At 45.4% G+C, this 61,529-nt stretch overlaps 4 protein-coding genes across 4 annotated transcripts in view; 2 read left to right on the top strand and 2 right to left on the bottom strand.

Annotated features, from left to right (window-relative positions):
- Positions 1 to 1,665: 1,665 nt before the first annotated feature.
- Positions 1,666 to 6,418, top strand: T265_02982 (hypothetical protein; the record flags this gene model as incomplete). Its single annotated transcript, XM_009167361.1, has 3 exons — positions 1,666 to 1,812; positions 1,859 to 2,083; positions 5,910 to 6,418. The coding sequence occupies 3 exons, from the start codon at positions 1,666 to 1,668 to the stop codon at positions 6,009 to 6,011; spliced, it is 474 nt and encodes a 157-aa protein (XP_009165625.1).
- A 1,677-nt stretch (positions 6,419 to 8,095) lies between these two features.
- On the top strand, positions 8,096 to 22,897 carry T265_02981 (hypothetical protein; the record flags this gene model as incomplete). Its single annotated transcript, XM_009167360.1, has 9 exons — positions 8,096 to 8,634; positions 10,441 to 10,525; positions 10,607 to 10,996; positions 11,252 to 11,458; positions 14,292 to 14,723; positions 15,549 to 15,763; positions 17,658 to 17,892; positions 19,230 to 19,430; positions 22,312 to 22,897. The coding sequence occupies 9 exons, from the start codon at positions 8,252 to 8,254 to the stop codon at positions 22,828 to 22,830; spliced, it is 2,667 nt and encodes an 888-aa protein (XP_009165624.1).
- Positions 22,898 to 35,097: 12,200 nt separating this feature from the next.
- Positions 35,098 to 46,041, bottom strand: T265_02980 (hypothetical protein; the record flags this gene model as incomplete). The annotated part of the gene is made up of 8 exons (XM_009167359.1): positions 35,098 to 35,198; positions 37,207 to 37,583; positions 37,933 to 38,251; positions 39,401 to 39,488; positions 42,093 to 42,598; positions 43,117 to 43,223; positions 44,196 to 44,385; positions 45,729 to 46,041. 8 exons carry the CDS (start codon positions 46,039 to 46,041, stop codon positions 35,098 to 35,100), a joined length of 2,001 nt encoding a protein of 666 aa, XP_009165623.1.
- A 7,065-nt stretch (positions 46,042 to 53,106) lies between these two features.
- The window catches only part of T265_02979 (hypothetical protein), a gene marked incomplete at both ends in the record, with an annotated part of 17,123 nt that continues 8,700 nt past the window's right edge, over positions 53,107 to 61,529 (bottom strand). Inside the window, 5 exons of the mRNA XM_009167358.1 lie at positions 53,107 to 53,899; positions 55,599 to 55,892; positions 56,246 to 56,310; positions 57,375 to 57,728; positions 58,443 to 58,921. Coding sequence (XP_009165622.1) covers positions 53,472 to 53,899; positions 55,599 to 55,892; positions 56,246 to 56,310; positions 57,375 to 57,728; positions 58,443 to 58,921 — 1,620 coding nt within the window. The remainder of the gene's footprint in view (positions 53,900 to 55,598; positions 55,893 to 56,245; positions 56,311 to 57,374; positions 57,729 to 58,442; positions 58,922 to 61,529) is intronic.

The raw sequence follows: 61,529 nt of genomic DNA, 5'->3' as shown, positions 1-61,529 counted from the left end.
TGATGATGATGATGATGATGATGATGATGATGATGATGATGATGATGATGATGATGATGATGATGATGATGATGAGAATGATGATGATGATGATGATGATGATGATGATGATGATGATGATGATGATGATGATGATGATGATGATGATGATGATGATATGATGATGATGATGATGATGATGATGATGATGATGATGATGATGATGATGATGATGATGATGATGATGATGATGATGATTGATGATGATGACCTGGCAGTATCCCAGCCCTCTTGCTACCTTCGGGTGGCATGGTAGTTGAGCACAATATCTTGAGAACAATATCTTTCTTTCTTTTCTGTGTAGTTATCTGCACCCTTCGGCATTTTTGCTGATTATTTTATCCCTTTTTCGAAACAGGAAACGTGGTGGGTTTTATTGCTTGGTCTGTTACGTATCCTGGATAGAGGCCACATGAGTCTGATGACGGTTTAGTATGCATACCATAGGACTTTTGAGGTCCTACATAATACCGGCAACTGTCAGTTCTATTCTGGCCCAGTAACTCATTGTTACTAGAGACATCCGATCAAATTTTAAGCAAATTTCGGCGTACAAATTCACTGCCCTTACTAACACCAACAACTTCACTTCGTGGAGTCCTTTAACAGTTTTTATCCCTTCACTACAGTATACATGCGATGAGTTGTGAATTCTTCAAATTTGACGCCAATTTCATCGTTCAACCCGACCTCGGAAGCATGCAGTCTTGATGGGTTTATTATTCTTGCTTCTACCACCTGCGGAGAAGCTTTACAGTTAACTTGACTTTACCCTTTCGGCACTGGCATGTATGCAGCCTGGACCTACCTAGTAGTGAGTACTCTTCGGCTCTACTGTACGCAGCAAGTGAAACCAATAAAATTACTCGACGGCTTATATGCCCTTTTTTCGCGTAGGTCTTGTTGGTATAGAGGCTCAGATACTACCAAGGTGGCCGAACCTCACCAGTCAGACAATGAGTGTCCTCAGCCGAAGCTCTTAGCTCAAAAACCGAATTGCAAGCTAGCTGCATAAGGCTACCACTTCCGTCAGACTTCTTTGTTGATCCAGCTAGCATGGATACCCGTCACAACTGCCTGTACTGCTCGATGGTTTATTGATTGGCAAACTGCTTCACTACTGAAGGGTCCTGTCTGCCATCCACACGATAATACACCTCTCACTAATTTTTACATCACTTATCGACCACTTGCATGTCTTTCTTAACTGTTCAACCTTCTCCACAGGCTCATGGATTTGGGCAGATTGTCCGCTGAAGAGAGACTAAAGATTTGCCGGATCTACTTTTTTGGTACGTCTTCGAGTTGATCAAGCGCTTACTCTCACAAGCTGGACTTCCTTGTCTCCCGTTTCTCTGGCTCATTAACATCGTTTGCTTCTTTCGAGAATTATTTCCACTGCAGTCGCTTTCACGACCAAGACTGATACAAAAATGTGAGTGTTACAGTCTTCTGGTATTATGTCCAATTTTTCTTTTAGACGTGCTTCTTAGTCTAATTGGAACGGCTATTTGGACAATCTCTCTTGTTGCTTGGATTACAACATATTACACCAAGCGGATTGTTTGGGGCGATTTCGGGGATCGAATATCATTCAATATTCCTCCGGGTCGCCTTTAGTAGAAAATGAAAACAAAAGATGCCAAACCGGGGCGGGTGTGGGAGATATCTGAACTGCTTGCTGAAGAGGACCATCTGAGTCAGCAAGTCAAAGAATACTTCTCTCCTACAGGCTTCCATCATATTTTCATCTCTGCCAAATCCAGCATGATCGTATGTAGTTGTACACTGTATTTAACATTCTGGTCGTGCACCATAGGCTCAAACACTTTACATAGGTCGTCGTTTGGATCGTCTACTTCATCGGTACCACAGTATGTCGCAAACCGGCCTCGCTAAGAATCCCGGTGAACTCTGGTTGCATGGGATTGGTCCACGAGCTATTGAACGTTGTGTTGACCTGGCATTGCATCTGGAAAACCGCCTTTACCCCGGTCACATTTCGACCTCTGTCCGAACGAGTACTTGTGCAACAATTCGCCAGGTGGGTGAACGTTTGCGTTTGTCCCCTTGCTACGCTGTTCCTCCCTCCTCATTGGTGTGATGAGTTTAACATCACATATCCATTGTCTTACCCTTGAATGAACATTTCTCGTTGGTGGGTTGTTTATCCTAATACTAACGCTTCTGTTAGTCTCCAACCCATCAATTCAATATTTTGGCACCCACACTAGCCGACAAGAGCCGTTAATTGACACTCAACACTGATATAGTTTGAAGAGGACGTACTGATTGGTTCCCCGTCTGTCTTATAACTCGGCCAATTTGGTGACCTGTTCACTGGGCCTGATGAAGCTTTTGTGTCAGAATCGAAACGTTGCCCAAATAAAAACTACTGATTATTTACCAAGCTCTTCTGAAACGCTTCTATTAGTCCTTCAGCCATTCGGCCAATTAAACCAGGAACACTAGCCGACAAGAGCCGTTAATTGACACTCAACACTGATATAGTTTGAAGAGGACGTACTGATTGGTTCCCCGTCTGTCTTATAACTCGGCCAATTTGGTGACCTGTTCACTGGGCCTGATGAAGCTTTTGTGTCAGAATCGAAACGTTGCCCAAATAAAAACTACTGATTATTTACCAAGCTCTTCTGAAACGCTTCTATTAGTCCTTCGGCCATTCGGCCGATTAGAACAGGAAACACCTCAGGACCGTACTAAATCATCCTTTCGCGAGGAATTCGTACAAAAAGCATTCTGATCTTTTCAATCGTGGATAAGTCTAAGGAACTAACATGTTTATTCACTGTTGCCTGCTTTATTGTTCTCCATTTCCGCACCCCATGGCTTTTTTATTGGCTTCTTACAGACCAGCATCAAAACAAATTTGGTACGGACATCCGTCTTTATTGGTTTCCGTCGTTTGTTTTCTTGAACGCTGCGCATTGAGTCAAACAAAAATGAATTGTGGAGCCATCAAAAGAGACTGGACTTTACCACAGCGTAACAAGTTTGCACCTCCATAACCCATTGAGTGATACAAAATTTCTCATACTGAGTTGGTCAGTGAGAGGGGTTTGATCAGCACAGTCTCTTGGTCCTCCAAGTTGGCAATTGGAACATGTGTCGCAACTTGCTTTTAAGACTGTTCTGGCGATATTTCACCAGCCTTGCGGTTAGGTTCTTAGGCCAAAATCCCTTTTCAATCAATGCGAAAAAGTTTTGAACCGATTGAGAAATCATCCTTTCAGAGGGATTTGGTAACGAAGCGTTGCCTAAATAAAAAACTACCGGTTGTTTACAAAGCCCTTCTGAAACAAAGTCTCTTCTGTTTTTACAGTGCTTTGAGTGCTACATTTGGGCAGGCTGAGAGCTCAGTGTAGATAACTGGGACACGAATGTGCAAGTAGGTGGACGTAACGCTTCTGAGACTCAATTGGGTGGTCGCCTGGGATTGATTCTTTCTGGAAAGTGCTGCCCATAATCCTGGAAGGTGTAGGATGGTCTTTTTGTGGAAGGGCTCACTCAACCCAATCAAGCATCGGATCTCGAATCCATTTTCAAGAAGGTACCCGCAGTGGCCTTGACAATCTCAGAGGAATCAGCTTGGTCCCCGTTGTGACCAGGCCTTTCTGCATCGCCTATGAGGGCGCACGAAGACGTGACCCGAGGACAGCAAGTAGGGTTCTGATCGGAGAAGGGTGGTGTGGATCCCCACACTTCGCAAAATGTAAGAGCAGCGAACTGAGTGGACGCGCCCCAAATTCTTCGTGTCCCTCTACTTTAAGGGTGCGTTCGACTCTGTCAGCCGATTCCTTCTTCTCAATACGCTTGTGCAACTGGCTAGGTCCCGGGAGTCCGTAAAAACCACACGCCCTTTGCATTTACATATTTACGGGTGCATAAGAGTAAGGCCTCCCAACAGAGATACTCGCTCCGTCCATTTTAGTTCAATCTCGTCATTGATAATCCGTTGTTCAAAGCTCTCCGGGAGAGAACCTTGTTGACCTACAGCATGCAGATCAAATTTTTATCACCTCTTAAAAGGAGCGGGAAATGAAAGCAATACTAAAGAGACTGATTGAGGCCATCTAATCCCCCGTGACCACAAGATTGCTGATTCATACCCCTTAACTTTCAAGGAGAGACATCGGAAGTTGTAGAACACTATACGTTTTTCGGAATTCGCGTTAGCTCTCACGGTAATATGACCGCGCATGTTTCGAAGCCCAGAATTACTTTGGCCAATGTGCTCCACTTCACGCGCAAAGGCACATCATTGGATTTCAAAAGACATGTGTGTCAAACTACGGTGCGGGCAGTACTATTTCACGGCTGCGGGACTTGACCACGTCAAGAAAATGTGCTTCAACATCTCGAACATCGTCCTTTATACAGTACGTCCAGTTGAAGCGCATCACGCACGAAAGATTCAGCTAGGATGCAGTTGAATCTCGCGTTAAGATCGGGTTAGTTTGCAAATGAGTGTATTTTTCAAAGTGGGAACATAAGGTTGACGAAAACTGGTGAAACGCGCCTATCTGATGAGTCCGAAGAAGAGTGAAATCGGTCGTGGGCCGTCGAGGAGTTTTCAGTAACCTTGGGATTTTTCGAGGCTTTCTTTCTTTCATCCGTGTGGGTCTCCGCATTCAGATGTCGGGTGTTGGTGGAGTACTTCCTCTCCGTTGTTATGGTTTTATACATAACCCTTCTGCAAATTTCAACTAAGTCGATTGATTTCTCATCTCACTCTGTTGGTGGGGATGTCGCCGCTCAAAACAAAATTGCCTTGAGGGCTTGTCCAACAATCAGCTCCGTTGCTGCCTTTTATACAGAATCTACATACATTTCCCCTGGTAACAATGACACTCGTTTTTCACTCTCTTTTTTGGTTGCTGCAACTGACCGTTCGAGATATCAGGTAAGCAGTTCGAGGAAATCTCTGCCATCTTTTGAGCATCCTGCATCCGTGGTCGAATAGTGAACAGTGAGTTAATTTGCCCGATATTTGTGGCCAGATTGGCCCGTCCTTGTCATCTGCCATGCTGTCAATTACGATCCAGCTGGTAGCCCAACTAAAAGGACCCCCTCTTGACCATGCCGTGCCTGCCTGATGGGACACAAGACGCAAATAACTTTAGGAGAAGACTTAATCACGAAAATGCAGAAGTGTACGTCAACTGACTAGTCTCATGAGCACCCCAGTCCTGTGGAACGAATCACTTGACACACACACACCACCCAATGCAGAGCATCTGGCCTTTCACCGTCGCCCGCAAAGGTTGCCTGTTGTCTGTCAGCTTCTCTCCAACCTTTCCTGTTGGGTGTTTCTATGTATAGGTATTTCAGAGTGCACTGGGGCGCCACCGGTTTTTTCCCACCTTTTCTATTTTCACTTTAGGCCTTTAAATGCAACTAAATAAACGTTGCGTTCGTACGGCAGTGAAGCACCAGTGTCAACACTGATGTTATGGTCTCTGATGAGGACAATGTTGACCTTTTGCTGTGCAGCAATAAAGTTCATTTAGCAACATCATTCCCACTGTCTGCGTCTGTTCCATTTTTGGGACCGATCGAGTCCTGTCTTTTAGAACAAGAAAGAAACAGGCTTCAGCTTTGTTACTCACTGACAGCGGGCCGAATGAAGCAACTCTGCGAGATTGGTGCAGCCGGTGGGTGGTATTTTGGATATCTAGTCCATAAAAACTTGACACAAAATCGCAACGTTTTGCTTCTGGAGGTTGCTCCCACCTTCTCACGGTTTTAGGGGTCGCACTCAACCAAACCATCAAAAACACTCGCCTGGCTGGTTGCCTTCGCTCTTTCAAAACACAGCACATCAAATTCCATCCTTTTTGTTCTTACAGGCGATTGCGGCCGTGGAACCGGGCTCTGTATCTATCACTGAACAGGAGCAACCTAAATCCGCTATTCATATTCAACTACGCTTGATACCAACACGTGGTTAAATCGTCGGAGAACACCTCCGCAATATGTCATGCAATTTATAGTATTTTCTGACAGCTTGGAACGTTGTTTTTACCATTAGTTTTCTATATGAATACAAACTAATTCAAAATGGGTCTGTTCTTGTTAATGACGCTTCTCAAACATGAGTGAAAAGGCCTTTTGATCTTGGTTAAGTTGTGGTTGGCATCCCATGAAGTTGGCAATTCCGCCTGTATATGAGTGAAAATGGGCTTTTGTGCCTCTTTTTCTCATTCTTTGGTCGTCTGTAAAGTTTCTGCTGCAGATGTCATCGTTACCCGCACAACTATAAGTCTTCACTTGGACCAATCATCACTAATACTCCTGTGACTTATAGCTATGGCCGTACGAGTTAATTGGACGTAACTGAATCCATACCTGAAATGAGCAGTCATGGGGGAGGAGAGAGCTATACCAGTACGGGCGAGATGTAGATTATTTGGTCCACAATCCCAAGTGCATTTCCGCGAAAACAGCTTGTGGAAGCTTCAGTACGTGGAACGTACTAAGACCCTTGCAGCAATGTCATAACTGCTCACTTCGATTCCAAATAGAAGTTCGGATTTCGGGGTGCGAGCGCTGGTGTACCTCTACATTGGCAAAACTGACAGGAGTGATCGAGAAAGAGGGTTCTTAAGCCATTACACTCGAGAGGTTGACCTTGTTCGCATCCATGATACCTTCACTACTACTGTAAGACTGATTCTGGGAAATCTGACTGCCCAAACCTTGGTCAGTTATTTTTCACCAAACTATGTGCTCTGAAGTCAACCAACCTTTTCTCATTTTCACTTTCCTTTATCAACTTCCTACCGCACTGACCATCTCTTGCTTGCGGTGACTTCATTTCAGCATAAGAGTAGTGGTCCCACCTTGAAGCTCATGTAAGATTACATTCGTCCGTCTAGGAGCGAATGGTTGAACGGTTTATTATTCTGAATTCCGTATCACAGTAGTCCACTAGAGGAAATAAGTTAGGCGGCACGGAACCTTATCTCATCATGGTCTTATTCGTTAAGAATGCAACTCCCTCTCTAGAATCGAAGGGAAGACATCTTAATTCTGACTGACTAATTCTCCAAAATGCTGATTTATTTCACCAATGAAGACCACAATTTGTCGTTGATGCTGGTTTATTCTTGCATTAAAAAGCCGATGCCATAAGCACCGTTGAAGTGACTTTTCACCATTTCTGTAGGATTCTTCCAAATGAATTGGATAAGGCTTGGCCGATAAGTGAGCTCAGTGGTTAAGGCGCCGGCTTCCGGACCAGAAAGTCCGTCGTTCTAACCCAACTTCAGCATCTCGACTGTTCCTGTCTCTGCTTGGGTAACCTGGCAGTATCCCAGCCCTCTTTCCCCCTTCCGTTGGCATGGCAGCTGAACGGTTATCTTTTTATGTGACCGATAAGTTTGTGTGGGTTATGTGCATAGTAGCACGTCTCACAATTGCACTGCTGATTTAAAGTGATGAAGCTGGAACATGAGCGGATGTGACCTCTATGAAAACTCGGTATTCGTCAACTTTGATTATTGTGTTAGTGTAGGTCTTCGTCACAAGTCATCTTGTTTTATGGCGTTGATTTAAGTCTAGGATGATAGCACAAAAATGAAGCATTACTAATGGCGGGGTGATTTCTGCACTTGTCCATGTCGCCCTAGTGTGGGCTGTCGATGGATTTTCAGCAACCTTATGAGTAGTACATTACAAAGATCAGTGTATGATCTTCATTAGCTTGTTAGTTGATTGAGGGTATTCATAGACGCCCGTAGACGAAACTTTACAGTTGTTTTTTCTGAAAGTCAGGAAAGCGACTACGTACTCCCGAGGCGAGCGGTTTTTGGATTTCCAATTGTGATCATTACTGCGGGCGAGATGGCTCAGTGGTTACAGCGCTAATTTGCTGACTGGAAGGTCCGTGGTTCGAACCCGACCTCCGTCTTTCGACTTCCCCTGTCTAGGCTTGGGCAACCTAGCAGTATCCCAGCCCTCGTGCTTCATTCGGGTTGCGTGGCAGATAGGCACCGAAAGGGTGTTCCAGCTAAACGATTACGTTATTATTTTACATTACTGGTTCGTGTGTATGCCTGAGTGGAACTGTATGGCTTACCGATCATTTGCCCCCGAGCTTCACTATCAGTAAGTCGGGTTTTTATTTGGGGGTCGAGGATGTCTCGAGACTAACGGTAGAGTGAAGTGTAGGAGATAACGAAGCCGCTGGATGGAAATGTCAGTAAGGCTTGAGCTTCCTCGGCCTTTCTGTAAGTCAGGAGCGTTTCCAGCGGGGCGGCATCGCCTTAATTGTATACCTTTGATTTTTATTGCCTTCCGTTCCCTTAACAAACACGCCACATGTATTCCCACTTTTCCCCTTGTCACAAGATACATGACTTCCCCAAATTCCAGTCTGACCTATTGGACAGATAAAGAAATTTATCCAAATGGGATATTTCTAACCACATCTGGTTCTGGTGGAGACCGCCTTCTTTTCTGGCAACCTGCACCTCATAGACGAGAAGATGCTTCTAACCCACAGAAGCAACAGTCGACTGCACCGGAAGTCACCGCTTCTCAGACAGAAAATAAAGATGATGGTTCACGGAAGTACGTCTTCACCCATTCCTTTTGTCGCCTTGCGATGTTTGACTTTTAAACCTACCACTTTCCTCCCAGCAAGTAGTTGTTCTTGCTCTACTTATGCTCCCCCCAGTGTCTCTGAACTTCCGACTCCCCTCTGTCTCGTCAGTGTCAAGTAGTTCAACAAAGCCGAGGCAGCGCACAACAAGCAGTAGTCGGATGTTGATGGGCAAGGTTCCAACCTAGCAGGATGGCATCAAGGCTTCACCGTCTGCCACGTGGACTAATACCAGGCGTCCACCTGCGTCTGGTTGATGATCGGGACTTTGCTGACATTGTGAACCTTCATCTTGCAAGACTAGCTGATGTTTACAGTGTTTGAAGCCATACTTTCACTGTAAGTATGCGTATGATGTGGGCTCTTTCCGCTGACTTGCGTAGTTTCTGGAGTTACACCAAGTGGATAAAAAGACGGGTTTCCATAAAGGAAGCTATTCACAAGGTTGCTGAAAACTCTTTGACAGCCCACGACTTGTTACACCCTGCTTAGGGATCATCAGGTAGGCGCAGTCCCCGGATTTCCGTCAACATTATGTTCTACTTGAAACCAAACTGGACTGATTTCGACAAATACACCCATTTGCAAATGAATTCGGCTTTCATGGGAGACTCAGATGAATCTCTCGTTTATGATGTTCTTCAACCGAATGTGCTGCACCAGGCTGTCTCCTGTTTCAGTTGGTACGATATCCGAGATAACAGTTTATTTCGCGTTAAAATCAAATTTCTTTGCCCACCGATATTGTTCCCTTGGGTTCATGTCGGCACCAACTACATACACGCGGTAATGATGGGCTACGCTCCGTGTGGCCTTACAACTACTACCGGAATACAGTGGCCTATCGGTTTCCAGCCAAACCAACGGTTGTGGAACAAGTTTCGCTTCTTGCCTTACATTCGCCCAGTTACATAGTCCAGTGTTGAGTATAGTTATGTTTTCTGGTTCTTTATGCTGACCATGTGAGCTGTTACTTCGTAGCACCATTTTCATCCGCATCTTATTCTAATCCAAGTCCAATCTTGGATGACGGGATCTCTCAGTAGACGCTACTCACTGACCCACCGCTAATCTGTTTTTAAACAGACGTTATTTGGCCACAAGGCGCAGTTGACCGTTGGACGGAAGGCGGTCCCAGCATTCTGAATTGCGTGCACACGCGTACCATATTTCTTGCCATCATCAGTTCAGCAGTTTGATAGCATCATCTACTGCGGTGGGGATTTTCGTATGTCCATGAAGTCTTCTTGTCTTCTTGTATTTCCCACTCGTAGTGAATAAGCTTACGATTAAGGGACATGGCTCTTCACGGGAGAGTCCGCTGATCTTCTATCCATGCTGCGCAGAAAATTCCGGCTCTCGTTTTCACGTCTCAATTCCCGTCATTTTGGACTAAGCCAACCTGACTTCTCGTCGGTTGGAGCTCGTGAATCCTGAGAAGCGTTCATCAAATGGGATTCGGTCAAAGTGTCGGAGATTTCCACTCTCAGGTCTAAACTACACAAGAACTAAAACCACGCACTTATGTTTACGAAGTATAATCGTGACTAACGAAGGTGACCTCGTTTTCAAGTGGCTCCCACCAATGTAGATTTCGGTGCGTTACCGGGTCTCGATATATGTTACTCAGAAAACCGAACGCAAGCCCTCACTCCACCCTCCGATACGTCTTATGTTCCCTTTTCATCATTAAGAGCATACAGTTGTCCTCTCGTTTGTAAGTAAACGAAGACGGAACACCTTTGTTCGTACACCTCTCTTTCATTCCATTACAGAAGCAGTCATTCTGCGGATCTTTGTGCGTTAGCCGAGCAGACATCAAATCGACCGGAATCTGCACATAATCCTTTTGCGCTACATGTATGTTTCGTCATTTGTTTCTTGGCATATTTGATGTCCTCACTGTTTTGTAAATTTCTGACCACCGTTTGTACGTTCTAGTTAATCACAGACCGACCGGCTGCCGGAGATACGACCCTGTCCACCGGAATTGGTGCAAGTGGCGCTACCGGTCTACTGACCGTCAGCACAGGTACTGATCGCGGACTTGGTAACACGCCAAGTGCTACTTCGGGGTTTGTCAGTTCAGGAATGACCTCTGTCAACTCAGCGACCAGTTCGACCCAAGGTGGGACTACGGCTACTACTGGAGTCTCCTATGCACACAATCCTGGGGACTCTGCCCAATCCTCTCTGGTGGATGGCGGTTTGGAACGCAAGTCTCTGATCGGAACTAATGGAATTTCTACCATTGAAGGCTTGCCAGCAAATCTTGTGCTGAGCTTGTTGCACCAGCAGTTTCAAGGACTTCAGAGAAAGATCTATACAAAAGTAAGTTGTCTATTTTCAGAAGGGCTTGTTAAACAATCGGTAGTTTTTATTTGGGCAACGTTTCGCTTTTGACATACAAGCTTCATCAGGCCAAGTGAGCAGGTCACCAAATTGGCCAGGTGGGAACCAGTCAGTAAGCCCTCTTCAGATTATCACACTAGATCGGTGAGTCATTTGTCTCTTGTTTGCGGTTGATTCTGAAGCGATGTAGAATGAGTTAGCCCTTGACACAAAAACATATTTCCTCTCCAACAGCTGGACTACCGTGTCTTTGTGGGTGCGGCATTCAACGTCACTCCGACTCGGGAGGAAACCGGAGAAGCTGCAAGTGCCGGATCACCCTCGAGTCGCCCGGACGCCACACGATCAGGCCGGTCAATGATCAGTTTTGCCGTAGTGTTTTCAATGAACGAGGCCGCTTCACCTTCGGTGCTTTCGTACTACACCGAACTCGCTCGTTTGGTGAGTTCAGTAAACACGGTTGTCCTTTCCTTCACATGGATCGTTCAACAGTGGTATTTTCCTGGAGAGGGTGGCGTAGCTTCTTGAGGAATCTTCAATGAACCAAATAAAAATGATGTCTTCTGGGAGTTAGTCTATTCAGGTAGACTTTAAAATGTACACATATCCCCGGTAATTCTATTTCCCTTAAATATCTGGAAAACAACGGCTGAGTGGCATGCGTCCGTTGACCTATCAAAATGCTGGTAGCTGGTTTAGCTTAGGAGAAATTCATCTTTCCGGCGAATTTCGGTGTTACACGACTGTCCTTTCTATCTGCTTCGAAGGATAATAAAACACCCTTCGGTGGAGCTTTTCTCTTGCAATGGATGACCAGTAAAACCGTATTGTCCAGGCTTTCTGTTGTGACTTGGTGGACGGTAGTGCAACTCTGTATCGGTCCCTTGGCTTCCTGCTCCCCTCACTATGGTATATCAAAAGGCACGGTAACTCTACACAGCCATCTATCGACACAAAGGAAAATTATTACAACTGTATTTATAGGGTAGTCACAGAGTGTTCCACAAGGTCGTGCTAGAAGCACCGTGAGGGGGCGAGAAGCGTCCAGTCAAGGATGCTCGGCTCGGATTGGCTGGCATTCTGAACAATCAGGGAATGCCTTCGTTTGGCCCGTGTCCTGCACGTGACAAATCCGTCCAAATGATGTGATGTTCGGTTAGTAGGGATGGTTGTCCTCCGAACACTTTCTGAACCCGTGCTTGTGGGATTTCCGTTGTTTACAAATGTTTAGAACAGCTTTCATGAATAAAATGTGGAAAATCGGACTAGTGCAAAGTGGTGAACTCACCTAGCAGTCTTTACCGACCGTCATCTGTGCCATTACAAACTGAACCAGAAGACTAGAAGTCTGTCCGGACGGTTTATTTAAGCGGAAACACAAAACGCTAGTAACTGTTCGTCCAATAGTCATCATGAATTGTTATTCTATTCAGTGCTTAAGACGCACACTTACTAACCAGAAGTTCCGTGGTTCGAACACAACTACGGCATCTTGACTGCTCCTATCTAGGCCCGGACAAACCGGCACTATCACAGCTCCCATGCGCCCATCGGGCAGTCTGGCAGGTAAGGGTGTTACATCCAAACGATTTTCATCAAGCCGTGCCGAGAAGTGACATGTATTAACGGTTGGTACTGTATGCTGTCTATCCTCGGCTAAATTATTGGTCGAGCTAGTTCACACCAAGCCGTGCCGAGAAGTGACATGTATTAACGGTTGGTACTGTATGCTGTCTATCCTCGGCTAAATTATTGGTCGAGCCTAGTTCACACCAGTCATAGCTAGCTTGCCGCCATGACGGTAATGGCACTGGACAAGATGTTGAGTACGTAACGTCAAAATCAACAGTTACATCCTTTTCAGTCCTAGGGGTTCGTTTCTTGGTTGCGAAATCATATTTCCTTTTCGTTCACACACATGTTTGACCACCTTATCTTTGCCATTAGCATTGGTTCGACCCACCGGTCCGTTAGAAATCAAGTGGAAAACAGGCACACATGCCACTCAACAAACCGCGGCCAAATATGTGTCCGAGCTAGAAATTTCACCTGAAATGTAGGCTAAGCAACCAAAACACAGATAGGTCTGTGTCCAGCATTAGACTCGTTCGCAGTTTTGTTGAGCCAGTAAGGTAGAACTGTTCAAACTGCATACTTTTTGTCGTCATCGTTTAACCTCAGAAGTACAATTGGTCTTTACCATTTCAGTGACCCATTATTATTTCGACCTACCAGTGAAAAACTTCATAATATTGATTAAATCTCAATCCTGTATGGATCTTCTGTTTGCAGCATTTCGAACTCTGGCTGAACCAATCTGTAAGAATCCGCGAAAGAATAGTTTACCATTTTTCACAGATATGTTCAGTCGGTTGTTACAGCAGTTCACTTGATTGGTCTCATTTTTTTAGTGTCTAACGAAGTATCAGGGATACAATCCTGAACACCGGAAAAACAGCTAATGCGTTGTTTTGCTGCAGAATCATAGAAGCCAGGTCAACGAGTTTGCAGCAATAGAGGAAGATGTCTCTTCCATATTAGATGAGACTAGAAAGTATTCCCATCAATGGGTCATCTGATCTTTTTCACTTTAGACCTGCGGAAATTAGTCGAGACTCAAACACTGGGAAGGGGAATGTATTCTACCTTCGTCTTCGGAAAGCATCCCCATCGTGCGTTCTTAAGGCCGTCTATCGAAACATCGTGATCCAAACCTTGGATATTCCCGCACTGCTGTTCCCCGTTTTTCGGAAACGGTTTAGCTTTCAAAGTTCGTAGCTGCCTCAGCAATGTACAATAGACCGACAGCTGCTGATGTGACTTGTTCGCTCTTAATTGTTATGATTGATGGTCACCGTCATCCAATTTTTCTTATACTCTACTGGTTTGAGACCGGGATTTTCTCAATAAATTATGTATAGGATCTTTCCTTCTATTCTCATGATTTATCTCACCAAATCCGATGAGCCTTTCTTCCGTGAGTGCTCGAACGATGGGTCAGTCCACACTGAGTCACGCGCAATCGATTTGCACTGTCTAACAATGCGTGCTACGGCACCCTTTCCAAATGCAAGGTAATCAACTCGCTGGCCAGTCATCCGTAGTTGAGTTGGGTAATGTTCGAAACTGTGTCTGGGGGACTTCGGTATGAAGCAGCAATACGGTGTGTCTATTGTTTGTTGTGTTTAAACGTTGTATGCAATAGGCCTGTCGATGGTGCCGTTTTTACCTAGCGTGTACTCACAACCTCAATCGGACCGTCATTGCCTTTCAGATTGCCTCACAGATTCGTCGAGCGGAACTCATTTCGGACTACCTGACCAGACAACGCGACTTTATTGTCTCTCTAATGGATCGCAGCTCTCCTGGATTTTGCCCCACTAGCAACTACGCCCATATCGAACCGACCGGCCCGGAGACAGTCACTTCGGATTCACGCGAACAGCCTTTAAGACGTCCTCAAAAGTTAGGTTCGCTCGTGGAAACCAACTCTTCTGCCCCAGGTGGACCAACGGACTGGAAGCGGACTGGCCAGACTTCAGAGAACAACAAAACGGACGGAATCATCGAGGGTAATCGTGTTTGTCGCCAGTCGGTCACTAGCATGAATTCTCCGTTCGACCAACTCGTCGCCATGTCGTCTCTACGCAATGAACTGAAAACAATTATCGACTCCGTTTGTCTATCTGGACATGTATCTGTCATGGTGAGCGAAGAAGACATTGATTGGCTTTCCTATTCGTACGTCGTCCATAGTCTAGTTTACTAGTAGTTTGGTACGAGCTGTCCGCGGGTTCACTTTCCATTCTCCATATCATCGAATCATTCGCATGTTAGCACCCAGTAATTCCGTCATCCTGGAAAATAACTCATCGGGTCTGAGCCAGGCCTTGAAGCGGTCTATGACACATTTTTCAATAATACCAGGACAGTTTATCGTAAATCTGTTGACTGCGTGCAAAGTTCTCGCTGGCAAAGGGTGATTGATGCACAGTTCCCAAAACGTCTTCCGCAGCCCCAAAAAACCATGAATTCTACTGAGCACATTCCTTTTTTTCTGAAATCCGTTTCGCCGTCAACAAATTGGACGCTAGAGAACGCAGCCCCAAAAAACCATGAATTCTACTGAGCACATTCCTTTTTTTCTGAAATCCGTTTCGCCGTCAACAAATTGGACGCTAGAGAAAGGTAACAGAATTCGGTGAACGCGCATTTTTCTTGATATTCAAGAAGATATCAGCACACATCAATTGTATAAACAATTTGGTGACCATAGCCCGTTTTTAACGTTTATTCTTGAGCACAAAATTGCAGCCAGTGACCAGAGGAATCCGTACAAATTTCTGAATTGCTTTTTTGTCTTTCGGATCACCAGCATCTCTAGGTTGCTTAGCACCATGCCTACACATTTCACGGTTATAATTCTCTATGCTGCTGTGTAAACGTCTTTGGCTTTCCCTACAGACCTTGCTCCAGATCCTCTCAACTTCGCCATCCAACCAGCATTTTCCTTTTTTATTTTTCTTTTCAGATTAACAAACTCCATCCTGTGTTCTTCTGCCTGCCTCATAAAGCCTATTCTCTGGCACCGAAGCACTCTGGCGGTCCTATCCCGGCTATCCGACCTGCAGCTGTTTGGCGTGCGATGGACAAGATCCGACCCTATCATACACTTCTATTGCTTCCACGCAAGCAAGATTTATTACAGAAACAACTTCCACAAGAAATCAATGAAGCCATGGTTGAGTGAGTCCAAATGCCCTTGTCCCAAATTCATTGTGCGATAGTCCTCTGTGATCACGAGTGACAGCGGTGCCCTTTTTTGGAACTGTTGTGACTTGTTGAACGGTAGTGCAACTCTGTATCGTTCCCTTGGCTTCCTGCTCCGCCCACTATGGTATATGAAAAGGCACGGTAACTCTACACAGCCCTTTATGGAGACCAAGGAAAATTATTACAACTGTATTTATAGAGTAGTCACAGAGTGTTCCACAAGTTCGAGCCAGAATCTCCGTGGGGGGACGAGAAGCCTCGAGTCAAAGGTGCATGACTCGGATTGGTTGGCATTCTGACCAATCAGGGCATGCCTTCGTTTGGCCCGTGTCCTGCACGTGACGCATCCGTCCAAATGCTATGGTGTTCGGTTATTAGGGACGGCTGGCCTCCGTACAGGAACGAACTTGGAGAAGTCTAATCGGGCGATCAAGGCAGCAGCGCTGAATACCCTTAATTTCATAAGTCGTTTGTGTATGTGTGGGCGCCAGCGATATGGGAAAAGCACGTCGACGAACCGGCTGTGACTGAAACACACGCACACCGGGCGTTCATCGCGCCTTATGGAGACTACCGGGATTTCGTTAATTTGCTGTACCATCTTCGCTGTAACACTCATTTTGAGGTTTTTCTGGTGTACGCCAGTGGAAGGCGGATCAAACTAAGAGTTGAAACACAACATCAATGTCGTGATCGGATCTTGCGTGTACAGTCATTTTTTTAAAGCACGGTGCCTTGTTTCCGCAAACATAATATATCCAGCACTTAAATGTTGGATCCATTAGTCGGACAGAATCCTTATGGATCCATTAGACAGATTGAGCAGTAAGAGGAGATCGCGTCAGTTGTTCTGATCTCACACCACAACGCGTACAGCAAAATGAACCTGTGTAATTGCCAATTTACGCACGTTGCCGGACAATTTTTTTACCGGCAAACTAATTGGATTTGGGAGGGGGACATGACTTATCATAAGACCACTGAGAACAGGAGGGTATTGCCAGGGCAGAAACCCAACAACCAACCTGTTGTCGCTTTTTTATATCACCTCGGTTGTAGGAATTACGTAAGTCTCAGTACCTGTATTCCACTGTGAAACCGTACAATTTTCCTTCCCAGATGCTTACTCGCTTGACCCTTACTGACACATTCAAAAACTTACTTGTGCATTAGTGACAAATTGGTCTTTAGTCAGTGAGATCGCGTGGTGCCGCTTTTGTGCCGGCTCACCTGCGTTGCTGATCCTTCGTCTGTTCGCTATTATTATTATTATTTATTATTACCGATCCACTTATGAGTTTTATGGTATATTTCCCGAGGCTGAAGACTTGTCCTTCGTATTCGGTGCAGCATTGATGTTGTTCAAGAAAATATGCGCAACACATGCTGTCTCAGTATTCTGTTGTGAAATTGTTCAGAAAATTATCCTTGATTTTGACTTGTGTTGTCCGGGCCTGTGAAAGTCCGCAGATAACTTGTTTAGAGGTTATCAGGTAGGCGAATTTCTCAAAGCTTGGGATATTCAGTCCCCGTAAGAAGACATTTTTACCGTCACATGTAATTTTGGGAGCTACTCTTAGCATTTTCAACTACATCTCGTTCAGCCTGTGTGCTGCATATCAGAGACTTCGTTGGAGTTCCCAGCTCCAAGGAATATTTCATACAAGCAGATCCAAAGCTATACTTACGCCCGAATCGCTGTTTTCTCGTACTCTAGGAGCCGCGCCTACCCGGTAGGCCCCAAAATCGGTATCTGCTGATTTCAGGCTATCGTCCTTCATGCTTACAAGTAGTTTTTGCATTAGTTTCGCTCATACCACCTGCTTCACCGCAGACCACAAATCACACAACTATGTTTCCGATTCAGATTTATCAACGACCTGTCACCGAGCGTCAGTCTCAGCGAGTTGGCTCTTCGAACTCATTCCCAAATGCATTGTCTTACACTGGCCTTGTGGCTCATCTATCAGGGCCATGCAATCATCGTCTATCCTATTGTTGCCAACAACACCTATGTCTTGTCGCCGCACTACGCCGCTTGGTTTTCTGCTCCGCTTGTTGCACAATTTGCGACCATGTTTCCAACTGTCAACTTGGCCAAGGTAGGCAGAATATCTTTGTCGATTTTTTTGCTTTACGCCGAGGGTAGTAACGGTCTTGAGCGGAAGGCAATAAAGTCATTTCATGATAGTCGTTGAATAATGAAACTTTATCCGTCTTTGGGCTAGAAGATATCATATTTGGACGTTAAACTGGTATTTTTCCTCCTCTTGGCAGGAATATTGATGGTACTCACTGTGAATATACTGCCTAATCGGTCGCATTCACATTCAAACCAATGTGCGATATTCATTTGGAGCAAACGGCGCTTATCATATAACTATATGCACTGTTGCAACCAATCCGACCAGCTCGTATATGACTTATCGAATCTTTTGGCTTGTGAAATTGGAGTACGACCAGCTGCTCATACTGTGGAGTCAAATGCCACTCACATTTCGTTGTTTTGGCGTACTTACTACTAGTTTTGCATTCCATAAGGTTTCCAGTGCATCACTGAAGATGGCTCACTGGTTAAGGCGTGGAATTGCCGACCGGAAGGTCCGTGGTTTGAACCCAACTCCGGCATCTGAACTACTCCTGTCTAGAATTGGGCAAACTGACAGTCTTACTCCTCCTGCTTCCTTCGGACGACTTAGCAGCTAAGCACCGATAGTATGTCAAAGCTGAACGATTAAAAAACTCCTGTCTCAATTACGCACTATACATACTTTTGACTGGTTTTGACGTTGCGATTGTTGCCACTTCAAGTCGTGTATTTTAGTGGAATGCGTTTTTTGACCACAATGCCGGTTCCTGCCGATCCTTTCGACCCAGTTCAGCAACTCTTGGAACTGCTGGTTTTGAGTTTGTGATCAGTTTCCTCAGCACGTCTCACTTGAAATGAGGTAAAGACAACTACCACCCAGTGCAAACCTAAGACCCGTAACGTCATACAACATTCGTCACCATCAGTGGGTTGTCCGTGTGTTTGCACTTTTCATCCTTCTGCAAGCATGCTCATGCATCTCCTTCATCTTCAAAAGCGGAGTTTCTTCTTATGTAGCAGTATCTTCAAGACTGGTTCCAATGTCCGGTTACTTTTTGATGAGTATTCCGTGGGCTCCGACTCGACTGGCTATCGTGGTCGCGGTGAACAGTATGGCCTATATTCTTCTCTGCGGCGTCGTCATTCGGTTCTCAGATGAGTATCCTTGACGCCTGCAAGTGGCTAACTTGAATCCCCTTCTGTTTCACTGGCGGTGGCTTTAAGTGGGCTGCTCTTTCATGAGGTTGGAAGCAGCGTGCAAACTCTGCGGAACAGACACATTCATTTATTCAAGTTAATAAGGCCTATCTATGGAGTATAGCTGATGTTGTCCTTTTTCCTTTGTTACAGTTGCTTGCTTCATTCTCCACTGGTCTGACTTTAAAAGAACATTTGGAGGACAGCAAAACCGAGAACGGTACCAAGTCTAACGGAAGACACCCAGTCCCATCAAACACAGTGAACCACCCGGACTCCTTCTGGACAGGGTTGTCTTATAACGTTAAGGTTGAATTGATTTCTTGGCTTCTCCGACGTAGACTAATCATACAAGTTAGTTGACAGTTTTTCTAACCTCATCATATGTCGTGTAGTCCGTTTTTCCGAAAGCAAGCTAGGCCAGTAAGTAGATTTCGACTTGAAAAAAACGAACACTTCTACACGTCAGAGGTTGCTTTTTATTTGAAACACAAAGATTAATGAGGACTAGGCAGTCGTATTGTTTTATTTGTCTCCATCCAGGGGTTCGATCTACTGCAAACTCACTTCAGTAGACAGTTCACAATCTGTGCTAAAGCCTTGCCTTTCTAAGTCGCCTGGGAATTTCTCTTAGTTCAAGAACCCTGAACCTACATGAAACATAGCAGTGCTAGGCTGCAACGAGACCTTTTGTACTTTTGTGTACCGACATCCTTTCCTGAGTCCAGTGATGGGCACTCGTAAAGAACAGTTAAATTATCGGTTCCGCAGCAAAAAACAACTGCCCCGTCTTCTGAATTTCGCATGACCAAGTTACGGCAACCCCTTCCAACAAGTCCTTCAAGATCGTTTGTTTCATTCCATTTAAATTATCGGTTCCACAGCAAAAGACAACTGCTCCGTCTTCTGAATTTCAAATGACCAAGTTACGGCAACCCCTTCCAACAAGTCCTTCAAGATCGTTTGTTTCATTCCATCCTGGATGTATGTTGCAGCATGTTGGGGTGGATCTCGATAAATCCCACTGGCGTGACCTTTTCAAAATAACTGTTCATTAGTCAGCCAGAAATTCGATCGCGTCCCTACTTTTCAGCTGTACGGTAATCCCCTCCAAAAGACGATAAAGAGATCATTTTGCTATCTACTCTGTACTGGGTCCGAACTCAGTATCTGAGGTTGCTAAAAATTTGTTTTCAAAAATGCTTCTTTAAAAGCAGTTCAATGTTCCCCGACGCCATTTCTCAAGTTTGACTTTGTACGAGATTTCCATAGCTTTGAATAGAAGTAATGTCTTTTGCTTCAAAGCGAACATCTCGATTACCCGACGAACTGGATAGTTTCTGTTCACGTTGCATTTGGATTTCACTTGTTTGCGTTCTCATTATGTCATTGCATCTGTCTGAAAAAACCACCCGAGAAATGCTCGCTTCCCTAGTGTGCGACCGGATCCTGGCTTAGCTGTTTACTGTCACCGATGAAATAGGTGATCAACAGTGCGGCTTAACCAAGAACGGACTTTGCACCCTTATAACAGTCGGTTTTGTTCGCGTGGTGCGCGTTTGCCATCCGTATTCCGATTGGCCACCTCTGAGTCCCGCCACGTACTGGAAAGTCAGATTGTGCTGTGCGCTCGCATTTGTTTAGCCGTTTCCAATGTTCTCCGTCGGTTGAGCTGCAGTCAAAAAGTTTGCCTCATAATATATCCTAAACACGAGCCAGCATTTATTCGATTCCCAAGCTCTCTTGACATTTATGGTCCCGACATTTCCCTCTTGATCCGCCCCGTACGCCTTTTGTGGACGATCATTCCCGCAGCTGCTGTTGAACAGTCCCAGAGGTCCGTTTTCAACGGTATACTTGCCAACGCAAAGTTCTTTTGTCTTTCCGGATGCGGCATCGCACAGACCTCGGCCACATGGTAACAAACTAGAGGTGCGCGAAAAATCTGACAGGAAACTGTCGTCCGATGCAGGACGCCAGAGACGTAGAATTACAAAGGAAGATATTGGGCTCGTTGTTATTCACTGCAACACGATGAAAGGCTCACGAGCTATCAAGGTTTTAGTTCTCAGTCTTAGGCCACTATTCAGCCAGCTTAAAAAGCTTTGAAACATTTTGGCTTGTGTAGCTTAGCTCAAGTCGCTCAAGATCGCCCGGTAGCCCTTGAAACATGAATGTTTCCGATTGCTTTATTGATGGTCAGATTCGTTGTCTTTTTTCAAAAAACTCAAATCGTAAGTTCAGATGTATGAGAACTTTTAGACATCTGGCGGGGTATCCCATTGTGGACTTCCCTGGAGAGGGCTGCACTGGACTATGGATGCACCTTTCACTAACCGAAACAAAGGTCTACAGTTGCACTCCAATCCCGCATACGTAATCTGTGATCTTGGATTTAAACACCCAGTTATAAATTGATGCAGTATGAGCATCGAATGAGTACACTTCGTGCCAATTGACGCTAGAGTTATGTTCAGCTAATACACTTATTCGACCAGTATCCAGATTCCTAAACAACGCCTCCGAGAGCGTATACATCACAGAAGCAAAGCAATGGAGTCGATCGACGAAAACGACAATACCACACTCAACTCACCCATTCAGTCAAGGACCATACTGGAAGTTGAACAAGCTCCTGCGATTTTCGCTCGTCATACTCAAAGACCTCTGTTATTCGTGCAATGTGGACCGATTCTGTCCCCAGTAGGATGAGCTGCCACAAGTGTCCGGTACAACCCAGCCCTTAGGTTGATATGCATCGGTCAACTAAACAACTCTCACCAGTAGCACACATCTGCTGGTCCTCCGCAGCTAGCATTCGTAAACAGAGCATGCTAATTACGTAAGCACGGTTGGAAAAACATTTTATAGTGAGAAACGGATGTCCGTTGTCCCTATTTTTTGCCCTTTGGTAATTTCTTTGCTCACTGAAATATTATATCCCTAAGAACTTCTGACTTGCAAAAACCATTTCTTTCAAAAGGGAATTCGTTCATTGAGAGGTTTTTGCGTCCTGTCTCGGTTACCGATTATTGCTGAAATCCACTCGAACTTATTATGGCCAGGTTTGCACTTATTGGTTGTAGAACGCTGTACCGATAACACATCTCTTAGGCTCGTCCCTTCGGTCCGCAGACGCGTAGGTCCAGCCAGTGGTTTCATTTTCCCCGTAAACTTGTGTATGGTACATGAACAAGGACCTTAAGCCCTTTCTTTCTTTGTGATTGCATTTCAGGTACATATCTACGTTTTCTTGACTCTGACACCGGAAACCTTGAAAAAGGTTAAAGTCTCCGATGCGGTTCACCAAACCAATGGGAGCACACCGAACGAGCACTTCCGTTACTCACAAGAAAGCCCGTTAAACAGCGATACGATGATTCCTGTAAATGATTCGCCACCCGGTCCTACGTGCACATCTTTTCCCACAATATCTGAACAAGAATCGCACCAATGCAAACTTCCACCAGATGTACTTTCCAAACTTTATAAACTCTTCCCCACGGATTTTCACCAGGCGGTCGTTGAGACCTTGCTCAAACACCCTGGGGCCACCCAGAATATTGCCTTGTTACAGCTGTTCGCACTCATACTCCCCCATCTCCCGGCGCATTTGGAGGAACTGATGTTTCATTTGGGTGTCTCACGAACCACTCTGATTGAGTGTGTCGAGCGTTTTTCACCAATCCTTTGCACGGTTAGACTGCCGGACCCCGTAACCGCCTGTTTTTCTGGAGTAGATTGGCCTGATTGACCCCCTTCACTGAGTACTTTAACCTGTGATTTGTACAGCAGTGCTAATAACACTCACTTTTATCCAATACCTTATAGACTGACTCACAGTCCATCAGGTTGTTTTGTGGGGAATCTTTTTCACATCACTTACCGCGTTCAGCTGTAACACCCTTTCGGCGCCTTGCTGCCATGCAGCCCGAATGAAGCACGAGGGATGGGATACTGCCAGATTGTCCAAGCCTAGACAGGGGAAGTCGAAAGGCAGAGGTCAGGTTCGAATCACGGACCTTCCGGTCAGTAAATTTGCGTGCTAACCACTGAGCCATCTCGCTCCCCACTGAGCACTTCCTTTGAATTCAGCATCTTAAGTTGTTCCTTCAGGTGGACCGTTTCTGCTCAGCTTTGTAACCACTCTGACGATGAACAAATCTACACCAGCGCGTTACCTGAATGGCTCAAAGCACTGCGCTGACGTCTTTATGCCAGTGTCGAAGCCGTATAGGATCCATACTACATCAACATTTCGTCTTTCTAGCTTTCTGATGCTGGTTTTTTTGAACATCCAACGAACGTACGATTCAAACGTTGCAGCTGGTGGACAGGTTCAGTCGCGTAATTGTGACATACAATGAGCATCTTCGCATCGCGTGTGAAACCCACAAGGCGGGACTACTGTACGTTCATACTTATGAATTAAGAATAGTCTCACGTCATTCATTGCCTTTTCGCTGTTAGGTTATTCAGTCAAACTTTAACTGAATATCCTAATAGTGCCTCTATGTAAGTTTCGCTGTCATGGAAAAGAATCACGCGACGAACTCATCCGTTGATGAGTAGTATAGCGCGATACGGTCGCGAAATTAGTTTTCTATACGTAAACAAAGCGCTTACCTAGCACAGATAAGCGGAGGCCAGCGATACCCATCTTCATAAAGTAATTGGCAACTGACGAATTTAGTTAGCGGTCATCAATAGGATCACCTGAACGTTTTCGAAAGAGTCCAATTTGTACTCGACTGACTCTCTAGTCATGTTGATACGTTCAATTGTACATTTCTGAAGTGCCGCTGCATCACTTGGGGCAGAGGGAGTTTTCTGGTGGCTCAGGATAACAAAATGATTGATAAACAATGTTTGCATGCGGCAGATGCCGTTCGGAGCTTATAAAAATAGCAGCTAGGGGATCTTGGCGGTAGTAAGGGATCGGTGTTGTACTGTTGGGTTTGAGTAGTTGGTTTGTACACTTACCCCATCTTTCGTACTGGCGACTATGAACAGCAGATCGTGATTTATCATGAGAAAAACTGAGCCGTTCTGGTCAGCAAATTAGAAAATCCGCGCAGCGTGGTACTCACTTAGCTGCCACATAACTCAAAAGAAACACTAGGGCTGGGATATTGCCAATTTTCCAAGGCCTGTACAAACATCACTCTGGAGGTTGTGAAGCTTCGTGATTAGATCCTGTAAGTGAAGTCAATACATGCTGTTCAGAAATGAACCTCACAGGTCAACTGTGCTTTTCGTTCCGTGACGTGAACCGCCCGATTATTCAGGTACAGGTTCGTTCGGTGCTTATTTGCCATGACACCCGGAGGATAATACCGATTTGGCCAAGTCTAGACAGGAGTATTCGANGAACCGCTCGATTATTCAGGTACAGGTTCGTTCGGTGCTTATTTGCCATGACACCCGGAGGATAATACCGATTTGGCCAAGTCTAGACAGGAGTATTCGAGATGCAGAGATCGGGTTCGAACCACAGACCTTCCAGTCTTTAGTTCGCGCATTAACCACTCAGCCATCTCAGGCTCTGATCAGCAATCCTAGACGAAGGTTATGGGTCCAACTACTAACCTGAAGGTCGCGAGCACGAATCGTCCTGGAGGCCTACGAAATGTACACTGCTGATGGTTACGTACATCGATAAAACAGTCGTCCTCTGTTCGCAGGCCGATCTCGCAAATGGAATTTTAGTCGTGAGAGAAAACACTTGCTAATAGCAGACCACACAAGCAACGCAGACCTGTCCCGGGGACCGGAAACCTAGCAACCGAGAACGGACTAGAATAAATGACTCATCATACGGACCACTAGTGTAGCTAGAGAACAGACCGGATCAATATACGGGCGAAGCTGTCTGGACCCATCGGGCGCCTCATGGGCAGCTTTCAAACATGGATCATTTAGTCAGCGGCTTGTGTCTTACGGTATGAAAAGTGCGCCAGAATGCCCAGCTCAGCTGTTCTTTTGTCATCAGAATGCAATCTGTAACGTATCCATTGAAAGGCAAGGCAAGAAGATATGAGACGATTACAAAGTTACTCTTTGTTCACAAGACAACTGTGAATGAGGACATAAGAAAAACGATATGCATGGTACAGCCGAATGAGATTGTTGCGATTGGATGGCAACAGCTCGGAGTTTATGCTTACAGTGGTTTTATGATCTTAGATGAAATGATGCAGATCAGCCAATCTATAGTTGTGATACGAAGGACACAACCACCAAGGTGAAAGCAACTGCCTTCTAAAGAACGCAGGGCTTCAGGCAGTCAGCCTGATCTGGCTTGAACAAGCTGTGGAATTACAAGGGTCAATAAGTCACGTGATGCCAAGCACTCCCAACTTGTTCCCGGATCAGACGTGCACTAGTGAGAAAATAAACGAACCACGGCAAGACTCCGAACTTGCGGCGCCATGCCATTTGAATACGAACCCACTGGGAGCGGAAATAATAAGGAAAAATTCTTATCAAATCATAGAAACCGTTAAAACCGGCTGAAGACTTTGCTAGCAAAAAATGAGCAAACAAGATGGACAGAAAAATAATCTAGCCCTCAAACTGCTCACTCGTCCCGTCGGGAGTGAAGGCAATACACCGGATTGGGAACGACGTACTAATGGCCTATGTACAAAAATTTCTGTGAGTGTCAAATGCACGAATGCACGTGTATCATTGAGGAACAGCCTTGCTGACTATGTCCTGTACCTAGAGCTCTTCGGTTTTCATGCTGTTGACCGCTTGGAGACTTTTGATATACGGACTTCTCAACTATGCTCTCTGGGGACAAATCGGCATGATCAGGCTTGGGGACAGGTATTTCTTCGGGCTGCGTGGCAGATCGTGCTCTTTTGAGTGCTGTTATCGTATCTAGACACGCTTGAATCGCTCGGCAGTTCTGGATGACCTCGGGTGGATCTGCATCGCCGTCTAGCTTGGCCGTCAATTGTTGAACAGTACTCAACACTTTGACCAGTATTCCATTCTGGATCTGAGTGGATAGAAAATAGTCATCGGTGGGTAGGGGAGTAGTGCGGGCAACGGTTCCGCGAGGAATCCTTTGAGGGGAATGTCTGTTATTTTCAGAATTAATCCATAGTTCGTTGCTTTGTTGATTAATCACTGTTGTCCGGGGATAACGGCAACAACAAGTTGTACTGGCTTCACAGTCTGAGGGGGATTCAAAAACGAACAAGTTGAGTAGTGACAAACAGGTTCAAATCGACGAATATCGAGGTTCTTAGTCTTTCTGGCCGTTGATTCCTAACACAACAACCAGTTTTTTCTGCTTCTACCGCAGCAGATAACGCATACAAGTGCGTTAATCCACTAACTTACGGTTATCGTCAAAATGTGCTCCTGGTGAGAGGGCACCCCTCACTTGGACTTGCTGGTAATCGGAACCGCAGGAGTTCTGTTCAAAGGCCTATCAAAAACGGATAGCAAACCTTCACATTTCTGGACTACACTTCACCCCTTACTGTGTAATGGCACATTTGGAGCAAAAAACAATGCTGACGTGAGTTTTTATTGCTGTGTACTGAAAGCGGTGGTGCAACTTCTTTGTCAGTCCTTGGGTTTCTCCTCAGTCCACTACGATTTATCAATAGGTACGGTAGATTGAGACAACCCTTCGTGAAGACAAACGAACGTTCCACAAGGTCGTGCTAGAATCTCCGTGAGGGAGTGAGAAGTGACGAGCTATAAGGCTCGATCCTGAGTATTTGACATTCTGACCGATCACGGTGTGAATCCGTTTAGTCAGTGGCCCACACGTAACGCATCCGTACGATCGATGTTCTGTTATTAAGAGTGGCTGGCCTCTGGAGAGTTATTGGATCGTAGTGGTCTTTTGAAGACTGGCAGAAGTGTACGAAATTACTAAAGTAAGTCTATGGATAGCTACTCAACATAACCTGGATAGGTAATCACATACAGAAGCCCTCTTAGATAGTGTCGACTTGCTAACGCCAGATGACCTTGGAAGTAAAAAGTGGTCTACCCCATTATCTACAGGCGTCCAAAACATGGACTGAAGAGTCATTGAAGGACCCCTTAGCACGGGAACCCCCAAACAGCCATTGCCAGTACGGTACTTCACCTAAACCTCTGTAACTTCTTTTGGTCTGAAGCTGGGCACCCATATTTTTGTGACTTTGTACAAAATTTGGTTTTACATCTCAATCGGTTGAGCGATGTGATTTTGTGCTGCGTGCAGCAGCTTCACCACTATGTCATGAAATCCAACGAACTAGAGTTGATTCACCAACTCCTGATTGCAGCCCATTCACTCCGGCTAGGTTCTTGCATGACCAGCCCCATGTTACGTACGTTATACGGAAGCAAGTGTATCCATCCGTCACACGCTAGTCCATCTCCCCGCAACCGTGATCTGCTGGGTTTCAGTTAGTGAGATAAGGTGCGCATAACTTATCGTGAGATGTCTAATACCTGGACTAGCTATCCAGGCACCCAACGCGACCCTGGCTTCAGCGGACCGACGACATATCGTTTGTGGATGAGGAAGTCCAAACTAACTTTGTGGCTATGTTTGAGCGATGGAATTAGAAACCCAACAGAAACGCAATTGGCTATTGATGTAACGAACAATCGGATTGCTGTGAAGGTTAAAAACACTATGTATATGCCAGATTGATCCGGTTTATTCGGAACCAGAGTGGGTGATGAACAAATAGTGGGACTTCAAAGGTAATAAGATGTTCGTCAATAGTCAAATGGAAGTCTGAAAAATAAACAGTTAAGTAGCTAGCTGATTTTGGAACTAAACATGTATTCGCATCACCAACCGAAGCGGTTTTCTGACCAGGAAAAATCAATCTGTATTCGTCAGTTCACAAAAGACGGAATTGTGACACCATCAAGGTCAATGCGCACGTCGTAGTCCAATCGTTGCCATTTATTTTGTCTATCGACAATCACAAGACATCGCCACTACTGTTCTGCGATACGGAACTCAAAACACTGTCATTTATGACCTGTTTGGTTCTACTCAACAGAGCACTTTTTTCAACCAGGCCGAATGGGAAACCGTTCCTGGGTATCCAACCCATCGTTGGGTTTTTATTTCCGTTGCTCGAGCAAAACCACGGGTTTAGTCTGGACTTCGTCATCTACTAATGATATGTGATACTAATGATATGTGACCACATACGTCGATCCGCTGAAGCTGGGTCGCGTTGAGTGTCTTGATAGCCACGATGCCCGTGTTTCGAACCCAACCCCGGTATTTCGACTGCACCTGTCTGGGCTTGGACAACCTGGCAGTATCTCATCCTTCGTGCTTCTTTCGGATAACTGAGCACCGAAACAATGCTAAGGATGAAGGACGACCGCCTCTAGGAACCTATATACGAGGAGATTGAGACGGGGTGCGATTCGTCCATATTGGCCCAAACATATCTCTGGGCTATGCTAAACTGCTCGATACACCCGAACAACAGGCCTCCACAATTAAATTGACGAACAGACCCTTATAAAAGATTATTCCTCTTGGCACGAATAAGGACCTTGCTTCCTGGACGTGACAGCTCGTAGCTAACTACCTTCCTCAATAAGAGAAACAGTCTTTTTCAGGATTTCGCTTGTTTGACAAGCTTTGGAAAAATTGCTAAGTGGTACCTATTTTATGAGTATATTTCCGCAAACCTTGCTGGAGCAAACGTTGAGCCAGAAAACACCTTTGTAAAAACGTAGGCATGGACCACTGGTGTTCCATATTAGAAATCGAATGACCTNTCGAACGAACCAATCTCGATTGAATAGGGGGACGGCAACGACCGATTTCTTCACAACAAGGATGGGTTGGAAAGCCGTGGGGATTCTAGCATTCTGTCTATAGGGTCGTCATGATAGATCCGCTAAAATCAAACACATATGGCACGTCCCTGCACGAATTCCAACGAGAGGTCGCCTAGTAGATGGAAGTGGACAGCTCAGTGCAGATCGTATTGGTTGCAACTACACGGTGGCTGTATACGTAAGGCCGAAAAGTTCAGTGAACATGACAATGCCACTGTTGGATTCATCCTAGCAAAGAGGGTTTCTGGTGCCATTTTTAACCAACTAAATCAATAGCTATTACAAAGATGTTTCACTCATAGCTGGTGGTCCAAACTGTTGTGCCAGAACTCATTGGCAGAGGTTGTGGTAATATGAACCTCCCCCTCCGAGGTAAGATGTGTTTCAACGATATCATGGCTTCAAAGCTCCCGTGATAATTAGCACAACCGACTGATCCGACTGAGTGAGGTGCACTACGCGTACGGAAAGATTTAGATCGTCACCAATTTATAAGTACCGCGTCGGCTGATGTTCATTTTGTCAATCCCAGTTTTCAGACAGTACGAACCGCCTGCAAAACAAGGTTCCATCCAAAATGGACAGCGCGACATGTCTTGAAGGTGTCCACATAACCTGGATGTATAAGTGCTCACTCGCTTGAGCGACGACGTATGCCTTACTCTTCGTATTTAAACCTGGTTTTAGCATAGTTCTCCGAGGGATTTTTTCTGGTTATCCCCTCAAACTCCTGACCACCATCTTCCGATTTTCGGTAGCACATGTTTGCCTTTTCGTGATGACCAGAGTGTTCTGCGCCGAGGCAATGGTATGAAAATCTTATCGCACATGTAGGTCCGATCCTGACAGTTTTTGCTGAGTGTCATGGTATCTGAAGTTCATATCTTCCTCATTTTCAAGATATCGTTTGATGAATCCTCCCTCTGTCTTGATGCTGTTATCCTGATGAATACGCATTAAATAAGGGAGGTACTACAGCGTCCTTCGAAGAATCGGACAGAACTGAACACGTCGCTCCGGAGTAAACATGTTCGCCTTTTCAAACACGGTGGTTCACGTGTCCAGCTTGAGCTGGTGGAATAGTCGTAACATGCTCGCTTTGTATGTCAGAAATGCACTGCTCTTCACCTCTAACAAATGCGCTACGCGAGTCCAGAACATTTTTCCTTCGAAATGGATTCACCAGAAATTCCACAAATCCCTCAACCAACTACAACTAAATGGGTTGTGTCAGCAACGCAACACCAGCTAAAGAACTTCCTTGAACAATTACTACCTCTCTGTTATAGCTATAAGGCTTAAATCACGTGATGTGTCCATGGCCAGTCTCATTCATTTTCAGTTGCTCTGCACTGCATACCTCAACATCCAGAGCTCTGTGTATTTTATGGTTCTGTTAAAACAGATGATTCTAGGTCAGCGACAAAACGACCTTACACGCATTTCAGGACCATAAGAAGACTTGCTCTTAACGGTTGCTAAGATGCAGCCTCGCAGATGATTCATCAATTACACTGAGCCCCTCGGAGAGACCGTTCCTCAGAGAGGAAGACAACAAGTTCTGGCTATCAGGCACGAACTAGCGTGGGGATTAATGATAAGGGCCCATCTGCAATGTTGTGAAACGTAGGTAACTCGGGTGCGTTGATTGGTCTGTTCGCTGAGCTTGGCAGTTGGATTGCAAACGTTTCATCGCCAAACATTTGCAATCTAACTTCCAAGCTCGACGAACAGATTGGTCCATCCTTCAAACTGCACAATACCAATCCTGACTGCACTAAGAATACGGATCGACCACACGATTCAGCGAACCATGGAAGCACGCCGAAACAAGAATGCCTATGGAGAAAGGAATGAAGGAATTCGAGAATGGTATTACAGTAAGGTTCTAAAAGTAGTCATCCAGAGTGCTTACCATCTGGCGATTGATTGGAATTAAAACGTCTCTTTCTCCGCCAGCACGGGTGAAATTCACTGGCAGTAGCAGCGGTAGACATGCATGATGATGAAAGTCCTTTAGAATCCGTGTATTCCACATCATTCAACTCTTGATCAATTGGTGGTTCCTCTTCCACAGATTCCCGAATTTTCTCCTTTTTCCAGTGGGTAAAATAATTCGCGTTGATGGTGGGTAACTTGGAACAAGCAGTTAGGCAAGCGTGGTGACCATTGGCAAGTGGGCTGATTACGGACTCATTTGAGTCGAATCTCTCGGTGGGCAGGACCAAGGATACTAAGGAAAAATACAGTTGAGTGAGGCAACGTATATTAGGCACAGCAAAACATGTCTGTAGTTTACAGTGAGATGTCGTTATTTATTTAACAAGTTTCCTGTTCGTTTCGAATACAGTTCCTAAAAAACCGACCGTCGAAAGACAAGAAGACAATTGGCCTCACTTCCAGGATAAAAATCCCCAAATCTGTTCCCACTACCTACAATCCACAAGTAGATCAGAGTGAGAAAAACGCGCCCGATGAGCAAAATTTCCATCGGACAAGTCGTTGCTCGAGGTAGCAGTCAACATGTGTGACAATGTGATGTGGATGCCGTGACTGAAGGATGAACGGTGCTATATTCTGTCTAAGCGCGCATGAATCACACTGCTGATCAGCCACTTGTGGTCCTACGGTTAAGTGTTTAAACTACTAACCGAGAGGTCGCGGGCTGGAGGCCTTCTAGATTTCGGTGAGATGCGCACAGTTATTGAATGCCAATAAGGATGAAATAACTGCACAGTGTTTTTTTGGTTTTTCGGTATAGATTGGCTTCACTTACAGGAACAAATCACTTCAACTACCACCATCACTTTCAAAAACATTCATTGCATGTTAAAAAGAGTTGCTATTTGGTCTGACTACCCACCTAGACTCACACGATGGACTCCAACATTAGCACGAGAATATTTTGGCATCTTGAAAATCCTACGTATTCACTGACTACATCCGCAACTTATCCTGGTAAGCATGTTCCCCGGTTTTTGTGTGACATTTCCGACTGGGGAAATCCACTCGAGTTGCAAAAACCGTCTTATTCTTTCATCCGACGGCTCGAGACTGTTCGAGCATCAACCAGCAAGCAAGTGAGCATCAGGTTGCACCAAGGTCTATGCGCTTGCCAGATAGATAATGCGTGCTAAAAACCTTGTTTTTGTTTAAATGAGGTCAAAGTGATGCCTATCGTGAACATGATTGTTCGTAAAGCATAGCGACCTACGGACAGTGACAGTTCCGGGTTTACTTGCTTTGACGGATGTCACAGAAAATCCATGATTACGAAAAACGAGCCGGAGTAAAGGGCATTCAGCGGCGGATGTGTATGTTCCTGTGATACATGCCAACAAAGACGGGCGAAAAGTTCGGTTCTGTTGATGCGGAATGGTGTGTCAGTCCACCTTCTGACACAGAACTGGAAAACACAATATGGATAAGTTTTACTTGAAAAAAACGTCGTCTGACTCAGTAGGCATATGTGAGAGACATCCACCGGCGACTAATCTTTCGGAAACAAAGCGGTCGACACCATAGTCCAGACGAGACGATATTGCCTACCTCGCACACCAATGAAAATCGCTCAGACTACACTTTGACGGACTCATTCCAATAAGACAAAGAATCCAGGTGCCATGCAGCAAGTGCGTAAACAAACGAAGGTAAACTGCAACGAAAAATCAGACTGGGAGAGAGAATTTTGACGGTTAAACTCTCCTGTAATTGTCAGCAATACACCGTCCTCTAAAGGGATGAGTTGATGCCGCGCCAAAGGGATACGAATGTCAAGAACAAAGACCTGGAAAAAACGTGTCTAAACTGGCAGGCGAAGCACCCAAACATTGGACACCCTCATTAAAAATAATCCAAAAAGAATAGTATCCCGTTTTCCGCTTCGGTTGCTATAAAACCCCTAGTTTCCGGTTGGTTGAACTTTGTCAGGATTAGTTTCGCTTGGCCTTGTAGAAACCAGAAGGCCAAAGCCTCAGTAAACAGTTTGCTAAGTATGGCGGCGTCGGAAAATAGCTAGGCGGTATAATAACAAGTATGCTAAACCCCCTGATACAGTGTAGTATAGCATGGCAGGGTAAAGTATCTACTGTATGGTTGTCCGTATCAGACAGCTCCAAGCGATTGTGAGTTTGCTGCTCCGTAGGACAGGGCGAAAGATACATTCAGGTTCAATTCGAAACCCGGATTACTGAGGCCGAAAACTGATCCCTCCACTTGAGGATCAAAGTGCCGAAATTTGAGTGAGCGCGTTGAGAAATCCGATTCCCGGTACTACAGATGAAACTATTTGTCGATCCGGTGGTACATTTCCCTGGAAGGATGCGCCGGTGATCACCAGCTACAGTCCAAAACCAAAAGGCTGCAATAGCCTTTTGATCCATGGCTGTCATTCAACCAGAAAAACGCATGAGAGCTCCCTATCCTAGACAAAATTAGGACTAAATTAAAACCACGGATCTCATGGAAAACAGCTACCCGGAGTATTGCTATGCACACAGATTCAAACGGTGCGTACACATGGGAGTTTGGTCACTCTGCAGAGGGACAGCTGCGACTTTTTCCCCTACGATAAAGTATTTGGTAAAAGCAACGGCCCAAATAGACCAAAGTCAAGTTCATCACAACGTTCCCAACCTTTCCGAAGGTCTTTATCAATCGAATTGTACCTTACAGTATGCCCACGATAATCTAGAACAAACTAAAGCAATCTGGGAACAGCGGTGTGAGGTGGAGCAGCAGACGGGGTGGAGGTAATGCTGCGTCAAGATGGACAAGACAGCCCAATTTTTAACAGGAGGGTGAGAGTTTATGTTCGTAATAGTGTCAGCTGTAGATCTAGGAGATAAGACGGATAGAAAAACCGACTGTGCCCCCCCATGCCAATACATTCTACCAGATGGGTGATATGTCTGCGTCACCTGACTGGTTAACTACGTTTCGTGGGGGGGTTGATTAGCAGAGCCTGTGTTAGAAGCTACAGAGCCCTTATGAACTGGTAGAAATTCATTCGGTGATTGGTCAACAGTGCATAACTGGAACCACTTGGTTAGGCGAGGCGTTAAACTATGACATGTACATGCTACTCAGCGTGGAAAAAAACGATCAGCAATAGCACCTTTCCGTGCCCAGCTGCCATGCCACCCGAAAGAAAACACGAGGGTTGGGATACTGCCAGGTTGCCCAAACCTAGACAGGGAAGGTCGACATGCGGACCTTCCGGTCAGTAAATTCGTGCTCAAACCACTGAGCCATCACGCTCCCACCATCCCAATCGACTCAGTTCACTACTATTACTTGGTTTACTGTGTCTGACCTTGTGATAACTATTGGCTTGTTAGAAGGAGTGTTTTCAACTTTGCTTGTTTGTGGTTTTTGGCCTTGAGGACATGTGCACTTTCGGAGGAGCTCTGTCTGTTGCGTTTGATACTCGTGAATTCGCCAACTGTCGTTTGATAAAGCGCAATATCACGCAACGGGCACATCATCAAAACAGATCCATCACAGGTTTCCACCAGAGCTCTAGGCTCTAGTTCTAGCCTTGTAGCACGACCTTAAAATTCTATCTAACATATAAAAAACCGACACTGTGTTAGAAAGAACGTCCCCTCGATACTCTGAACACTCGTATAAATTGAATTAGGATATCTGGAAGGCTCTACTGTAAAACGGATCTGGTATGCCCTCCAGGATGTAACAGTCAGTCAGCTCCACAAGATCCTCAGTTCCTATCCTCTATTGTGATGAAGTTGCTGCTCAGCTTAACATATGAGAGGTTCGTTTCACAACTCCCTGCCTCCTGTGTAGGTCCCCCCTTTTACACACTAACTGTTATAAACTGACTGGCGGCGTTTAAAGTGTCGCCAGATGATCATAGTTAGGAAAGCGTGTGACGAAAGCCTTTGCTGCGCCGAATGAACCCTCAGTTAAAAACGCCTTGTCTTGCATACGGTCTTGAACGGTATGGTATCCCTAGAACAAGACCGTGTCCTGGAGGTTTACGAAAACGTAGAATCAACCAGGTGTTTTTGTGGGACGGACGGCTAATGAAAAACCTCGGCACATTGCGTACTAAAGCAAGAACAGTTAGGCAGTCAGCTGGTGTTTTGAGCAGATTTCTTAAGCGCGTGATGGGACCTTTCACATTGAACTGAGAGAGATATCCAGGACATGTACATGCTACTCAGCTTTACCATCCCAATCGTTCAGCTGTAGCACCCTTTCGGTGCCCAGCTGCCATGCCACCCGAAAGAAAACACGAGGGTTGGGATACTGCCAGGTTGCCCAAACCTAGACAGGGAAGGTCGACATGCGGACCTTCCGGTCAGTAAATTCGTGCTCAAACCACTGAGCCATCACGCTCCCACCATCCCAATCGACTCAGTTCACTACTATTACTTGGTTTACTGTGTCTGACCTTGTGATAACTATTGGCTTGTTAGAAGGAGTGTTTTCAACTTTGCTTGTTTGTGGTTTTTGGCCTTGAGGACATGTGCACTTTCGGAGGAGCTCTGTCTGTTGCGTTTGATACTCGTGAATTCGCCAACTGTCGTTTGATAAAGCGCAATATCACGCAACGAGCACATCATCAAAACAGATCCATCACAGGTTTTCACCAGTGCTCTAGGCTCTAGTTCCAGCCTTGTAGCATGACCTTAAAATTCTATCTAACATATACAAAACCGACACTGTGTTAGAAAGAACGTCTGCAATTTTCCCCTCGATACTCTGAACAGTCGTATAAATTGAATTAGGATATCTGGAAGGCTCTACTGTAAAACGGATCTGGTATGCCCTCCAGGATGTAACAGCCAGTCAGCTCCACAAGATCCTCAGTTCCTATCCTCTATTGTGATGAAGTTGCTGCTCAGCTTAACATATGAGAGGTTCGTTTCACAACTCCCTGCCTCCTGTGTAGGTCCCCCCTTTTACACACTAACTGTTATAAACTGACTGGCGGCGTTTAAAGTGTCGCCAGATGATCATAGTTAGGAAAGCGTGTGACGAAAGCCTTTGCTGCGCCGAATGAACCCTCAGTTAAAAACGCCTTGTCTTGCATACGGTCTTGAACGGTATGGTATCCCTAGAACAAGACCGTGTCCTGGAGGTTTACGAAAACGTAGAATCAACCAGGTGTTTTTGTGGGACGGACGGCTAATGAAAAACCTCGGCACATTGCGTACTAAAGCAAGAACAGTTAGGCAGTCAGCTGGTGCTTTGAGCAGATTTCTTAAGCGCGTGATGGGACCTTTCACATTGAACTGAGAGAGATATCCAGTACCTTTACACTAATAGGACGTATACCGGTGCTTGAATAAGAGTCTTCATGTTCCTGTAATAAGTCGACTCGCTACCAAAAAAACTTCGGTGCTGCTCAAGTAGTAAAAAAGATGTAAGAATGGCATGTTCTAGAAGTACAACCAAATAAACTGTGAATACAAGTATCCGTTCCGAAAACTACCGCCTCTCTCCACCCTAAGAAGAGTCATCTGCTGAGGAGTCCAGATCCCCTCTCTTCAGAGCGATGGTCTCCCTAGGGAGAAGCAACGCATCGTACAATTGTGTATTGCTTGGTCTCATTTACTAACTCCATCAAACCCTATCCGCAATGCGCCCGTGAACAATGCTCCAAAGTTTTAAGGTGCGCCTGGCCTTAACCACACTGTCAATCAATCAGGGAGCCGATGATGTCGTGGAGTGGCATAAACCCACTGTTCATGGGATTGGTTGTTAAGCGTGACGGTCGGTTAGCGGTAATTCGTACTGTTATTGCGACATATGGTTGTGAAGAGGAGTTTCCCCAGAGGTTGTGGTTCTCCTATGGAAACTGTCATACAGGGGTAATATACTTCAACCCAGTGGACGATACAGTTGTGCTCAAATAGGTCGCCTTTAGGTGGAGGAAGCGTTGGACAATAGCTATGTCTCCTGGTTAACTGGGTACGTCGCGATGTCAATATCAGTTAAAGAAAGAAGTGGTAAACGATCCATTAAAGCTCAGGATACAACGAAAGATCGGAGAAACTATCCGGACTGACTAGTGTGGCTAACACACCCTTCACAGCGTGGTCCAAAGCTCGAACTTCACGCCTCACCTTCTTCCGCACAGGGCATCCGGCCGTTCGAACAAGTATTGACAAATACAGTGGACTATAAAGCATAGGACAGTGTACAATGAAAATAGACTATGCTGGTCAAAACTTTTTAGATTTATTTTGAGTCTACCATACGTATTACTATTTGGTAGATTACGCATTTATGGCCGGTGACGTTGAAAGAGAAACGTCCAAATCATTACCTGAACTGCACGCACTGATACGGGGACAATTTTGGTACAACTGCGTACCGGAAGCGGTTGAATTCGAGGCGACAGACGGCAAGGAACAGCGGTATACTGAAGTAAACCCGCCTAATCGGCCATCGCTTGCATATCCATTGATAGGATCACCAGTGGCTCGACAAAAAGGCGGATTTTGTTGTGATTCATCCAGTGGTGGTCCAGAAAATTGTTGGTCACCTGGCGTGTACTCCGCAGTCATGTGATTTTCATCGGACGGAGATGTCCCTTGACGTGCGATCGCATAAATTGTTGGAAGACGTTCCTGACCATTCACAACCAACGAGGCTCCGGAAACGGGGCACAAGACCTCGGATGATACAGCATCATCCATAGATCTGGAATTTCAAAGCCGAATTTTGTCACACTAGCATAGGTAGATGGAGGTTAATCAAAACAGCGCAGTCGCACAATTGGCGCTAACTATAGTTCGAAAAATCCACGCAAAAATTGGTACTCAGATCTCCGGTCAGGATCGTGTGTTGACAGAAATTAGTGACTACTCATAAGTAACCTCTTCTCCAATGTCACATCTACGAGAGCTCTGGAGCCATGGTGAGGGATGGTATGTACCAAGGGAAGATAGAACCCCGCAAACAGTTCGCATGAGCAGTGAATGAAGAAGGATGTGTGGTTAAGCAGACGCAGAATCTGTCAACTTTGTTTTCAAAACCAATGAGCACTTACTTGCGTGCTTCTAAAACGCTCGACAGCTGACTGTTGCCGGGAACGAGGATAAGATGTCCATGTGCGTTGGTCACAAACTGGACCTCTGAAGTTAACACAGATGTCAAAGAGTTTGTAGGATAGACTGGAGCTGCGAAATTTGTTGTGGACATCGTGGTTGCTGATGGGAAGGATAAGACTGGTTGGCGGGACGATTGTGGGAGCGTGGGTTCGAAACTTGCCTCGACTAGTGAGCCTTTGGCAAAAGTAGATGCGATAGCAGCCAATTGTTCCAAGCCGGAAGAGCAGGGAAGAACAGGTCGCGTTACGTCAAGCTTATCTGGTAACGAAGCAAGAGGAGAAGAGATCAGATGCAGTTTCTTTCACGTACTGACGAGGAAGGAGTAATAGGGCGTATCATTTGGGATAGTCCTACTTTAAGATAGATCAGAAGACTGGCGTGAAAAATACCTGAACACGCGCTTCTTTGTTGACATAAACGATGACAAGATGAAAGGTATTGTCGTGGGGTTATGACTGCAGAAGTTGATTATTTTGCCAGTATTAATTAGCCAGGAAACATGATGAAACAGGTTAAATTCTTAACTTCTTGATGAATCTGAGCATGAAGAACCAGAAGGCTCCAACAGGATGAAACAATGAGTCAGTAGACCGACTTTAATACCATGATGTGAAGAGCCACACAGTATGTCCTACAATCAATAATACAACGTAAAAAATGAGCGTTCAGATCTCTAGTAGCTTCCCATAGTTACCGCCGCTTGGCCACGAATTATTTTCCAAAGAGGATCACGTATGAAATCATCATCATAATCATCATCATCACCATAATCGACAGCATGACATCAGTGATCAACACCGATACTTCACATATGGAATGCAAACAAACGACAGAATAAAATGTGACCTTAAAGCAGTCCAGCTTCCACATGAAACTCAAGATTCGGCCGAGTTACCCAAACATGAATCATTTTGACCAGCTCACACGTGGGGTTCTCATTCGGAAGATACTAAATTGCCTTGGCATACACATCACACCCCCGTTCGAATTGTATCCTCTTATATTTTTTTAAATGAAGAATCTCAAAAGCCCCCTCACTGCTGGACAAACGGCTGATACTCATCGATCTGGTCAAACAAACCCAAGTTCTATCCATGCTTCGTAGAACCATGCTCAGTGCCCAATGAGAGCACTGAAAATTTAGCCAGCTACTTTGATTTTCCGAATTAGGGAACGGTTATTGTGCGTTCATTACTGAATCCTTTCCTCAAAACAGGAAAGGTGAATACCTTCAACAAAACTGTCATCTCTGGGTAGTGAGACTAACTAGCTAGCTAGGTTTGTACAACCTCAGTGGACCTTTATGCATGGGCGATAGTGACATATTCATAGGCTAATCGTCATAGGCAATCAAAGGAGAAAGTTAAGACGAAGCAGCGGAATTATGAGACAAGCGAATCAACCCACCTGATTCAGTTGAAGGGGGCGCGTCAACGGTGTGGTTTGTGAACTTGTGTGAACACATGCTCTTTGCCATCAACGTTGAGGGTGCGAACTGAAAAGAAGTTCGGAGCCATGACACTACGGAATAAAATAGCATAGCAAAGAACAAAGGAGCGAAAAATGAGATACACAGTTATCGATATTGTATTCTGCCCTTTAACCAAGCAGACTAACCTAGGGTTGAAATCAAGACGAACTATAAGGGGTCTGGACGTAGAACGATACCAATAAGGTTGCTGAAAACTCTTCGACAGCCCACGACACGTTTCGCTTTTCTTGGGGCCCATCAGGTAGGCCTGGTGCAGCACATTCAGTTGAAGTGGACCGTCATAAACGAGAGATTCAGATAGATCCAGTTGAGTAGCCCTTCAAGACTAAACTAGCAAATGACAGTGTTTATCGAAAACTACTAGGTGCATTCGACGAGTAAAGTTCCAAGTGATTTTTGTTTACGAATATGGAAAGACAATGTTCCGTATCTTAAGGAACAACAAAGTGCGGACCCCACTAAATTGCAACTTTATACGAGTAACAATAGGCAGGATATCCGACCAGATCTGCATGTAAGAGCAATACGAAAAATGGCACAGTGCCCGGCTCCCGATGCCAGGACATGCAAATTAGATTGCGGCCAGGGGGAAACGATAGACTCTCCGTGGGAATGACTCGACAGTTTTTGCCCTGGAGACTATAATCGGCCTGCTGGAGGTTACTACAACCGGAAAGGGGTGTAATATTAAACTAACAATCGAGAAACACAGAACTCTTCCCGTACAGTGGTGCATAATTTAGTTCAAGAACCCACGCATCTGGGCTGAGCGCAAGACTAAGTTATACGCTAAATCAAACAATGGCTATATTTATCGTGTGTTAAACTTGAAAAGGTATATGGCTTCCGATGGAACGGATGCATTTCTAAGGGTGTCTGATGCTGTCTATGAATGCACGGAACGGAAAACCAGATTCCCTGTTAGTGGACTGAGTAAGAAGTGCTAACACCGACTACTGAGCAATGATCTCGAGTTCCGTTCACATGCAGTCGTCGTCACACTACCATGAGTCAGTAGGTAGCTCAGAGGAAGAATGTCACAAGATGAGTGAAACTTCCACTTGAGAAGTCGTCATTAGATGGGCCGGTCCCTACGTGACCACAGGATGTGATTGGACGATGAGCGGCACCATATCCTGTCCACGTACAAGTTAATCACACTGCCGATCAGGCATTGGTACCCGAACGGCCAAGTGTTCCAACCACTGGGCGGTGGGTTACGGGTTCGAAACACCATAGAACCTCGTGAGATTCATACTGCCGATGATTCCAAATGAGGGTGAGACAGGTGTGCAGTGCCTCCCAGTTTTTCAGCATATACTGGCCTCACGTGCAGGATGGAACTTATATTTCCCAAATTTTCCCACATTGCCAACAAAAGACATTCTATGGGCAAGCCGTTTTGTGCACACATTCTGCGGTTGGGAAACTGTTGAGTTTACAGTCTACCTAAAATACTCAGCTAAAAGCGCTTACCACAAAAATGAATCTTATCTGAATGATCGACAACCGCGATGAATATATATCCGGCTTCAGTTTTAAGTTATATTCTGTGAAACAAGGTAAAGCGCCAGGAGGTTGTACCCGAAGAATAATTAGTATGCCATTGCAAACGATGGTTGGAAATGATCCGTTTAGACTTCCAACCCATGCTGCGGAATAACTTGACAGTTCATACAGTTCCTGTGAAGTCATGAAGTCTTTTTAACAGTCTTTTTAGTCTTTTTAACAGACATCGATAGTGCTGGTATCGACTTCATTAACTGGTTTCCCCCGATCGAATCCCAACTTTAATTGAATCACTAGGACAAACCGACTGACATGGAACAAGGGACAGACATTCCACATGGAAATAAAGCAAAATGTGGGCGTATAAGAATGGGTCGATGTTTGAAGAAACTTTCTGAGTAAGTCAACAAAGGAGTTGTCCTATCCTATTTTGCTGCAGACCCCTTTGCATACGACAGTCAGCAATATTGGCAATTTGGGCGAGTACATTAGTAGTTGTTCAGGTGGCTGTTGATCTGTTCACCGATCTTGGAAATTCGCCTGCAGGCGCTCCGTCAACATTCTAGGGAATACATCATTGCGCGCACAGATCACCTAATTGTCAGATCCGATCTTGGAATTCGCCTGCAGGCGCTCCGTCAACATTCTAGGGAATACATCATTGCGCGCACAGATCACCTAATTGTCAGATAGAATGTTCTGAGTCGGGATAGGCGATAAGAGTGCCTGCCTGACATGGGCTTGAAATTAAAGGAAAAACAACTGTAGCGTCCCTCTAAGGATCTGTGTGCACTCAAAAGAGATTCAATGGGCTGTTACCTGAATTTGCGGCACCCCCGTATTCGTCTATTGGTTGTGGACACCGTTTATCGTCACCCTGCTGCGTTGTGCCATCTCCGTCAAGAGATACCGGCCAGCAAAAAATCAATAGCAGTTGTTCTTCCCGGAAGAAACATTTAGAAGAAACATCTAGATGTTTGGCTTGGTTAAGGTAGCGGGCCAGCGCTTCCAGTATAAGTAAGCGCCATGAAAAACGGAAACTTAAGTAACCAATGGGATTTGACAACTCGGTCAATCAACAATCACACGCAATCATACCTGTATCGTTCTTGTGTCGTTGGGAACAGCTTCTGTGGAAACATCAGTCAATCGACCCAAGACCGAAACTGCAGTACCGTTTGAGCCGTTGTTCAGTGGTCCTTCTGGCAGCGTGTTCTCAGGAGAGATCTGTTCGAATATACTAGAGGTCGACTTGGAATCCGACTCAGAATGACGCAACGGAAAGTTCGAGTCCAACTCAAAGGTGCGTTGATCACTGCCTTTACTAGCTGAGATCGGATGGCTCTTTCTACGGCCATTTTGCATCCCCCCGGAGAGTTTGTTGAATTTCACCTCCTGTTCATGTTGGATGCGTGTATTGGTAAAGAACTCTGCAGCTACGGGTGGATCATGTGTATGGATCGCACGGATATGTTCCACTCGGTCGGCAACGGTGACAGCTGTAGCCTTACATTCACGACGTGAACAGCGCCAGAAAACCCGATCCCCCATCCCGTCACGGGACTTTGTGAATTTGTAACCGTCGATCACTAGGCTTCGCTCACCTATCAGACAGAAATGAGCGTGAACGGCTTGATCAAATCGGAAAAATGCGACAGTCGAGAATGCAACAAAATTTTATAGGTGTGGACTGAAGAGTAGCGTCCGTCCGGCTACGTAAACTTAGCACCTAATCACTAACAACTTTGTGACTTGTTTGAAACAAACGCAGTGATTTAAATCGGACGTTTTGGGAACAATGGATGTGGGTGTGATCTTAAACACAGGATGCTCTTAAAATGTTCCTTCAATATTTATCGTTCAACCCTTCATCGCTTAATTCCAATATACCAACTGGCAGTCCCGAAAAAAAAAATGACGGAAGTCTACACTGATTTGTCGTGAAAACCTAAGATGTTGTTCGTAGAATTAACATTTATTTCCCCAAGCAGATTACGCCATCGCTGATACGTTAGCTGTTTAGTACTGCGTCGTTACACAAGAACCTTCATTTGGGTGCGAGATGGCTCAAGTGGTTAGAGCGCGAATTTGCTGATCGGAAGGTCCATGGTTCGAACCCGACCTCTGCCTCTCGACTTTCCCTGTCTAGGCTTGGGCAACCTGGCATTATCCAAGCCCTCGTGCTTCTTTCGGGTGGCATGGCAGCTAGGCACCGGAAGGGTGTTACAGCTGAACGATCATTTGGAAAGCAAGTTCAAGAAGGAGACAATTTTGACGATTCGAATCTATCTTAGAAGCGAAATCCCCCAGAGGACAGACATCGAACACTATACGTTCACATGAAGTTGCACTCAATCGAGAGTGCCCGTCGATCACTGATCTCATTGACTAACGAAATTGAAATGTGCTCATTCACCATTGACAACAGCGACAGATTTGAGCACCGGTGTTTCAGCAGCGCAACATTATAACCCTTTTCTCGAAAAATCTTTGAGGTGAAAAGAATAAAACGGAAAAGTTCGGCCATCGTCCTAGGTGGGCAGAGAAAGACTGATTTTCGACGACAGACTTCCAGGAATACATCCAAGCATGTTCTTGGAAAGCATAATTCACTCAACATGAGAAAAGATAGGTCAAAGTATTTGTCCATGTCCAAAGTTACAGAGCAAAGACGACGAGTACTTTTTAACATGATCGGGTAATGCAAGCGTCGATAAGCATCTTTCTCTTAGCTCATCATCAAGATGATTATTGAACGCTTCGTCTTGTTGACTGATAAGCTTGTCCCAAGCTGATGATTTCACCGTAGATCGTCCAGAAACATTCGCCGAGTCGTACGCTGCCAGAATACAGTCCTCAAGGTCATCAGTGTGCCTTTTACAAATTTTCAATGTTTTTTCTAAGGTGCGGCTTCGATGGTAATGAATATAGGAATAAACGGCATTCAACTCCTTGTTTGTTGATATAGACTGGGGAGAAGATATCATCCTCACCTATGAAGGCGACTGCCAAGCCCATACTCTGTTGAATAAAGTGATCGTAGCATTTTTCGACATGCACCTTGCACCCTCAAAGTTCAAAGTCATGCTTCAGAACGTGCAGTGTCCTAACACGCCTACTGCACATTCAAGAAAAAGCACTGGATGTTGTGGAGAATTTTACGCACCCAGTTATTTGTTTGGCTCCCATGGCAGTGTGTACAATGAGGTTAGTGTCGGAATGGCTGAATGGAATGGTGCGTAGAGCGTGAATTGACCGTCCGGAAGGTCCATGGTACAAACCCCACCTCTGCATCTCGACTTCCTCTGTTTAGGATTGGGCAACCTGGCAGAGGCCCAGTCATCGTGCTTCCTTTGTTGCATAGCAGTTAGGCACAGAAAGGGTACAACAGCTGAACTGAATGACTGTCTGAATCACATTTGTTAGTGCTTCAAACCACAGGGATACTTAAGGAATGGCCATCACGTGTGGCCTCAAAATGATACTTTCCGTTGAGCCTCTGGAGCTGCTTGGACCAGACTGCAGTAAGGGCTACGTTTTTTATGACTGCTAGACATGGCGTGAAATGGAATGGAAGAGCTTGCATGTTTTTTGCCATTAGCCTTTCAGTATGAGGTCTATGTGACCTCCCTCCCAAGAATTTGGTGGAGAGACTGCAAGAAATGGCGGCTAATCGATGTTAGTTCCTTTGGAAGCTGTCTGGTTGATTGTTTAGGAGTGGGAAAAAGGAACGAAGAATGTTTGCAGCATGCTAACACCGGACACCTGCCTCGCCTATTATTTTGGTTTTGAGAAATTGCTGATCTCTAATGATGATGATATTGTCAATAGGAAAGTTAGGCTTCCGGGGTGCCTTAGTGAATAACGGCAGTATTTAGTCCCGCAGCGTTTGGTTACACAACTTTCAAAATGTGCTCACTACTCCTAGCAGTTGTAACAGTGTACTATCTATAAGTCGGCCCTTTTTCAAGATGAGATGTTCATATGAAACCATTCTTCCATTCGAGTTCGCAGCGACGATTTTGATTATTCCGATGGAAAACGCACGCTACATCATCTTTCCTTGATTCTCTGTAATCCTGCAACAAACGAGACCCGAATCAGAGATAACATCGAAACGATAGTTCAAAATGAACTAAGGGATTTTTTCCGGCTAATCGTGTTAGTTCCTTTGGAAGCTGTCTGGTTGATTGTTTAGGAGTGGGAAAAAGGAACGAAGAATGTTTGCAGCATGCTAACACCGGACACCTGCCTCGCCTATTATTTTGGTTTTGAGAAATTGCTGATCTCTAATGATGATGATATTGTCAATAGGAAAGTTAGGCTTCCGGGGTGCCTTAGTGAATAACGGCAGTATTTAGTCCCGCAGCGTTTGGTTACACAACTTTCAAAATGTGCTCACTACTCCTAGCAGTTGTAACAGTGTACTATCTATAAGTCGGCCCTTTTTCAAGATGAGATGCTCATATGAAACCATTCTTCCATTCGAGTTCGCAGCGACGATTTTGATTATTCCGATGGAAAACGCACGCTACATCATCTTTCCTTGATTCTCTGTAATCCTGCAACAAACGAGACCCGAATCAGAGATAACATCGAAACGATAGTTCAAAATGAACTAAGGGATTTTTTCACCATGATTTGTGCCTAGGGAAACTAACGAAAACCCGATGAGGACTTATACAGGTGACAATTATTTGAGGCTATATTAACTTTGTGAAAATTTACACGTACCTTTGCGGGTCACGTCAAAACTGACGCGCACTTTAACCAAATTCCATTTCGCATCTCCTTGATGGATGCCTACGGGTGGGTAGTTGGTTGTTTTTGGGGTTCTACAGCTTTCAACGATAATCGAGGGGGCAACAGATTCGCGGAACTTTGGCAATGCATCGTCGTCATCGGATGAGCTGGGACTCGCGCCGTTGCATATATTTTCATCCAATTCATCCGTCGAAGCATCCTCCATTGTTGATTCTGGGGTAACCGCCTCCAAGGCATCCACAAGCACATTAGACTGCAAATAAATCTGCGTCGCAGCGTTCATCGGAACCCTCAAGATAGTTATCACCGACGTGAGGGCGAACGTATGAACTGTCACATTCGGCCGCTCACACGTCTACGGACTGATGTGAACTTAGTCAGCCCGGATCACGATTGCTGACTTTAACCAATCAACCCCTCCGTGACTTCTGAGGGCGTCATCTGCACGCCCATGCTTCGTCGTCTCCTTTGTCTCGCCTATTCTGGGTTGACGCACGCATGGCGCGCCATGGATAGGTGGGGGGTGGGGCTGACGAGCCGTAGACCAGTGATTCATGTGGTCGAGATAACCGACCAATCAAACGCTCCATGCGTCTCAACAGCCTTGGTTAGGTTATCCAATTGTCGACGTCTCATGCGGAGGACAAATGGCTTAGTTAACTGTCGCTTGGTTTGTCCTCCGATCCCCTTGTCTGGGCAAATCACGTGACTGCCACCGGTTCTGTGCTTGCCGCATGGGATGTCGCTCACCCAGTAGGAAGTATGGAAACCGTAGCCTCCACTGCTCACCTCTGCGTTCGACCACGTGTGAAGGTGGACTTTAGATCCGCGCAACGCTGGCTACTATAATAAACACCTAACCCACGGTTAGTTGTACTGAGCCATACAGAGACCTAAAAAGCAGACGCGCCATCCAGTTAGTCTTCCATTCGTACTTCACCGATGCCGGGATACCGATGATCTTGTGATGCATCGGTAAATTCATCACGTAGTCCCAGCCCTCATCAATCTTATTAGGTAAGTGAACACCGAACGGGACAAATGTCAACATAAACCACGACAGGAGAATCAGCTGAATCTCAACTGCACCCGATGGATATAATTTCCTTCGACAGCTCGAACATCGATTCAAGTGCGGCCTTTGGGCGATACATTGTACACCAGAGAGTTATTTCATTCCTAGTCAAGTCCCCTGTTAATACCAACTTAATCTATAAGTGAGCGCTTCGCTCAGATGAATAGAGACCTTAAAATAGGCTTTAAATAGTCTCCATTAAGGTACATTGATCAACAGCCAGTGAACTGAATAGAATATAAGTGCTGCAAATAAAAACAAAATTTTAGATGCAAACAATCACGCGAATGCCTGTAAATACCTCATTTAACCAAGGATTGACTTGAAAGAAATGATCATTTTGGATCGTGACAGCTCACTGTGAAGTCGATTGGACATAAAAGAGCAAGATTCTTTTCCAAAAGTGACGTTCTTCCGCTCCCCAAAAGATCCGACATGAGACCGAAACTGGCGTGGACGTTGATTAGGGGACCTATTGTGGCATCCAAAATTAGAGTTGACAGGGGAAGTGTAATATTTTATTTTAGGATGGACTGGTCTTTTCACCCAAGTGACCAGAGAAACGTCTACCTGGCAAATGCTTTGGTTGATTTTGTCACGTGAGTGCATGATCATTCTGGGTGTGTGAGCGTTCTGTGCTAATTGTGAGAACTTTGTAATAAGATACTAGGGTAGTGTGCTCTGTCAAGTATATATTCTGCGAAAACTCCAAACAAGGCAGTCCTGTGTAGCACATTCGGTTGAAGAACACCATAAACGAGAGATTCAGGTGGATTCAGTTTAGTCTGCTGTGTAAATGAGAATAATGGGTGAATTTCGTTCAGTTTGGATTGATTTAGAATATAAGATTGACGGAAACTAGGATAGTGCACCCATATGACGAGTCACAAAAAGGGCGACACCGATCATGGGCTGGCGACGTTTTCAGCAACCCTCTGAATAGTTTTCTTCAAGGAAATCACTCATCTACTAGGTATCACAGTGTGGTAAATACATAAAACAGGTCCAAAGAGCGAGGATCACTTACCAGCATGCCAGAAGGATGCAGTTGGAGGGGGCAGCTAAATAACCAGAATCTTTCAGCTGTAACACCCTCTCAGTGTCCAGCAGTCCAACCACTCGAAGGATGTACGAGGGCTGACGTACCGTTAGGTTGCCCAAGCCTAGACAGGGGAAGTCCAGCTACAGAGGTCGGGTCCGAAACACGGACCTTCCGGTCAGCAGATTCGCGCTCCAACTAGTGAGCCATCTCGCCTCTGTTAAATAGCCTAGAAGGCGGGAAACATCACTGAAACCGATTGTAGGGCAAAACCATAGTTAGTGGGGCTAATAGTGACGACCAACGAAGCAGGAAAAATACAAATATGATGGACCTTGTCGATAGTTTAACAATGGGATGATTAAGCCAGTAGTCAGCAAGCGTAGGGTTAGAGTGCATAACTGTTTAGCACCCGTGATACGCCAGATGTTGATTTGGCAGCATCACAACTTGAAGTCAAAAAGCACCTTTAAGCAATGGGAAATTGGGCTATTCAAAACTCCAGATAGCTAAAACCGGTTATTAGTTCCTGTATCAAGACCCAACAAGAAAGGGACAGAGGTCATTCGCCTACAAAGCAGGGATTTGTTAAAGCAATAGAAGGGCGCTCCGTATAGCCAACATTAGAGTACCGTTACGATCAAGAGTGTACAAAGGAAGAATCGCCTTCTAGTCGGTAGAGTTATGAGGACGGAACGAAAGTTTGTACGAGACAAACAGCCAGGGAGCTAGCTACATCTCAGAACTGGTGAGCTCAGACAGAGCGCAGACAAACCATCAAGAAGCGCAGATGTTTATCGTCGTTCAGCTGTAACACCCTTCCGGTGTCTAGCTGCCATGCTACCCGAAGGAAGCACGAGGGCTGGGATACTGCCAGGTCGCCCATGCCTAAGCAGGGGAAGTCGAGGGGCAGGGGTCGGGTTCGAACCGCAGACCCTTCCGGTCATAAATTCGCGCTCTAACCACTTGAGCCATCTCGCCCCAGATGTTTATCAACAGTTGGTTAAATAATCTGAATCAATAATGGGCACGGGAAATAGTGGAACTCTTGAGTTACACCAGCGCGACTAATGACCGAAATGTGCCAAGCATTCTAACTTGGATTGAGTGGAGGGTAAACAGCTCCGGATAAGCGGAACTGACATGTGTCGCTGTGTCATTATATGTGAAAATGAACGGCTTGAATCTAAAGCGAAAGCAGGCCCAACCTAAAGCACGCCAAAATCCATACAGCATCCACATTCAGAAACTGAAATGCCATAATTCGTCTCAAGTTGACTACTTTTACATCTTACACTTAAGCCGCCGATCGTATGAGTTGACCAGCCAAACTAACCAAAAAGAAACTGAGTGCTGCGACATGGCATATTACTTATCGCGTCACTGAAAACTTTTAGACAACCATCCACATTCACTGAAATGCCATAATTCGTCTCAAGTTGACTACTTTTACATCTTACACTTAAGCCGCCGATCGTATGAGTTGACCAGCCAAACTAACCAAAAAGAAACTGAGTGCTGCGACATGGCATATTACTTATCGCGTCACTGAAAACTTTTAGACAACCCACTGGCAGTTTCTCTCTTCTTGAGGTGGGTGTGGTCCTAGAGAATCTGTCAACCTTATGTCCTAAGTAGATATTGGATTTTGCTACTTGAACTGTGAGGAGGCGGCGTGTATATAGTACATTAAGTTAGAGAAAAACATAGACGATCTATTCAGGCCAGCCTCCCTTTAACGGGCTGGTGTCGATTTTTCATTTAGGCCCGCTGGATTCTCTTAGTTACTGTGTTTAAGGAGAGCGGCTGGACTGTTCTGGAAGTGCTCGATGCATCGCTCAAGACGATGACTAGTGAAGTGAATTACCATTCCGCCTTTCCCGCATATCGTTTCGCTGACACTCGTCTTCTTTTGACCGGCTGAAATAGGGCACAGCTGTCACCTGCAGCAAAGAGTCTTTTCCATCTCGTCGGCCTTCGCAATCCGCCAGTGTTCTCTGTCACTCTTCAAGCTCTTGATTTTCCTGTTTTTTTTAGAGATTTGCGTGCGACATCATGGTCGCTCGTTTCAGGTATGACCTTTTCGGAAGTAACGAATTCTGCTGATCTTGACAATATCTAGCGCTCATTTGGTCGAGTTGAGTGGTTCGGACAAACATTTCTGAAAGCCGAGAGCCTAACTCAATTAACTCGCTTCCACAAAAGAAAAAAACTGTCTCCGACAACTTACTTAGGAGTTCCCTCTCATCACAAACCTCAGGTGGTACACTATTAGGACCTGTTAAAAACCATCTGTCCTGGGAAGGAATAACTCAAGAATTTGCAACTGCAGACAGGAATGACGGAACAATAGTCTCTGGGTCGGACCAATTTGTTCGCAACTACCGCACGCAGATTACACGTTCACAATTGACTTGCATAAGTCACACAGATCTATTGAAAACCGTTTGATAGCTGACCTCTGTTTTCTTTACGAAGCATGACCACTAATCCCAGTTTAACACAGCATTGCAGCGCAATGATCCTGGAATGTTGAACTGAAGTGTTTTATCCATAAGCAACGCATCAAATAGGATTAGTGTTCAGTTGAGATTCGTCCTGTCATTGAGGATGATTTGTGCTAAAAAGCCGACAGACACTGTGCTTTGTTATTAGGAACAACAAGCAGCGCGCATCCCACGAAACTCAGAGTTTCGATCCCACAATTTTACGGCCAGTGGTTGAACACTTAACAGTTCTGCCTCGGGCTCCTGAACAGCAGCGTCATTAGCTACCACTGAAACAGGATAAAGCACCATTTATCTTTCAATTATGGAAACCACATCACGTATTGATTGGTTTTTCGACTTCTCAGATGGAAGTCTCACTCATCTTGCGAAAGTATCCTTCCTCTAAGCGACTTACAGATTTACCATAGTGTAAGGAGATTTAACGATTTCAACTGAGGTTTCGTCCTGTTTTTTTAATATTTTTTTCACGAAATATAGCCTTCAAGTTTTCAACTTAAAAGCTATGTACTTCGACAGGCACCTGACACACGATGAAAACAGCCCGTTGGCTGTTCCATCAAGTTCATCTCCAGCTGTGATAGGCCGGACATGGGGCATACCCCAATGTCTATTTTTGGGGGACTTCTGAACATTTTCCAACATTCTTTCAATGTGACCATGATTTAACGCACCCAAAAGATTTTGTTCGACAAATAACTTGCATCCAAAAGATATTCGCGGTGGATGTTTGTCAAAAACACAAAGCAACCGTAATACGAATTTTTGGACGAGTTACGAGAAACCAGATCCTGATGAAGCGCATGGAGTCCAAGTAGTTCGTTACCGTTTTGTATTTTGGTCATTGTTTCTAGTTGACTGCTAATGTTGTGACCTATCGAATGATCTAGTGGTGCGTCCCCCCTGGATCCAATCCAGTTGCTCTGTTTAGTCATCATTAAAAAGCCAAACCTGACCGCAGTTCCAGAATTATTTTGATGAGGTTACAACCGAATTGCTTGTCCAACATAGGCCTTTGAAAAAATTCCTTCCGCATTTTGTGTTTCCTAAGAATAAGAGGGAATCTTCCACAAGATTACTAATCGATTAGCCACGAAAACTTTGTGCATCTACCTCAATACATAAAACGGTTGATCTCGCTCAAAATTTACTCGGAAGCACAGAGTCTACCAGGACCATTGTTGTTCTTTATGCTTCCTTCACAGTGGCGGAAATGGTGAGGTTGACAACGTATGGCGAGGGAGAAGGATGTGAAAGGGATTAAAGAGTTGGGCGTTGTTGGTGCGATACACCTTCCAGGATAGGGTCCCCGTGACCCGTCCTACGATAGGCTGGAGACTTCGCAGGAAATGGTGGCTGGTCGGTGACAGTGGTGTTCTTGCTGTCAGTTTCTTTCCAGACAGTTGGAATGAGCGCCTGGGGATATAGGCACCTCAGAATAGACCAGCACTAGGTCCCCGCCCTCACCTATTATATTCTCTCTCTTTCACTCTAAGGCTTCAAATATGATAAGATGAACTGTGTCGCTGTGCGACAGTGAAACATCAGTGTCAGCACTGATGTTGCCCTGCCTGATGATAATCATATGGAGAGCTAGGAGGTAAACAGATTTCTAAGTTACAGATCTTCCTAAATGCTGACGATCCTTGTCGGACAAGATTCATATTAGCCAACACTACAAACGATCGTGATCACAGCAGCATGCCAACCACGCGCCTCCAGAAACGAAATTCAAGCAAATCGAAGGCACCCGGACACTGCATTTTGCAGATACTTAATCCAAAAAGCATCTAAGCAACAGCTGGTAAGAATTGTGGAACAAGAGAAGCCTTAGTCTGATGAAGAACCCGGTAAAAATGTTTTTTATGACACGTTCCATCTCCAATACGGTCGAGTCCCTCTAAACTGAACTGATGCAAGCACAAAAGTCCAGTGCATGGTTGTCCCTTTCCCAGTCCTTGGGATTTCGTGGACACGGCTCTCCTTCAAAGTAAAAAACCTCCCACCTTAGATATACACGGCCATTCGTCTTTCCATATTACGTCCGCCCACCTAACAACACCAAACTTGTTTGACTTTTTCGGGGTCTTAGTTTCGCCCCCAGGTAGTAGACGGGAAGATTCCTCAGGTCATTGATACCTCGGTTATGTGCGTGCAACAGCTTTAGAAACAAAACTATGCTCACCAGACATACAGTATCGCAAACGAAGACATATCAGCATCGTGCGAACAACGGGACAGAGTTTATGGTTGTGCTGGCGATGCACCACGTAAAGGTTAGTCTTGGTGTTCGGGTGAATTTTCGTGAGAGGCATTGTGGCAAGTTAACTAAACTCTCTTGAAAGGGCTTCTGTCTATCGTCGCACGGCACAGGCGTGTTCTGCAAACTCCGCGTGAGTGTATGCAATCACCTTGATAGCTCAGAAGAGGTGTCCAACGCTGAGCTATTTGGCCAACCGACTCCCTACCGACTACCGACATGCTACAGCATAGTTAAATTTCTTGATAGAATGAGAGAAAGAAAGAGAAAGCGTTCAGCTGTAGAACCCTTTCGGTGCCTAGCTGCCATGCCACCCGAAGGAAGGACGAGGGCTGGGATACTGCCAGGTCGCCCAAGCCTAGACAGGGGAAGTCGAGTGACGGAGGTCGGATTCGAACCATGGACCTTCCGGTCAGTAAATTCGCGCTCTAACCACTTGGGCCATCTTGAAAGAACGGAGACGTCGCCTTGAGTGGAAAATATTTTTAGAATTGATCGCGTAACTCATGAGCGAAAGGAAGAGAGTCCTGCGCAATAAGTTTGTACAGTCGATAAAAAAAATCAGGTCATGCGGGTAGTGGGATATTTGGAGATGGGTGTACCAGTTGAAAATCTGGCGATTCGAGACAATCCTCATCAAAATGAAAGACAGTGTGTGGAGCACAGTTGGAAGGTAGATATAATCAGAATAAAAAAGCATACCGCAAATATGAGGAACTAGTGATTTTAGAAAAGCTACAATAACTTCACAGGAGAACCCCCACATAGGAGATGCAAATAAGAAAGTTGATATGGCATAGACCGGGATATTGTGGTACCAATAAGAGACTTGTTAACGCAAAGCCAGCATTAGTGCATCGTCCTCATCCCCGCCATCCTGAACAGTGATGGGTGGAACAGCTGGGTGCGATTGACTGCGCTTGCGCCGTTCATTCCGCCGTATGCAGCGTGGACACGTTTCCGGTCTTGGCTGTCGCAAACAGTTGCGATGGAAGCAAGCCGAACAGGCTGGACACATGACTGTGTTCACCTGACCGAATGGGAAAAGAATTTGGCCAGAGTGACACACCTCACACACGTAACCTTGAGCACGGCATCTTGGACAAGCTGAGAGGTGGTCCACCATCGGTTGGAGAGCCATGCGTAGACGGCTTTCAAACTGCCCATCACGAACAGCGCACAAGTCGGCCATACTCCATATGTCCGGTGACTGTAACCAGTGTGAGGGAAGCTGTGCCAGAGCCATCAACAGTTCCTGAGCTAAACAAAGAAAGGCAGAATGGTTGCGGGCAGCGACTTCACACCAGCATACTGCCGATTAAATTGCAAATGCATTAGGCACTTTTGAAACTCACCCGGAGAATAAATAGGGGGGCAAAAATTACAGATCAGTATGGTACGGTACTACTCAAATCAAGCGCGTACTGATGCTTTTTGCTCGATTAGTGACAGAACGTTTGAAAACGAATTGCCAAGCTTGGCAAACAGATCAAGAACTATCTGAACGGGAACCAGTACTGTTAATGACTTCATCTACGACTGTGCACAGGGCCAACAAGCTATTTGCAAGCTTAAAAGTACGTGACATTGTGCTCCTTAGGAGAGGAGATCTTCCAGACAATCAAACCGGTCTCTCTGCATTGACTCAATGCGACTGAGTATTACTCAGGTGTCGATAATGAATCGAAATGTTAACCAGGCGCCTATCCCAGGCACAACAAAACGAAGAATCAAGTGCTCAAGCAGATGTCAAGCGATGACACGCACAGTATAAAGCCAAAAAACAGATGATGCGATTAATGGATGCATACACTACTGATCTGTACTCATAACAGCATCCAATGTGAGTCCATACCCGTGTTGGACAAAGTATACTTAATCTCGGTCAAGCCACCCGAGTAGCATGACTGTGAATGTTTTCATTGGCGTCATTCTGGTTGCTACCGTGGATCAGATGACAACACTGCCTTTTTCCTCCTAAAGCAGGCCCACTAACTTCTAATTCAATGATGCAAGAGCCACACGACCAAATCAGCTTCCATCCACCTTTGAGCACTAGATCGGTTAGGAAAATGACAGCAAATATATATTCACAGATGTGAAAAAAATCTTTCAGCTGTTGCACCGTTTCGGTGCTTAACTGCTATGCCACCCTAAGGTTGCATGAGGGCTGGGATACTGCCAGATTGTCCTAGCCTAGACAGGGGAAGTCGAGATGCAGAGGTCGGGTTCGAACCATGGACCTTCCAGTCAGTAAGCTCGCACTCTTGATCACTTGGTCCATCCCGCCTTCTACAGATATGAACGGGGTGCTAAAAGTTCACGGATGTGTGACACCTACGTGAGTGACGTCACATGTTATGAGATGATATGCTCCTACACACTCAGTCCAAAGGCGGCTGAGAATTTCGGATAACAGGTGTATTTTAAAACTAAATTGAGCACCGTAATCAATTTAAACTGCATTTTTTTATTACTGATGACGCCAGCTGGCAACGAAACTAACCTTGGAAAGTGCGAATGGATTGAAGAGCACGTCCTGTCACTCAAAATAAGATTTAGCTGATGATTCTATGGGTTTATGGTAGCTGGCCCATCAATCGCCAGACGTCACCTGAATTTTAGCTGGTTGCGCTTGATCAACTACGGAAGCGTCACACGAAGTAGGTGAAAACCAATGTGGCTCGAAAGCCAATGAAAACACCACAAGTAACAGTGGACTTCGGAACTGTGTCAGAAAATCACAAGAGATGAGGCGGAATCCTAGCCCATATTGGATAGCCGCACAAAACCGGGCACAGCATTGGTCAGAAAGCACAAGCCGCAGAGTCTAAAAGCCCGAAAAATTGATCGAGCGTCACGGCGAGATCCGCGGCGGATAATGTGGATCCAACAGCCAGTTGGTGAACTATCAAGGCGCGTACCGAAATAGGGCAACAGCAATGGAATTTTTGCTCACCATTCTGACAGAACTGCACGAAAGGCAGCAATAGTCGACCTTGGGTGCGTAAAGTGTGGCAATTTCGCAGACACGGTTGGGTTTGAACAACTCGACGGCTAAAATCTGGCCAACGAAGCAACGGTTGGCGGTGTAATTGATGCAGACGATCCCGGGCGATATTGCACACAGGCATCATTCGGAAATCCCAGTTAGTTAGCAGGTTTCCCGGGAGAACCATCAGCGTGTTTGCGTGACATACGCAGCAGAAGTATCGCGCGAAAAACTCACAAAACCGCATTCGTTTGAGGTAGCCTGAATAGACGGAAAGAGGCAGAGAAGAGGAAGAATTTAATAAAAGATGTTGGACTGCCAATGTTGAAATAATAGGGGAAAACGGATGGACACGTTTCAATCCCAAAATTCATGAGAGCTTTTTCCACTATATATCCACTATATCCACTGACCAAGCCATACGGGAACCCCAGCGAGTATTACTTACTAATTTGCTGAGCCAAACAAGCAACCGCGGTGACAAACTGGCTTTGAGGTTTTCAAACGAGCAAAAATGGATGTGGATACTGGGAAGGGAACAACCACTTGTTATGTTGCTGCATTTTCGCCTTCCGCTATGAGTACACTAATGGGCACAGGAATGCTGAACTCACGAGTCTCAATGAAGGTACCACAACCAGCGCATCGGTTATTCTGACTGGACAGGACAGACTTTCGCCTAGATCAAAGGGATTGAAAGGAAAAGTAAGAATACGTTAGAAGCAAACGCAACACTGAAGAAATACATTCACTTCTCAGAGCACATTTCAGTGCTATGTCAATACCGGAGAGATCTAAATTAACAATGACCTGGCCACGATGGCGAGACGCAATAAATACAAATCAATGGTTGGACTGCTTGATATGGTTGAGGGATGGAAGCCGATTCACAGACGGTTCATAGCCAGACAGATATATGGCGCCAGTGACACGTGGACTCGTGTGACGGTACTTTTCTTCGTCGTTCAGGCACAAGTTAGTAGAGATAGGTAAGTGACACACTGATTGGAGGAGACGATCAGAAGGACCGAATACAAAAATGTTCTAATTGCTCGGACCTGACGAACCTATCATAATCAAAAACCCGACAGTGTTTCCTAACCGGGAATAAAAAGCTTGACACAAACTTGAAAACTTAACTGCAGGCTTCTTAGACGGAGGTGATAGTACAATTGTTTTCGTTGCTGCATTGGGTATCTGAAGTAATCACCCACCGAATGGCCACCCAATTTACGCAGGCCTTGTTTCGACACATCGTTGCTTATGTTGAAGGCTACGAACGCATCCTCTTTTGCCGAAAGGCAAGTCACATGTTGATGGGTCCCAAACGAACTGGAGACATACAAAAGATGAAACACACGGAACAGAGGTAGAGGAGTGACCAGCGCTCCCACCATTTTTGACGCACAACTCTTGTTGTCATTCTTGTCTCATGCACATCTGAGCCTCAGACTCTGCAAGGTCAGTGTCGGCGCCTCATTCGTGGTCAAGAAGCATAGCTTGACACTGACCAATCAAAGTCTAGTAGCGCCTGACCGCATCCGACCCGATGTATAGTCGTGCAACCAACGTGAATACTTACCTATAAACCACTGATCAACCGAAAACGATATCGTAAGGAGGAAAAAGGCTCGTTATTTCCAAGACAGCTTCTCAAATGTACGAAAACGGTGTGAATGAACCTACTAAGGAATAGTGTTTTATCACACACCGCAATTTGAGCACCCTTTTCTTCCAACTTACTTAGCTTTGGGAATGGGTGGGGTTAGCAAAAGATCGTAAGGTAGAGGAGTGCACAGTGCACTGATGGGACCATGCCTTGACTGGTCTGCTTGGTTGCTGTTCGTGGGAGAGGCGAAAAAGTCATTTTCAACTGTGCAGTCTAGTCTGACCGGCAAACTGGTCTTCTTTGGTGCATCGGTTGCTGCAATATCATCAGACAGACCGGAAACGACTCCATTTACAAGATGTAACGGTGAAGGAACCGGACAGGTGGTTTGGACTTTTGAACGCTCACCCAGGACTGCCGAACCGGAACGTCGATGAATGCGGGAGAGATGTGCGGGCATAAGGGGTACCAAATCGGCTTTGTGATTGCTTGATGGGAGGAGAGAAGAGAGATGACTGTAAGTTAGACGATGTGTTCATTAAAACACACACATCTTGAACTAATTTTTGGGAAATAGAATGCGATTGGATTGTCCGTGGTTTGCTCTTCAAGAAGTGTCTATGTCAATGTCCATAAAAATTACTCCCGAAATTTGAAATACTGCCAGGTTGCCCAAGATTAGACAGAAGCAGTCGAGATACAGAAGTCGGGTTCGAACCACGGACTTTCCGGTCAGTAAGTTCGCGCCCTAACCGCTGAGCCATATCGAGCTCAGCAAAGGTGAATAGACTAATCTATGGAATTAGTGCACTAGATCCAGTCCAAGGAAATCTGAAGGATCAATAAAACAGCATTTGAAACGAAGTAGAGAAGAGGTCACCGATAATTAACATCAGCTCAACTTGTTCACATTACGGGGTGACAGCTGAGCACTCAAATGTGAAACAGGCCTTGAAAGTTTTGAAAAACTAAAATCAAGTAAGAAGCAAGGTTGATGTAAACTCGAGAACTAGATTTGCTTTGTATCCCCAGAAGGGTGAAACCGTTGGTGGGGGTATCAAAACTTTTCACACGCGGTGTCGGGTCTATAACACTGTCCCATCGATATAAGAGCCAATGTACGCCGGAAAACAAGTGTCTAGAAAACACAGTTATCGATACTACACACACGTACACCCTACAACCCGTAGCAAATAACATACTTTTCTCGAGAAAGCAGCATCACAGCCGAAGCCGAGGGCACCAGGGTGGAAGCGGTTAGCAAGTGTTTCGCGTCTGGCTTTGTCGTCCAAGTCGAGGAACGGTCACGAAACGCCCAATCTGCGTCACACGTTTGCATGAGCAACTGGTGCAGTTGTTTTAAAAAGGCCATGTGCGATGGGTGTCCGGCGCAGTACTCCATGCATGAGGTGACTAGCTCAGCACCAGCGGTGGTTACGAAGCGCGTCTGAAGGGAATCCACCAAAGCATCCGACAGGTCATCTTCTTGAAGATCTTCTGAAGACGTGAGATCCACATCAACAGGTGCGGCTTTTGTGGCTGCCGATTGGTCTGAGGCAGGGAGCTCGGTTGGAAGGCCTTGTTGAATTACACCGAAAAAGTCTGCGAACGGGGAGGAGATTCGTGTGCTTTCCTGTAGTTGTTCGACTGTCGGATAGGCGTAGTTGATGCCAGGTATTGGCTGCGTGGGAGGTTAAATGATATGATCAGATAAATATAACAAAAATCATGATTTGTTGGTAGTATGATGAGATTTTGGAATTTTCACTGATTTTGTCCTATAAGTGGAGCTATTATATGACGAAAAGCCAAGAAGCATTGTATAACTTTTTCACTCTTATGGAGAATCACAAGCAGTAAACACTCCACGAAACTCTAGGGGTTTTCGGACCCGTGACCTCCCCCCTGGTAGTTTAAATGCTGCTGGTGATTTCCAGTGTAGTGCAGTTCCTGGTTTGCCAGTCCTCGCTTACAGGACTGAATCTCCATAAGAAACCATGATACTGGATAAATTCATCCTGCATAGCAAAACAACAGGTCTGTTGCAACAAAGCCCAGGAAAGTGATGAGGAAAGTGAGCCGAGTAAAGTGACGGACATGAGAAAATGCACTCCAAAGTCCTGTTATGCTAAATATCCAACACTTTTCTATACTACAAAATATGCACAGGTGAAGTGTATCCACCGGTCACATTCGAGAAAAACAGTCGGTTTACGACCGTCAAATACCCGTAATGCGGTCAGCGGTGATGAAAATGATAATGCGAACAAATCGTTGTACCGTCTGTGGGCGCAATCGATGGTGCGGTATGTTAGTGGTCAGTATCAGAAAACAGTGCAAATCATCTGAAGAATAGTTGGAACAGTAAGTTCTGATTGTAAACCTGAGACGTCCCGCTCACCCATCCGGATTAAAGTGCTGTGATGGGTCAAGCTGCGTCAACAGTGAAGGTAGTTGGGCGTCCCGTAGGAATGCTAATCTGGCGCTCACGTGTCTCCGTTAACAGAAAGGATTTTACATCCGACGACAACCGGAAGGTGAGCAATAAAACTTTGTTCTTAACGTTGCGGTGTCCCTTAAACTACTCATTTAGGAAGTTGGAATATAATACTGGCCCCTGATTTAGCTTCGTGAATGATAGACGACGCAATGAGCACTGGACTGATACCCTAGTGTCCAACTGGGCCGAAACGTTCAAACTACAGACACGGAATACGTTCTCTTACTTGATGGAAGCATGCAATACCTACAAACGGTTGTTGATCGAGTCACTTGAAGTACAAAGCTCATCGGAGTGGTGATCAACAACAACAAGCGGATGTTCCAGGTAGCCACTCGTGCGGGATACGATGAAAGTGAACACATTACAGCAGTTCGCTACTTCGGTCCTGTCATTCTACTAAACGGGCAAGCTAAAAAAAGACACTGGAATTTGCACCGATGACTAAACAATGATTTCAAGGATGGGAAACGAAATCAGCTTGTGCACATAAATTCGAGTATTCAAAGCGGCAACGTGTCCGGTTCATAATTAAGGCTATGGAACTTGGCAGCTTCGCGAATAATACGACCTCGCAAACTGGAACTATTGGATCGATGGTGCCTGACGTGCACCCTGAAGATCAGACCACCCGACAAAATATCCATCTCGGACAAATAATGCAATTCTGTTAGATTGTGTGAAAGTGCTGGGCGAAATCTTGCGCCCAAGCTTGGTTCCGTCCTGCGAGAGGTTGCATCCATCTCGACAAATAATACAATTCTGTTAGATTGTGTGAAAGTGCTGGGCGAAATCTTGCGCCCAAGCTTGGTTCCGTCCTTCAAGAGGTTGCATCGATCATATCTTCACCCCTAGACAAATTCTGGAGCAGCGACACTGCTTCCAGCAGCCAACAATGGTTGTGTTTCTTGATCTGAAAGCTGCCTGTGATTCTGTGGACCGTCAGGCACCATGGCAGTGTCTGTGGAGCAGAGGTGTCCCACCATAAATCCTTGATCCTACTTAAGGCGCTGTACGCTAACTCCTGCGGCCTTGTGAAGGTCTACGGGAAGCTCTCACCTGAGTTAACCACATCAAGTGGTGTCAGACAGGATTGTCCTGTTTCACCTTTCCCCTTCAACTTCGTCATTCATACGATCATGGGAGACTCACTACAAGCCTCTATTATCTGCGGGGTCGAAGTGCTCGCTGGGCGTCCGCTCACACATGTCTAGTACGCAGAAGACATAGCTCTTCTTGGATCTGACGCCGTGGTAATGCAAACAAAATTAAATAATCAAGATAATTCCGCCTCACGGTTCGGCATGCCCCTCACACTTGCAAAGTGTAAAGTGCTACCGCAAGACTGGGTGAGCTCGTACCCTAGCTCATGCTTACGGAGGAATGTTATTCAAAAATGGTATTCAGAAATAATTCACCTTCGATAGATGAACTGATCACACTGCATAGGTCGGCTTGGCCACGTGCTGCGTATGCCAGTCGACCGACTTCCTCGGAGGGCTCTTTTCGCAAAACTACGCGAAGGTTGGAAGAGAGCCAGAGGTGGTCAAACAATGACTAAGCAGTGAAGTATAAAAGCCATTACCAGCAAACTCAGCTACACTGGTCATTGCCATCTTCCTGGATGGGGAATCCGAGACGGCCGCATCAATGCTTAGAGAAATTGTCAAACATGGCTTAGTCGCGCTCTCAATGGCGCTCGTGCATCCAAGCTATTGCCTCCAATGCATAGCTCCATTCCCAATTCCCCTCACTTGACAGTCCACCGACAGTGCCGTATTTACGCACT

The sequence above is a fragment of the Opisthorchis viverrini genome (assembly GCF_000715545.1).
Source record: "Opisthorchis viverrini unplaced genomic scaffold opera_v5_39, whole genome shotgun sequence".
Lineage (NCBI taxonomy): Eukaryota > Metazoa > Platyhelminthes > Trematoda > Opisthorchiida > Opisthorchiidae > Opisthorchis > Opisthorchis viverrini.
Note: the sequence above shows the minus strand (reverse complement) of the source record. Positions and strands in the feature narration are given on the sequence as shown.